Raw genomic sequence first — 60,306 nt, forward strand, 5'->3', positions numbered from 1 at the left:
GGGTTTGAATCTTGGGCTGGCAATATCATGATTTAGGTGTCCTTGAGCAAGGCACCGAACCCCCAACTGCTGTGTGTGTGCACTTTGAATGGGTTAAATGCAGAGCACGAATTCTGAGTATGGGTCACCATACTTGGCTGAATGTCATGTCACTTTAGTTTATCTATACCAGGTGAGAGGCACCGGCATGTTAGTTTGCGCTGAATCCAAGCTGTGGGATTTACACCACGCACATTTATCCTCCTCCCAAACACACATAAAAGTAAGTCTGCGATAAACTGAAAGAAAAGCAGAGTAAACTTTAGTTACCTTCACAATCTGTATATGATATCAATAAAAACATGTCGTCAGATTATATTTGTAAGCATCATTATTGCCGTTTCCACTAGGGATGTCCAGATCCGATCACATGATCGGAAATAGGGCCCGATCGCGTGGTTTCAGACTTGATCGGAATCGGGCGTTACCTCCTGATCAGGACTCGGATATATATATATATATATACATATATATATATATATATATATATTCTCATACATTTTTAACACATCTTTAGTTATGCGGTGGCACAGAGTTAGACCCTTTTGACTCCACACAGAAACAGCAATTTGTGCGGCATGTTTTCAAGAGCTGGTGTGAATAAATATAGATTCAAACTCAAAGAGACATGATAGTCTGTGCATTTCATTTGGACCCAGAATACAGTGAGATGAACATCACAGAGCGCTAAACTCTCATGCAGTGTGTGTTTTATTCATACTCGAAGCCGGAGTGCACTCTCGTGCTGATATCAGGAAATTCCTAATATGGACAAAAGCGTGGCGCTCACAGGAAAACAGAAACTTATGCAAACACAAAGACATTAAAATAGCTGTTTTATATTTGAATATATTTCTAAATGTAATTTATTGAACATCCTGGATCTGTTTTTTTTTCATTCTTATTTATTCTTTTTTTATGTATTATAGAAGTATCGGATCGGGACTCGGTATCGGCAGATACTCAAAATCAAATGACTCGGATTCGAGGGCAAAAAAACCTGATCGGGACATCCCTAGTTTCCACAGACATCAGCGAATATTTTACTACTATAAATGTATATTTTTGCTAGAACTTATGTGTATTTAAATGTCTGAAACTTTAAATAAGCATTAAATGGTTGAAAATACTGAATATTTGTGATAATATGAGAAGCGATCAGCGCGTCCGATCTGGCTCTGCGCCAGCCGAATTGCGAAAGTGGATTTAAATTCAGCAGTTGATGACGTGACGCACTGAAAGTTCTAATCAAACTGGTGTGATCATACGCTTCAGGGACCAGCCAAGACTGATCGATCGTACATGTGAAAAGCTTAATGACTCACCCTCATGTCATTCCAAACCCGTAAGACCTCCGTTCATCTTCGGAACACAGTTTAAGATATTTTAGATTTCAGATCGAGTCAATCTTTCGTTTGTTATCTGGCTCGGCTCGGTGTTCATCTTCAGTTCTCTCTTCACAGCAGTTCAGTCAGTTTACTGTTTGTGTACATTAATCACTCCAGGATATTGGTTTGTTTTAACTCAGAGGGAGTGTCAACCACATTAAAAAAGTTAACAGCTTAAGTCATTTGTGGATTAATGCTTATTGGAGACATGAACCATTTCAAACGATTCAGTACGATTCGGTGAACTGGTTCAAGAAGATCTGGTTACATCGAGTGATTCGTTCACAAACCGGATATCACTACACTGCAGTGGACAGCACTCACAAAAGACCGGAAGAGAAGACAATACTGAATAAAGTCATAGTTTTTGCTATATTTGGACCAAAATGTATTTTCAATGCTTCAAAGCTCTAAACTAAAATATTTTAAACTGTGTTCCGAAGATGAACAGGGGTCTTAGGGGGTTGGAACGACATGAGGGTGAGTCAATAATGACATAATTTTCCTTTTTGGGTGAACTATCCCTTTAAGCATTTAGAGAGAATCTGTAAAGAGGAATGGATCAAAATCCCTCCTTAGATGTGTGCAAACCTGGTGACCAAATACAAAAAAAAGTCTTACCCCTGTGCTTACCAACAAGGGTTTCTGCACCTGTTACTAATTCATGTTTTGCTTGGGGATCAAATACTTATTTCACTCATTAATTTCTGACCTTTATATAGTGTGTTTTTTTCTGCTTATCTCCCTATATGTTAAAATAAACTTACCATGAAAATTACAGACCCTTCATCAAGTGGGCAAATTTACAAAATCAGCATTGATCAAAATTAATATTTTCTCCACTGTATAAATAAATCATAACTATGATTTTTATTTTAAAATGGATATGGTTATATGTGCAGTAGGATAAGTAACCTTCATTTGTCCACCCCCACACCAAACACATTATCTCAACATAATTTTTTATCTTAGCATAGGCCTGGCCTGGACAAGCTACCACTGCCATAAGTGTAAAAGACCATGTTTTAAACAAACTAACAAACATTTCATTAAAAAAGCCCAAGGTGTACGACATCAGTTCGGATCAGTAAACAAATAGCAGCCAACATTTGTCCCTAGACAAGGCCACACAACACCTGTCACACATGGCTCACTTGGGGGTCTGACGTGATTTTTCTCTCCTTTAAAAATAGTTTTCCACTCTATAAACCAGATCTGAGTTGTTGACTTAGCATGAACGCCCAGACTCTCTTCGCAAACGCCACCGTTTCTCGCATTCAACTCTCTGTTGACTTCTCCGAACCTGGACACTACATCCTATATGCTTACCACATCATATTCTCCACAAGTGCGGTTCTGCTCTCAGGATCTGTAGTCATCGGGATCCTAAAAACGAAGCATCTACGAATTCAGAACAGATTCATGTTTATGCTGAGCACAAGCATGAGTGACGTTATTACGGGCCTGTATGCTTATTACTCGGGTCTTTTTGACGTTCAAGAGGGATTCCCTTCCAGAAACGGAACTTACAATATTTTACCGTCTTTCCTCGGTGTAAACCTTTTAGTCTTCATGTTTGCTCAGTTTGATAGATACTGCGCCGTGTGTTATCCTTTCATCTACGAGCGCTTCGTCTCACGCACTGTAGTCATTTGTGTCTGTTCGTACTGCTGGTTCCACGCTTGCGTTCTTAACCAACTTGTGAAGAATTTTATGCCAGGTTTAATAGCAAACCAGTTTTTTTCATACACCGTCACCTTGTTACAAATTGTCGTGTTGACAAATGTGGGGATGACGATTAAACTGTTCTTCGTTGCCAAACATCAAGTTGCACGAGACCCGCCAAGTGCGGAGAGAGACAGCAAGGCAGAGTCTATAAAGATTATAATAGTCGTCGTTATTAGTTTTTTAATCTTCTGGTACCCTACTTTTATAAACATAATGGTAAAGCAAGTTTCTAAATACGGCATTTATTCTAAAAGCGATGGCACGAACCCGTTTTTAATACTGGCTCGTTTCAATGCACTGTCTACTTCGGGGCTATACATTTGGGGAAGTCCGTCTTTACGCACTGCTGTGTGGCGCATCGGTTGGTACAAGGTCTTACCACAGTGCAAAAGAAGGTGATTGACATTTCAAATCTTTAAAACCAGGAGTGCATTTTAAGCGGGGAATTGTTACTCTGTAGGCTAATCATTCTCCTCCTTTATTTTTCTCCTTTCATCCAAACAGAATTAATGTTCACAACGGAGAAATGAAGATATCAGAAATGCCATAAGTCCAGAGACAAGAATCTAGCATATGTAAGAACTTATGTTAAATATCTGCATCTGCTTTCAGCCTCTAAGTGCCATCGAAAAATTTTATCTAAAATTAGCGTTTTTATCGGGCTCCTATGTTTATGTTCAGTCATTTCAATGTACTTTTCTGAATATATATATATATATATATATATATATATATATATATATATATATATATATATATATATATATATATATATATATATTCCACTTATAAATAACTTAGGTGTGTGCTCTGCTAACTGTTAAAATAATTGTAAATGTAAATGTTTTGTATAATTTTCAGAAAAAACCAGACGGCACTTAGTTTTTGCATCGGAACCCTTCACTCATATATATATATACATATATATGTGTGTGTGTGTGTGTGTGTGTGTAGATATATGTTATGGATCTACATATATTTTCCATTTTTTTTAATCACTTAGGTCTTATGTCTGCTAACTGTTAAAATGTACTGTAAATGTAAAGCTTTTTTGAACCATTTGTATAATTTGATAGAATATATTTTCTGATGCATGTATTGCTGAATAAACAACTTTTTACCTGAATTGACCTAATAACGTATCCAGGTTAATGTAGTTTTATTGAATATGTTTGTTTTCTACATGGTGTTTTATATTTGTACTTTTTTTAGAGTGTTTATGTGGGATTATCACCAAAGAATTGATATGGTATCAACGGTCACAATCACATTATAATAATTACAACAATCACATTATGTCGCAAATTGATTAAAAAAGAAAAAAGAAAATTAACAAAGCTGTTTGTGTAGCAATTTCTTTTATCAGCCACTTGGTGGTGACGGAGACAATGAAACTGCAAAATTTCACAAAGACCAGTGGGTTGCACTAGACTAGCATGCATTAAAGAATGGTAGTCTAGAATGCACGATCAATTTAAATACTCAATATTATTTAGGATGTATGAGGTGCCATAATATCACTAAAATTAAAATTCCAGTTGCATTTCTAAAAAAGTACCACAACAAAACAAAATAGTTTTTATATATATTATTAAAATATAATATAAAGGAGCTGCAATATTAAGGAAAAGCAATCAAATATTTTCCAATTTAGATTGTGTTAGCTAAAAGCAAAAGATAAACTCTGCACCTATGTAACAGAATAAAGACTGCATACGAGAAATTATTCAGTTTTATTTCTGGTTATATTTTGCTCCCATGTACAGTAAAGGCAGTATTTGTTTCTAAGTGAAGCAGACTTTACATTTCATATCTAAGTGAACTGTGAAGCTGTGACATCTGCTCAAAGACAGCATCCTCATTTACACTTTACTGAGTCTCCTTAATGCACAGCTGCCTTATCAAGAGAATTAGGTACAACGTAATATCTCACAGACAGTGTTTTATATGTATAAATAAGAGTGAATATAAAGATAATTCCATGAAGAGTTTGATGAGAGTTCTGTAAGGATGTTTCTAAACAACAGTAGAAACTAACTCTGCTATCTGTTTTGAATATGACGTGTTCTCTGATCATTTATTTATACATGAGCATAGCTAATATTTAATCTACTAAGACTCAGATCTAAAGATTGATATATGATTTATAAAAAAAATATGTTTGTTCGGAGGATTTAATTCTCCTCCCATAAACTGACTCGTGCAGTGTAAATGGACTACATGAGAGATTTTGTTTAAATCATGGCATTCCTGTTGTAAGAACTCTTCTGTAAAGGATGACCTAGCAGGAGCTCCTTCTCTTGAACAAGACTGTCTAGCAGCTCCTGCTGCCGGTGGTTATGGTAAACCTTTAGGAAGGCTAGTACTGTTAGACCAAACCAGCATAACCAGGCTGACCACAGGCCAAACTGTGAAACAAAGAACATATTAGTACCAAGCTGAGATTATGTACAAGAGACTCATGAAATATATACTGTAAATATCTGCTTGTGAATGTAATTTTAAGATTAATGTTTACCTGTGCAATGGCAAACTGGTCATAAAAGGAGTTGTTGTCAACACCAAGCTCTAAATCTGTGTCTTGCAGATCCTTACAACTGTCGAATGAAATAAACCAAATTTAAAGCAACCATAAGTTTTTTTTTACCTAGAAGTTTCTAAATCATTGTGATGGAACACGGACTTCTAATAAGACTAATGGCTTTTGTTTTTTGTTTTGTTTTCACACACTCCCTCCAAATATCTGTTCTGGGAGTATATCACTGCATTTCAAACAGGATAAACGAGAAGGGTCATTCCAAACCAAAATTTCATAACTGGACACTTCAAAAAGACCGTTGAAATGAAGGATTCATTTCACAAACACTTTGCTAAATACAAAAAACTGCATACAGCTGCCTTAAAGCAAAAGTAATTTGAAAGTGACTACATTTTGGAAATGTATAAATTAAAGGCAGAGAAGAAATTTTAGAGCTTAATTTAAAAAAAATCACCCAATTTTCATTATTACTATTATTAACATTTTGATTATATTAGGCTACTATAAGCATAAAAATATGCTTGGTCTTTGTAATAGCCTACTAAATAACAGCATGACTGTTTCCCATCCATGAGACAGTGCTGCACTCTTGTGTGATATTGCTTGATTCTAACTGATTTAAAATGGTTTAAAACAGTTTACCTGCTGGGCATGGCTCCATTTTCAGTGACAGCATCACACCATGAACTGAAGCCAACACTGGATATGGTACAAGCTACAAACACCACAAATACCACCAACAAGCACAGGAGCAGATTCAAGAAGGCATGGAAAAGAGAGCTGCAGGAGATGTGAAGACATCAAATAAACAACACATAATTTATTGATTGGAATGTTTTAATATGCAATGCGGTCTGAGTGAATAATGGGCTGCCTACTCGTCGTGGCCTTTGCAGAGGAAGAAAAAGGTCCGCCACGCCTGTACGGCGGACAGGATGAGAGACACGATGCCCACGAAAGTGATGAAGCGGCAGGATGACTCTGGTCCCCATTCTTCAACTATAAAGCGCTGTTTCTCCATTGTCATGTTCTCATTCTGCCACATCCCCTCAGTAAACAGCAGACATTTCCCCTTGAAGTCATCGCTGTTTTCAGAGAGCGGTACAACGGAAATGAAACCGAAAAGAAATGCTAAAAAATAAAGAATACACTGGCCAAAGAGAAAATTATCGACGGCCATCGTTCCGGCGACTGCTTTTGGCTACTGCGCATGACGGGGATGGATCCCTGCATAATGTTATTGGACGACGACTACAAATGTCACCCCTGCATTCACAGCATCTTTTAACATTTGTACGTTTTGACTGCAATGATAGCATCGTTACGTAAACTGCTGAAAATATTAAATATGAACTAAATAAATTATATTTAGAAAGAGTAAATATTGTACAACAAAATGAGAAAAGAATAATAATTCAGTATAAGAGAACTATAATATATCCCATGTTCTGTTCAGTAGAGTGGACGTCTTGTTGAACGTGTTAGCATTGTTATTCGTTTGGGATTGGCCCAGATGGCTTGGAAGAGTTCTGTTAAATCCTGAGGATAAATGGATTAGGTGGAGGTCACAGTGAGTCTGGACACAATTCACTCTCAACCTGCTCCTCACCTCTTCTGTGGTCCCTTACCTGAAATATGCCAAAAAAGGCAATATGACAGCATCTACAATCAAGATCCATGGATTGCAAGCCCATATTCAGCTACTTGATATCTGGGTAGGTAAGTTATGTGGTTTTAAATGGGTGGGGGTTGTATGAATACAACTTAGAATGGTATTAAATTATAATAGTGCCTAGAATAACATATAATGGCCTTCTGTAGCATCTAATGTCAAAAATGCTATTTGTAATTTGTTAAATTATAATTTATAATATGATTTTTGACTGTGTACGTGGAATTCACTTTACATTTGACAAGCTGACAATATCTTGATTACTTACACCTAACTCCATACGCATACTCAATAAGTATTAAAACAAAAAATAACTATGAGCCACAGTTGCCTTATAAACATAAATATATTAACAAAAGAATTGACATTTCTACATTTACTGAACTCAAATAAGCTTGCACATACAACTCAGAAATAATCTTTCAGTACGTATCATTATATTAGTATATAGTATAGTTATAGAAATTTACAAATATATACAGTATATATTAAATGGCCATTTTCAGACATTGTAAACTATGCATGTATTTATTTTGTTTCATTTTTATCTTAATTTCAGTACCTGTGCTATTATGAAGCTAAGGCCGTCATCCAGGAGTGTAAAAATACCTAACCTAAGCTGCTTATGTGGCCCTCTTTGCCTTCTCTCCCTGATTACTTTCCTATTCCCTGTGGAACATATTTCCTGTCTTCTCCCATTTACCCAGTATGTTTTATCACCCTAAAATAAAATGAGCTTTACACCTGGACACAAAAAAAATTACCACTGAGACAAATAAAAGCAACAATGGCAGTCTTAAAAGTGACATTTACGAAGACAAACAGAGACAAACTGGCCCAGGTTTTATGGGTATTGAACTGGGTGTCTGTGGTAACTGGAGTCACGCTTTTCAGCCTGGGTCTGTTCTTAAAGGTGGAGATTGTGAAGAGACGGGAGCTGATGTCAAAAGAGATTGTGTCAGTGCCAAACATGCTTATCTTTGTTGGCTTGACTGCCTGTGCGATCAACTTCCTTGGGGGAAAGATCTGCTATGACTGTGTGGACACTACCAAGTTCCTGCGATGGAAGCTGCTGATGCTGCCTTACATCATATGTACCTTTTTCTTTACATTTTGTATCCTCGTGGGAGCATTGATGTGCTATAGCATGCGTAATGATCTGGAGGAGTCACTGTTTTTGGGCTTACGTGACGCCATGCGCTACTATAAAGATACGGACATGCCAGGCCGCTGCTACATCAAACGCACAATGGACATGCTGCAAATGCAGTTTCAGTGCTGTGGCAACGAAGGATATCGAGACTGGTTTCACATTCAGTGGATCAGCAACCGCTACCTGGATATGACTGATAGCGGAGTTGCGGAGTAAGTCCATTTCTAACCACAATGCACTTTAATATTAAGCGGTTAAAGTCATTGTTCACCTACAATGAAAACATCATTTAATCACCTCATGTCATTCCAAACCTGTATGATGTTCTGTCTTCTGTGGAACACAAAAGAGAATATTTTGAAGAATTTTTCTTTCAGTTGACTTTGTCCATACAAGGAAAGTCAGCCAAGTCCAAAATAACACCCAACCACTCTGACTTTCAACAGACATTTTTTAATGTGTTCCACTAGAAAGAAAGCCATACAAGTTTGGAACAACATGAGGGTGAGTAAATGACAACATAGTATTTATTTTGGGTATACCATAAACATACAGTGGTGGCCATAATTATTAGAACACTAGTAATTCCACCAACTAAAAAATGGCTTTAAGTCAGTTATTTTTATCTTTTGCTGTAGTTTGTCAGTAGAAAATATCAGGAGTCTGACAGCAGCCAGTGCTCCACAGTGATCTCATCTACATTGTCTGGAATGACATGAGGAAACATAACAAACTGAGACAGACTAAATCCAGAAGAGCTGTGACAACGTTTCCAAGATGCTTCAGGAGACCACATTTGCCACAATTCTTCTGGATTTAGTCTGTCTCAGTTTGTTATGTTTCTTCATGTCACTCCAGACAGACTGATGAGGATGAGATCAGATCTCTTTGTGGAGCACTGCCTGCCTGGATTATTACAATTAATGGCAAAATGAATGTTTGGAAACAGGCCCGCTGTTCTGTCGATTTGTTCTACCCTGTCAGATTTTCCTACCTCCCACTAAAACAGTGGGTATTACAATGCTACTGTAAAGTTATGGTTTATTAACGTCTACACCTACCCCAACCCTGAACCTACCCTTACAGTAATGCAGATAAATTAATGTTGTTTAGTATGAGGGAAAGGATGCAATATTGATGTGCCCATGGGCAGTGAACTTGGGTAGGAAAATCTGAAAGGTAAGATAAAATGTCAGGCCACCGGCTCCAGAATCAAATCACTGAGGGTGCTTCTTACATTAGTGAGGGGTCTGTATGGAAATGTAAAGTGATATTCCTAGTGACACTACAGCAAAAGCCAGACATAACTGACTTAAAACCATTTTTTATCTGGTGAAAATACTAGTGTTCTAATAATTCTGGCCACCACTGCAGGTTTACTAAAATTGTTGCAGAAAGTTATTTAATGCATTCTACTCTTCTTCAGACGACTGCGGAGTAATGTGGAGGGGAAGTATCTGATCGACGGAGTGCCATTTAGCTGCTGTGGCCTGCATTCTCCTCGTCCCTGCATCCAGCATCAAATCACTAACAACTCAGCACACTATAATTACGAATACCAGAAGGAGGAGCTGAACCTGAACCGGAGGGGCTGCAGACAGGCACTGCTGGAGCACTACACACAGATAATGCAGTCCATTGGCTTAATAGTTCTCATCATCTGGCTTTTTGAGGTGTGATATTAAGCCTGTTTTCTATTTTAATATATATATATATATATATATATATATATATATATATATATATATATATATATATATATATATATATATATATATAATTGTATTCCTCTGATGGCAAAACTGAATTTGCAGCAGCCATTACTACAGACTTCAATGTATTTCGATCTATCTATCTATCTATCTATCCCTATTATAACAATTTTTTCATTATGGATTGGTCTAACATCTCCAGTCGAATGCAAGGGTTTTCAGATATCTACTGACTGACAGATGCAGATGGTTTAATAAAAAATAAAAAATAAAAAGTCAGTTGAGAGAGATTTGAAACTGCAACCCCTCCTTCTATAAGCAAGAAACACTTATAGCCTCTTCGTTTTCTTAAACCTTTTCTCCTTTCTCTCTCTAGGTGTCAGTGTTGACAGGAGTACGCTATCTTCAGACGGCCATGGAGAATGTGCTGAGGTTAGGAGACCCTGACTCTGAGTCTGATGGCTGGCTTCTGGAGAACAGCATTGCGGACACTGCACGTTATAATTTCAACATCATCAAGAACCTGGGAAAATGCTACCAGGTGGATGACGATCCCAACATTGATGTACCCAGCACCAGCCAGCAAGCACAAGAGAACGTGCCTGTAAAGCAAATCCCTGTAGCCCAGTAGTACAAGAGACATTGGACATTGAGACTTAACCAGCCATTTAACAATGACAGCCTTGGAGAGGCAGATTGTGATCTGCATTGCAGCCTTTGACTCTTTACTTGACGCAAACAAAGAGGAATGGACGTTAAGAATGGCCTGAAACAATAAAACATAATGTGAAGGAGCTCTCAGCTGAAAGGCACTGCATTGCAATATAATCCTTGTGCCATTCAAAAGAAAAAGACAATGAAATGTGCAATGCATTTTAAGATGCTGGAACAGGACTGATTTGTAACACTGGATAACACTGCTGTAAAGAAAGATGGTAATGGAAGACAAGCTTCCCTGTGCCTCTGCCCTGTAATGAAGATCATTTTGTCCATCCTAAAAATATCTTAATTATAAACGCATTTCAGGTTAATCTGAAAAGGGTTCAATTGTAAGCCTTTGTTTTATTACTAAGGAGCTATTACCATCCATAATGTATAAAATGCCTTTGACTCTCTCACTCATTTGCTTTACTTGTTTCATTGTAGGTCCATTTTCAGTTTTTTCTTCTAGTAAACCATTCACAAATTGCTTTGGAGACTTGCAGTATCTGGCAAGGTTGAATTTGTACTTGATGGCTACTTATTACTAACGGTGGCTTCTAAATGCATTATTGCAGCACAGCTGTTTTATATAAGCCTAAATTGTTTTGAAATATGTTAAACCCATTATGTGTTTATTCTTGTGTGGCTTTATTTCTCACAATTACTTTTTTCTTATATTTGGCAACTATTCAAAGCAAAATGCTTTGTCAATTTTTATCGGGCATTTTTCTCATATGCAAAAATAAAGTCAGACATCTGAGAAATTAAAGCAGTAAAGTGGTTGACAAAATCTCAATTAGCCTATAAGAAATCAAATTACAATTGTATTATGATTCAACTGATTTTTTACGGCTTTATAAAAATGTTTTGGGTGACAAGAGGGGTCCTCCAAAAAGGCTGGTCACATGGGCCTGGGGACTCATTGTGTCTTTTTGCAATTAGATAAAAAAAAATGTTCTGCTGTATTTATCAGCATGTAGCTTATTAAAACATTTTATTTCCATTATATTTCATAAGTCAATAGCCTACATTTCAGAAAAAAAACTAAAGATGTGATGTTGATTCAAATCTATAGCGTTTCAAGTTTGTTCTTCCTTTCAGTGCAAGCCAAAGGATGCTTAACTTTTGTGCACAAAAACCCAATCCCCTCCATTTATCTTGGATTTACCGAGCCACCCATCCGATTAACAGCGTCTTCTCCACCCTGGATTAAAAACAAATAGACTACTCACTCTACCAACTAACCGTCTGCTAAAGTAGTATGTATTGACGACGTTGTCACGTGGTACCATCGTACACGTTACTTTTCTCAGCGCTGGTAATGAAAGACAGGATTGACCAATCACAGTAATTTGTGATTACGTGAACGTTTAATGTAATCTTTTCAGGATTGCAATTGACATAATCTCTTCTACAGCTTTTAATATTCATTACATTTGCCACAATAATTTCTTATCTTGGATATATATCCTTATTATATATATTCTGCCAGTAATCAGATATGTAGTATTTAGTACAGTTTTGTCAAACATACAACTACTAAGGACATCACGTGATAAATAAGTATATTTTATACTGCAACACATTCATCATTATATAAAATATGTAGTATTATGATGATGATGATGATGATTATTATTATTATTATTCGTAACCACTCCGTTGTCAAAAAATAACACAACGCAAAAATAAATATTACGGAAATAAAGCATTCAAAATAAAAATATCCAAAATAAAAATAAAAAAGCAACGTTGTTTGTTTATGTCATAATGCGTGCTGATTGTACGTAAACGGCGTACCTCATCAAGAATGCGCAAAGGGCGGGTGTTGCGTAATCCCCGTACGAACGATTTGTTATTGATGGCGACATCATGTTAATTGTTAGTTTAGTCGATTTAATTACTTCGTGTTTGCAGTGAATGGTTTTGAAACATTCCTGTCTGTAGTCGTTTAACAAGGACATCTGGCACTACCACTGACGTCGAATCAGAAATTTGTAAGTAACGTTAGTTTGGCCTCCGCCATATATTTTGCAATATTTCCACTTAAATCTCTGTTCGTGTCTGTAGTAAGATAGCATATGAATTCGAACGCTGTATTGAATTATTTCTATTTCTATTCTGTTCTACATTTCTATCATGTTTGACGACAGTGTCCCTGTATGTTAGCGCAGTCTGTATGCGAAAGAAACCTAGCGTTGTCAACAAACTGTCGTCATTATGATGTTCGTGAGCTTATGTCCCAATTCTAACGACGCTTTTGTTTAGCTGTTATTTATGGCTGTGATGAGAATGACCGACTTATTACTTCGACAGTCATTACATAACGTTCTGCATTATAAACAAGCTACATATGCCATTAGCTTTTTGCAAACTGCATTAAAACATCTCTGAAATTTTTACAATGAAAAGGCATAAACAAAGACATAATAGACCTAAATAAACAATCATTTGCAAATCGTGTTATTTGTTTACAGCTATGACCTGTCAAAAGTTCAAAGATCAGAATCATGCTTATGGATCAGCTCTTTATCAATAACAGTCATTTGTGCTTTCCATTGTGGGCTTTCATGTACTACATTTTGTTATTAATAATAATTATGTCTGGCCCTTTATGAAACTTATTGTATCACATTCGATAGGTTACATACATTTCTAAGGCATTTAAATAATCAGCCCGCTTTGCTGGATAAAATGATGTGCACTATATTCAACATGCTTTCTACACACTGATTGATAGTTCACTTTTTTAGCAAGTAAAAGGCTTTTTAGTATAACATGATAGTTCAGGCTTTTTTGAGGAACATTTGTAAATCTCTCAGTCATTGTGTTCATAATTCAATGTTTCATGCTCAAATAATAATATATAAATGTAGTTTATGTATGCAGTCAGCATATGTTTACTGTTATAAAAATAAAATTGAATTATATTTTAAGTTTATCCAAATTTGATCCTACTTTTTGGCCACATGAATGTCATCTGCACCAAGCCACTTTTTTTTTTTTTTTTTGTGCAATAAAATTAATACAATTTATGTTTTTGTTCTCCTCAAGTGTGAGCTCCATATTCTCAATATAACATACTGTATGAACCATAAAAGTCTGATGTATTAAGATCATACAATATATAAAACGCATATGCTTTTTTAAAAAATCTTTTTATGTGGTTTATATTTTTTTTTCTAAAGGTTAAACAAACTATTTTATATGTCAGGCTTTATATAATATACTTATATTTGGTTAATTATGGTAAATAAAATGCATGTAAATGTTTTTTACCAGAGCATCATGAAGATCGGAATCTTCTCCCTCTTGGTCAGAGCCTCTCTCCTTGCTGTGTCCGTCCTTGGGCAAAACACAGATGATGAAGAGCTTGCCAGGAAAAATGCAGACTTTGCTACCCGGTTGTACAGCAAGATTGCTAGCTCAAGTGATGAAAATGTAGCCATTTCGACCCTTGGGACTACCTTGGCCTTAGCCACATTAGCAGCCGGGGCTGGTGGGGCTACTCGCACAGAGCTGCTGCAGGGTATTAATGTGGCCTCCATGGAGAAAGAAGGAGAGCCAGAACGGATTCAGACCCTACTGAAGGGGCTGAGGGAGATCACTGCTCAAATCCAGGCCACTGGCCTCTTCATGAAGCAGGACGTCAGGGCAGAAGAAGGCTTCAGCAAACAGGTTAAGCTGTTTTATAATGCAGATGTTCAACATGTGAATTTTGCCAATGGACAGCAGGCTAAAGGAAGCATCAATGATTATGTAAGAAGCCGAACAGGGGACAAGGTCAAAGATGTGGTGGAGAATGTAGATCCACAAAGCATGGCGATGTTCATCAGTGCGGCTTTCTTCCCAGGTGAGTAATGTCGTAATTACATTTTATCTTAATATTTCAGGTTGCAGTTGTTATTACTGTTATAGATTAGCATATTTTTTTTCTAATATATGTTAATATCATATGCAAGAGATAATGTATACTGTCCTGCTTTTTATACATGGCTATTTACCAAATATATGAATATAAATATATAAAATATTGATCTGAGTTTAAATTTTACCTGTCCGCTAAGAAAAATAGTCCATTTCAATTTACACAACAGTTAGCCTATCCATAAGATGAACATCTGACCACTAAATGCCACGATTTACCAATCAGAATCAGGTATTCAAGAGAGGCGTGTACGTTTAAAAAAAGTGAATGTGAAAAAAATAATCTCTTGATCTTTAACAGGTAAGTGGCTGCAACCCTTCAATAATACCTTCACTCAAGAGGAGCGTTTCTATGTGAACAAGTATAAGATCGTGCAAGTGCCCATGATGCTCCATTCGGGCAAATACTACCTGGCCTATGACCCCACATTAAAGGTTGGCATTCTGAAACTGCCCTGTGAGGAGGGCAATGCCATGCTTGTCCTTCTTCCAGATGAAGATGTGGACTACACCTTCATTGACGAATCCATGACTGGGGACGTGTTTCGTGGCTGGGTTGAAAAGCTGAAAAAGACGTGAGTCGTGTAATCAATCTCTGAAATTTTCACAAATCATTGTGTTTTTTTTTATGACTCAAATCTCCATCAAACTCTTGCTGAGTAGCCGAAGTGAGCAATCATATGACATACTTCAAACAGTTTATAGTATAAACATGCATGCAATTTAAAGACAGATTTCAGTTGATCTCTAAAGATCAGTTTTGTCTCTGTCCTCAGGAAGCTGGAGATTCAGTTGCCCAGATTTACATTGAAGCAGTCCAATTCACTAAGTATAAGTCTGCCCAGCCTGGGCATTAAAGAGATCTTCGGGAATACTGCAGATCTCTCCGGAATCAGCAGCAGTGAAGGCCTGAAATTGTCAGAGGTGCGAGATCTTTCCAATAATACAAGGAAACTGTCGAAGATTTTCATGTCAATGTATTTTTCACGTCTACCAGTTACATGCAACCATGATTTTAACAAATGCTGTCATAACATTGATGTGTTTGTGTGTATATATACTGTACATTAATGTTTAAAAATTGGGGCATATTATGATTTCTTAAAATGTTTTTGAAAGGAGTGTCTTTTGCTCACCAAGGCTGCAATAATTTAATCAATAAAAACAGTAATATTGCAAAATAATGTTACAAGTTACAAGTTTTAAGTCAGTTATTTCTATCTTCTGCTGTTTTTTTAAAGCATCTTGGAGACGTTGTCGGTTGTTCTGGATTTAGTCTGTCTCAGTGTGTTCTGTTTCTTCATGTCACTCCAGACAGACTGGATGATGATGAGATCAGATCTCTGTGTGGAGCACTGGCTGTTGTCACTGCTTGTCATAGAGAAAGTGAAAGAGAAATAACTGTCTTAAAACCATTTTCTAGCTACTAGTGTTCTAATTATTTTGGCCACCTGTGTGTGTGTGTGTATGTATGTGTATGTATATATGCTGTGGTCCATACAGTGTGTTTTTGAAAGAAATTATTGCTTTTATTCATTAAGGATGCATACAAAGACATAAACATTAATATATCATAAAAATATATACTGTATGTAGTAAATGATGTGATATACCAGCATGCACTGACCAATGCCTCTTGATTCCAGGTGGTACAGAAGGTCACTGTGGAGGTGGATGAGACCGGAGGCTCAGTGACCGATGCCTCCAGCAATCTCTTTATGACCCCGCTTCCTCCTAGGCTCACTTTCAACCGACCCTTCATTTTCATCATCTACCATGAGGCCACAGAATTCATCCTCTACATAGGACGTGTGGTCGACCCAACTAAGAACTAATTATGAACAAAGAAACTATCAATAGTGTACTTACAGTCTTATTCCTACTCCTAGATTAGCTTGTTGTTTTGCTTGAATAACCAACTTAGTATTTAACATTTGTGTAATGTAACAGAAGAGTGTTTAAAATGTTTATAGTAAAACAAAAATATCCGTAGAATATAATTACAATACAATGTCTGTAATGAACTGTAAATGTATAGTGTTTTCTGAAATGGTTGATTAAGGAGATTTACTGATGGCGTGATGAAGTGTTAACCACACAGAGTATAATGTTGCATGTGACTAAAAACTTGTTTTTTTGTGCTTCTGGAGATTTGTCAGTTTCCGCATAGTATTCTTATTAGCACTATAAAAGGCTGTTCAAATGCAACTCATTAAAGCATGCCATATTCAACATAATTTTTATTCATTGGGTACTAAGATGTTGGCGATAATCAATCAGGTGCTGGGCAGCACCAGGCACAATCTCATTGGTGGGATGGGATGGAGAGTTCCAAAACTCTTCAATCATAAAAATACATAGTTCTTCTTTTTCTCTTAGCCACTTCAAAAATATAAAACAGAGAATTTGCAAAGCATGCTATAATACAAGAAACAAAATAATGAGGCAGTAAATTAAATACATTCAATTACTCCTCAACTCTCGTTTTCGTTTTTATGACATGGTGTGTGTTTTTTCTGTGAAATAAGGCAGAGATGGATGGATCAGCTGATGCCCCAGCATATCTTAAGCCGTTCTGGTATAGAAGAGAATGGACACATCAAAATGGAGGGACACTGCTGCTGCAGAATGAAAAGTCTTGTAGAAAGGGGCTTTAAGTCAGAAGGCAAACTGGTAATCACTCTCTCCCAGACTGCATTCCAAACGAACTGGACTTCCGCTGTCTGTCAGACACAAATAGAAAAACATCACAGAGGTCAAGATCGGTCAGACTGAATCCTTCCAGTTTATAATCGTAAAAGCACTGATTCCAAAATGATATGATTAATTAACAATGATAATATTAAGGTTAAACAGTAAAGTATTGCACTACGTACACAGAGAGCTTCCTAGACTGTGTGTCTTTATTCCCGTTACTCCGGTGATCCACAGAGCTGCTCGTGTTGCTACGGATCAGGACGGGCATGGAGGAGGATGATGGTGTGGGGGACATCGATGAAGCAACATTAAAGTGGTGGGGTCGCAGGTTATCATCTGGAAAACAAACGATTACAGTTAAACAACAGAAGGTTTTGCGGCAAAGAGCTTGTCGTAACTCATTATGATTTTTGATTAGATACCATTTAATGGTAACATAGCACTCTTTCCCGATCCAGGGCAACTTCCTGAATCCTTCACTTTTCTAAAGAGAAAATAGTATTAATATGCTATGCAATTACTGTTTATGGCAAATTCATGACAAAATTCACAATCTAGACAGAACTCAGCTGGTGCAATCCATTGCAATAGTTGGACAACAGCGATGAGATGATTATGTTACGTACAAGGATTTGTCTGCGTTTGTCATCTTGGGTGTTGTGGGATGACCGCTGAGGGAACGACTGCGAGCTAGTTTGGCCCTCCGCATCTCCTTACCTGCAAAAATGATCGGTGTTGGGAAAATAAGCATCTTCCAATTCTCAATTCTAGAACCTTTATGTCATTTGTAAAAATGTATAAAAAAAAAAATAAAAAAAATGAGGTTGGTAGAAAAGTTGTTTTTGAAAGAAATATCTTATGTTCACGAAAGCTGCATTTGATTAAAAATACAATAACTGTTTTCTAAAATAATAAATATATTTGATAATGTACTGTAATTTATTCCTGTGATGGCAAAGCTGAATTTTCAGCATCATTACCCCAGTCTTCAGTTTCAATAATCAAGCATTTATCAGGGTTCCCACACCTTGGTTAACTTCAAATCCAAGTAACTTTCAATGATTTTCCAGGTCCAATACCCTCAAATTCAAGGACTTAATGTGGAGACACGTTTCAAGTGAGAGCAAGGTTACATCGTGTTACCTTGTAAGATACATTGTTACATTTATTACAGTTATGTAAACATAACTTTGCAAAAAAGCATTTTTATTATTATTATTATTTTTTTTTTTTTGCATTTATTTTTGGCCTTATGACAGGGATTTCAAATGATCTGATACTAACTTTTGCATTAGGGTTGCCAAGTTCAGAAAATGGAAATAAGGGACAACTGTGATTCATTATAGGAAAATAAGGGACGCTCAAAATATTTTTTCTGTACCATGCTGTAAAAAATTACTGAGAATGTAACGGTAAAAGACTGTAAAAAGGCTACCTGTTAAATAGTTAGTGGTAATTTCCCCTACTATATAGGGTGAATAATATGTAATTTAATGGTAGTATACTGTTTTAGTGTTTGTGTGAATTAAACTTTGCACTTCTATGTTTCTTAGTATTTAAAAATTGCTTGTGATAGGCTTTGGTTCATCGTGTGACTTTCTCATCAGCACCTTCCTTTGGTGGTTATCAGAGTAGTACAAAGGTTGAAAAATTGGTCCCACTTTATATTAGGTGGCCTTAACTACTATGTACTTACATAAAAAAATAAGTACAATGTACTTATTGTGTTCATATTGTATTTTAAAACACTTTTGCTGCTATTGAGGTGGGATAGGGGTAAGGTTAGGGAGAGGGTTGGAGGTATGGGTAAGTTTAAGGGTGGGTTAAGGTGTAAAGTATGGGTCAACAGTGTAATTATAAATGTAATTACAGAAATTAAATACAGATGTAATTACATTTAGTTTTTTTAATATAAGTACAATGTAAAAACATGTATGTACAGAATAAGTACATTGTACTAAATTATTAATTAAAATTTAAGTACATAGTAGTTAAGGCCACTTAATATAAAGTGGGTCCGAAAAATTAGTTCAGTACTTCAATAGGTTGGTATGTTAACATTATATTATTTATTATTAGCATTATTTAACTGTAAAAGTTAGTTAAAACCGTAAAATCTAAAATGTTGTTACCATATTTTTTTAGGGTAAAATTCCGGCAACCACAGCTGCTGTTTTTTTTTTTTTTTACGTAAATTTTATGGATTTTTTTTTTTTTTTTTTACAGTGACAGGGTGTCATTTCCGTGTGTCTACAATTATGTGTATAAAAGGTTCTCAGAAAGAATCACATTTGTTTTTCTTAACCTATGAACAATTATTCTAAAATAATGTTTAATGTCATAAAAAAATGTCACGTTATACACAAAGCATTGGCCTAAATAAGTAAATAAGGGAATAATACGGATTTTTTTTTCCAGAAAACTTATTGCACAAAATAAATGGAAGTATTTTCTTTTTTTTTTCAGATTCACAAAAATTCACAAAAAAAAAAATCTCTCAGTTATGATCAATTTAATGCTTAATTGCTGTATTTACTTCTTTAAAAGGCAATTACTGACTACAAACCTTTGAATTGTAGTATATATAGTAAAACAAATGTAATGTTTTTGTTATTCAGTTAACATTAATGTACATCGGAAGGATGCTAACCAGCAGACGAGGATGATGTTGCTCCTGATGTAGATCCTGACATCCCTTTACTACCAGAGAGGCCTGACTTGCTGTCTCGTTCTGCATTACAAAAGCATTATAACTAAACAAGTAAACACCAGCATACATTTGAGAAAATCTACATATGTTAGCTAGTAAAGCATCCAAAGTTTGAGAGAGAGGGTGGATGAAAGAACATTACTCACGTTTCTTCTCCGACTGTTTATCTCCAGCTAGTTTCGCCTCACTCTGCTGTCGCTCTAGCAGTTCCTGTGTTACAAAACCACAAACACAACAGTGATGTTTCAAATTATATTTCAGACTTCTTTGTTCTGATATTAAAAGTTATGCTTCCACAAAATGAAAAACCTATTTGTCTTTTCAGGCCCCAAAAATGGACAAAAAAAATTGCTTTGGTGTAAAAAACAATTGCTGTCTTCATAAAATGATAAAAAGGGTAAATCACTCACCATTTCAAGTAAAAGAGTCTCCTCCTTCTCCTTTTTCTGATCCAAAAGCTCTCTTTCATGCCTTTTATGATACTATAAATATAAAAAAAGTTATTTCAACACTAACAGTGAAACAAAATCATCTCACAGTGTTCAGAAAAAGAAGATGGTCTATTAAAACTGTCAAAACAACTAAATGGAAGGGGTCATCGTGACAGATCTTTCATACCGGCTCTGTTATGTCCATTTTGTCCAGCTCCAGAACAGTCTAAGAAAACATAACAAACCAGTTGAGGATTTAATTACTTCTATTAATGAAATGGTGTTCAATATATTAAAAATCTTCACAGTTACTGTTTTTAAAAGCAAAATGCTGTCATTTATGGTGGAATCCATGTGCAGGGGAGAGATTTCGCAGTGGGTTTCAGTTGATCATGTGAATTCAATGTAATAATAAGCAGAAAGCTGCTTGATATGAAAGTAACGTCTCTGTGAGCTTTATTTCATACATTAATACATTTTGCCCACAAAAATGAACCAAAACTTTGCTAACTTGACCACGCTTTAATAATGAGAGACTCACCTTACGCAAAGTTACCACTACATCTTTGTCCTTCTCACGGCACAACAGTTTCCGCACACAGAACTCCAGCTGCTGAAGCAGATGTTTGTCTGTTGCCTTGATGACAGATCTCAGTTTGGGTAACATATAACAGAGCTTGTACCTGCCCAAATGTTTGTTTTATTTTTTGGGTTGAATAAAAAAATCAATAAGTTGTAATATGTTAAAGCATTAGTCACGACACAGTAAATAAAGACGCAATAACACAAGTGAAAAAAATGTGAGCTGTTCACCTGACATTGGCTACAGGGTCACTGACCAACTCGAGCGCTGGAATAAGGAAATGTTTGCAAAAATACGACTTGGAGAAGAGGTCTATTGTGATTTCACACAGGTCCAGATAGCGAAGCCTGTTCCAGTAGCTTCTACCTTGAGCAAGCTCTTAAATTCAGAAGAGAGACCGTCCTGATTCACTGAGTACCATACACAAAAATGTTATGATCCTGTCTTTTTACCTTGCTTTATTTTGCTGATTATCTCTTGGCGCTGTTCCTGTTTACGGTTATAACGTAAGAACACACATAATGTCCTGACAGCTTCCCGTTGGACTGGCAGAACATTCTAGAACAGCGTAAACAAAATGACAAATGAAATATACAATTAAAACTGAGAGAATCTACAGGTAGGAGTGTGTGTGTAGAAGGCTTACATTGGTAGTGATGATGCTGAACATCCTCTGAAAGAAGCGGAAGTAGATCTGGTCTCCAGAGATGACACGGGGCAGACAGGAGTAGCACTGCAGGAGTTTCTCATGAACCCGCCAGTGCAGCGAGGAGGCCGCTTTCTGTTCTGCTGCTGCCAAGGCAGGCACCAGGTCTGGTATATTCACCTGCTGTAAGTGTGACAGAGAGACATACAGTACACTACCATTGCAACAGTTTGGGGTCACTCTTTTTTCTTTTTCTTTTTAAATCAACACTTTTATTCAGCAAGAACGCATTAAATTTATCAAAAGTGGCTTTTACATTTGTACAAAAATGTTCTGAAATGGTGTTCTTTTGAACTTTCTATTCATCGAAGAATCCTGAAAGAAATGTTTCATGGTTTCCACAAAAATATTACACAGCACAACTAATTTCAATATTGATAATAATGTTTCATGAGCATCAAATCAGCATATTAAAATGAATTTTAAAGCATCATGTAATATTGAAGACTGGTGTATTGGCTGCTGAAATATCAGCTTTGCCATCACAGGAATAAATAAGGTGTTAAAATATCTTAAATAGAACATGAATAATAATTATATTTTAATATTATTATATATTATTATTATTATATTATTTATAATGTGATAATATTTCTCAAAATTGTAGTTTTTAATGTATTTTTTCATCAAATAAATGCAACATTGGTAAGAATAAGAAATTTCTTATAAAAACATTACAAATTTTAACTAACCCAAAATTATGAACATTAAAAGAAAGTTCATATACTGAATATAATTTCATTCATTAGTCATAAGAAGTACTTATAGCCTCATACTGTGTTGTTTTATTATGCTATGTTTGACAGTTCTTGCCATTTTGCTAATAATTTTAATTAAAATATAAATCATTTTATTATAATTGAATAGTATTATTTATAATAGTATTATAATAATTAGTTATTATTTTCATAAATATTTTTTAAACAACATAACAATGAAAATGTTAACAATTGTATTTATTACTATTGGGACAATAAATATTGCAGGTAAAACTAAAAGTTTAAAAGATTACAAAAAGTCACAAAAGAAAATTCTAGTTAAAAGCATGAAAAATAAAGCAGGTACCTTGCTCTCAGGTCCTGCTCCCTCCCCTCTGGAAGTGGCCAGCTCTAACGTCTCTTGAAGACTGTTCAACAGAGCATCCAATACCTGCAGAGTCCGAAGCATTGAGCTAATTTAGATCAACAAAGCCTTCTCGTTTCAGAAACACATTTCTGCCAACCACAGATGGGGCTCTAAAATTGGAGATAAGCGGGTGTGAGATCACTGATTATAACAGATAGTCTATAATGTTGGGTTTCCATCATCAATCATGAAAATCTCTATGTCTGTGGCTCAGGAAGCTTGCACTATAATGGATGCTAATGCAGTGTGTGACTAACACTGCTCAGAGGATCATGACAGAATAAACAATACCACACTCTAGCCTTAGCTAGGGAGGTGCAATGCATTCATTCATCCTACACAAAGACTCACACACTAGTGCACATAGCTTTATGCACACATGTAGGCATGGTATGTCTGCCGCCTATAAAGAATTTTTTGGTAGCTTGATGCGTTTTTGATGCTAAAAATATAATTTACTTTTTTTCAAATATCAAATTAAATTGCGATCAACTGCATATGGGTCAGTTATTGAAAAATCTGCCATTTTTTTCAATTCATTTAACTGGTGCAGAAATTACACACCTATAAAGTCTACAGGTACAGTAGTTCCTTTTTATTAATCTATTACAAAGACAGAACCAAATAATTTTATTTCTTTGATTCACACACACTCCAGAAGGAAATTTTTTGTGCATCCAAATGCATTAGTTACTTAAGCTCCGTTGGCCATGTGAATAGGGGGTTTTGAATGGTCAGATGGCTATTTGCTCAAGCGAACTCAGAGGTCAGTAGAGGTTCTGAGAAAAAAAAACGAATCTTTCTGTGAAGAAAGTTACCATGTCTCGCACAGACAGTGTGCCAAGGATATGACTATGCTGACTGAAGCTGTCACAGACAGCTGAAAGCTCTTTTTATAAACAAACACACACACACACAAACCTTTATTCATATCTCACCTCTAATGAGTCATCCTGCAGCAAATTGATTAGCTCTTTGTGTATGTAATGCACATTAGGGCCCAGCAATTTGACCACCTAATCCAGAGGGATTAGAAAAAATGGTATTGTACATTCTGAACTGAGGCACTGCTACCGTCAAAATGTGAGTCACATTGTGTACTATGAAAAAAATATGTGGATTTCTGGATTTTACCTCATGGAAACCACCAGCTGCTGTCCTCCGTACTGAAATCTCCGGATCATGACAAAGACTTGAGAAGGTACGATATAATTCAGACAGAAAATGGTTTGGATCTGCAAATAACACTATGGCCTGAAAATAAATACAGAGAAGGAAATCTACAGACAAGACTCCAGACACACAGAAATATACTTATACATTATTCAAGAAAGTCATCTTTAAAAATATAATCTTAAAAAATATAGTACTAGATATTTCAAATGAAAGCTGTTCTTTTGAACTTTCTATTCATCAAAGAATCCTGAAAAAAATATCATGGTTTCCACAAAAATATTAAGAAGCACAATGGTTTTCAACACTGATAATAATAATAAATGTTTCCAAATGATCATATTAGAATGTTTTCTGAAGGATCAAGTGACACTGAAGACTGGAATCATGGCTGCTTTGTCATCACAGGAATAAATTACATGTATAGAAAACAGTTTAAATTGTAATAGTATTTTATAGTACTACTGTTTTTACTTTATTTTTGATGTAACTTGATATCTATTTAAGTTTAGTTCAGATAAAAATAAAAACTATTGTTTTTTTTATATATATATTAAAAGGGTAGGGATGTGAAGCTCCAAAACATAACAGAAACACTATAAAGTATTAAATAAGTGTAATATACTATTTAACTATATTTCAGTTTGCTGTATTTCAAGTGCTCCGAAATACAAAATGAACCAAATAAAATGTAATGTGATACTGTATATACACATTCATGAAAATTTACTGAGCAAAACCCATTGGAAGGAAACATCATCAGCGAATAACAACTTATATATAACTTACAAGTCAAATAGACATTTTCATCATGCTTTTGTGTCCTTCTTGTCTTAGACATAACTTTCAGCCACCTACATCTCAGACTGTTTGCATACTTATTCTGAGCAAACTCCAGCTGTATATAACCACACTAACAACAAAGGACCACTTCAGACACTAATGATGGAGCAGACAGAGGTCTAATTTCCTCAAATGAGCTGTTGAGCTATTTTAGAAGACTCTGCCTCCACTGACAGATGTTAAAAATAGATAACAGTGAAAAATTGGTTGGTCAAAATGTCTTCAAATCCAAAATCATTCTGAAAAAATAAACTTTCCAAACAAGCAATGCAAAACAAAAGCATTTATTTAGACTTACACGAAACTGCAACGCAATTTAGTTTAGACTTCAGACTGAAACACATATAGATGCAGGGTAGAGAAACTCACAGGAAAGTTGTAGGCACAGTTCCTGCGCACCAGGGCGTATTTGTTCTCCAGCTCCAATGGATAAGTCTGGCTCTCACAATGCCCATTTTCATGCTGCAATCCCAGACAGCACAGCTTCTTATAAAACTCCAGAAACCAGAGGTGCTGCTCGTCAGTAAAAGACTCTGTTCAAATGAGAGATACAAAAATCCATGTGACTCATAGACCATAATCCTAAAACATTTCAGAAAGATGTAAAAAGGAAGCGGACAGTCACCTGAGAGCCCGTGACAAAGCTTTCCATACTGGAAGGACAAGGACGCCAGCACTGCCTCATCCCCTTTGAAGCATTTTTCACAGAATGCCTTCACCAAGGGAAATATGACACAAGTCCTGTCATCTATGAAAACATGGTGACAGAAAAGAGGGGAGGGTGAGAAGATGACCGAGAAAGAGTGTGAGACAAGTTTCAACATCTTTTCACAAATGAGCCACATGCCAGTATCTGGATCAGATGTCCCAGCATAAAAAAATAAAACACTCAAGGTATGGAAATAAAAAGAAGCAGGGTCTGATGATATGAGCAGGTACGCAGCATGTGTTTCAAACTGTACTCTGTGAAATAATAGGAAGTCCAAATGTTTTCACACCTCTGTTTCTCTGTAATTTAACTGCATTTCAGATTGTCGGACATCCACAGCAGAAAAGCTGATATTAACATTGGTAATATTCCTTAAAGCAAGACACTACATAGATATCACCATACCTCCCCAGTTGATTACTCACATTACATATTACAAGTTTTCTGAAATCTTACATTTGGATTTGCAAACGAGGCATTATTTAATGTAATACACATTAATCGCAGTGTTTAAATATGTATTGTAATTAAAATCTACTGAAACAAATAGATAAAGTTGAATAAAATAAACAATTAAATGTGTATTTTGGATGTTTTCTTTGAAAATTGTTTTTTTTTTTTTTCTAATCTTCAATCAAAATCTGAACATTTACTTCTGCTCTGGAATGGGATTCCTTTTCAAGACGAGGAGTGCAAACGTAAAACCATGCCCTCTATTCAATATTCTGCTTCAGATGGAAATACGTCACTACAATGAAATAAAGTCGGCAGCAGCATCCGGTTCATGCAGACTTTAATGGTTGTCATTTTGGTTTTAATAAAAAACTAACATGAGAATCCAATTAAATCAATAAACACAGTGAGAGGCTTACCACTGTCAAACATTTCTAAGAGGCTGACGATGGTGTCGAAAGCTGCCAGTCTCACAATACTGGCTTCATCTTGGGCCAGCTCAACCAGTTCTGGGAGCACTTCAACCTTTGTGTGGTCCACCCTGGGAAAGAGCAAATATAGACAAACTTGTCTTATGATCCATACTGATACTGTACGCATAAATGTTTAGGGGGAGATGTCATTTCTAACAGAATATCCCAAAGTGCTTAAGGTTAAGCATCAGTCCGGCACATAGTGAAAAACTTGCATCCCTTGGTTTAAATATGTGGGAGAAAATGTCTCACACTCAAATCAAGTGGCAAAAACAAATACTCATAAACTAAAAAATTCATATAAAAACAAACACTACATGTTTTTTGTTTACTATTTAAATGATACAATATACTCTGTTTTTCTATCTAATGTCTGCCAGTCAAGTTTTCGAATTACCTTCCATAAGCATTAAGGGACCCCTTTATAACACCCAAAAAATACAATTGGGAGAGGTCAATAAAGCTATAATACTGGAAACATGAAACTAGTTAAATGAAAGTTTAAATTGGTGTATAAAATTTCCTGCTCATGTCATCAAATTTTATTTTGAATGCGTTTTCACAGAGTTGCTCATTATCAGGCTCATCGTGGGAGGCAGGGGAGGCACAGCATCCCCAAAATTTTGAGGTGAAAATAGGAGGAGGTTAATAAAATGTTAATAAAGTTAATAATTAATTCATGTTAATACAATTCAGAATTCATTTCAGTTCATGTCTCAAAATGTCTATTTTTTGTTTGTAATTTCACAGCTGTTATAGCATAACATGTTACTGTAATACCCCCCAAGAACTTTGATACAATTCGAACCCTACTACTCTTCCATATAGGATCAAGTCATTTAGATTTGGCAGCATTAGATATTCAAATAACAAAATGTTCTTTTTAACAAAAGCTCTGCTTCATGTCTTATTTACCCTATTCCCCTGGTGATGTTCTCCAGCTGGCGGCACATGCAGGCGCGCACCTCGTACTCTACATCCTGGCATAACGACCTGATCAGTGGCAAAAGGTCTTTCTTCACTCTGCAGAGAGAAGGCATGGTAGACATTTTAAGTCAGCAAATGAACAACACGTAGTGTATTTTTAAACTCTTCAACATAAAACATTACATAGAAAATTATTCTATATTAGGAATATCATATAATACGTTGTTCTTGTACTCTTAATTGATTGGTTAAGTGGCGTTTCCACTGTAGAACTCACACTGATGACTCAAACTTGCCAACAACCTTTCCTAAGATTCGACAGCTGGCCAGACGTGCTGGGACAGACTGGGAGAGCTGATGTTTCGATAATAGAGGACTCAGAATCTGTGCAAACAGTCAATCAAAGCAAATCAAATTGTAATTCACACTAATATCACATTTCTATGTCATATCATATTTCTGACATACAGAAATACTGCAGCTGTCATTACCTCTTGCCTGATGGTATCCTTTGGTAAAGCATCAATTGCTGACAGCAACGTTTCCAGCCAAGCATTGCTGACCACTATTAAAAATAAAGATATAGTAGATATTGTAGTTGACATGCAGAAATGTGCATATTTCACTCTGGCATGCACTACCATTCAAAATCTTGGGGTCTGTAAAATTAAAAACAATTTTAAGCAAATGTTACCTCATTCAAGGTTGCATTTATTTGATCAACAGTAACTGTAGTATTGTGAAATATTATTACAATTTAAAATAACCCTTTTATATTTTACAATAAAGTTTTTTTTTTCCTGTAAAGGCACAGCTGAATTTTCGGCAGCCATTAATCCAGTCTTCAGTGTCACATGATTCTTCAGAAATCATTTTGATAAGCTAATTTGGTGCTTTTTGTGAAAACCATGATATATTTTTTAAGGATTCTTTGATAAACAGAAATAAGATCTTACATAACATTATGTCTTTACAATCACATTTAATCAATTGAATGCATCATTGCTGAATAAACCCCCTAGAAAGGACCATACTGACCCCATATTTTTGAACAGTAGTGTTTGTTAAATTGTATTTCGTTCACAAGACTGCAAATAATAAGGAATCATCAAATGTATTGTATATACTTATATATCAAAAAATGGTAACCTGTGTCCCTGTGGTCGAGATTTAGGAGAACTATCTGCAAGATTGAGTGGGTGTGTGTCTGGATGAGGACAATGTCATCTTGGAGAACGGTCAGGAAAGATCCTGCTGCAGCGAGCTGCATATCCGCCCCAGCTACATGGAGCACTTCCTGTTGAGTTAGAAAAAGGAGCTCTGTATTATCATTCACAAACGGCACGTCCCAAGAAATCATAAAAAGAACTCAACAACAAAAAGCAATAAATGAAATGTTTTGCCTACCCTGACTTTTGGCACCACCCTGCGAAAGGTCTCTGCTGGGTTCTGACGCACCAGGATTGGCAGGTTGATGATCACGCTGGCCCGCTGGACATCCTCACCAGAACTGAACGATATAGATATATGGTGGTGATTTAAATTACAAGGTTGTAGTTCTGCTCTATTTCAGAAGTCTGAAATGTATCTTATGTACAACATTCATGCACCACATTTACATTGTCTCCTGAAGACATGCACTTGTTCATTTATGGGATTCCACAATCCTAGCTGATACTGAATTCAACAAAAAGTCATGTAACAAATAATCATGACCAATGTATTTCTGTTTTTGTTCTCAAAAATAACAAATTTATAAGATATTTTACCCTATAGAACAATAAGTAGCTATGGTGACCGAGAACTGTTTTTATTCACAAGTGGGCGGAGACTCCTTGCTGACTGTATGAATAAGGAAATTAGAGAACATTAATTTGATTTATAGGACAATGATGAACCAATCTCAATCTTGTGTTGTCTTGTTTTATTGCAAGTATGTTACGGTAGGCTTCTTTGAACTACAGTAGTTCACGCTTGTTTGCATTTGTTCAGAAAGCACTTCTTTCCTATTCTAGCAGACGATGCAGTTGAATGCTTGCCATCTGTTGATCTCTTATGTGAATCCAAAGCACTTTTTGTAAGTTGTTCTCTGTATAAGAGTTCCTGCTAAATGCCTTCTATAAATAGTTTAAATGCCAGTGAAATACTGTTGTGCACAGCATTGATGCTGCACTAAGTTTTTGCATTATCTTGTCTCTAAGAGACAGATGGTTTCCTCAACCTCACCTCAACTGGTAAATGAACACATACTGTGTGACAATGTCTATATGTCTACATTCACAGACAACCAGCCATTACAAAGAGCTTCTCTGAAAGCTCTTTAACAAAGTTGACAAAAAATCTTATTAAAAACATACAAAATGCATAAGTAATTTTTGCCCACTTAAAAGCTTTAGACGTAAAAATGATTAGAACATTTGACAAAAATGATGTACAGTAACAAGAGCTGAATACTCAAGCTGCCCAACACAATCATGACCTTTAATTACTACCTTTCAATTTATTTTTAAACATTTTAGTCATTTTATTTTGGATGAAATGTACAAGTAACTATAAAAGTTAAAGAAACGCCTGCATGCTCAGATTATTTATAGAACCATTGTGCTGTAGTTTTTACCATTGAAGTAGAACCCTCTAAAGCTTAGTGCAGCTGAACCTCCTAGACGTTCTCTCTGAACACTCTCATGTCTATCAGTCTCTCATGTGTGCTGTTGTTCTAAATAATGAACCATAAACAGGATTCATTACTTTTTCAGGGATAGGTTGTCCTCCTGTGTCCTTTGTTGGCAGACGTTATTTAATAACCAAGAAACAGCCTGACCTGCTGCCAAGTTTGTCTAAGAAGAGAGTAATGTGGTCATGCTTTGTGCACTTTTTGAATATGGTCAGTAATGTGTAGCACCATAGCAAAGCCTCTGTTTAAACACTACCTGACAGAGGTACCATGCAATGAGAAGAGCAGCTGGCATCTATATGAAGACGAAAGACATAATCAGCTAAGGACCAGGTGCTGAATGGTTTGGAAACACTATCCCACTGTCGTAAGCCTTGAGTCTCTGTTCGCTCTGGCCAGGTCCTGGCTGGAAAGTGGTCAGAAAGTAAAAAGAGCTATGCTTGCATTTGTAATGAGATTTCCCTGGTGAGTGAACGATACACAATGGCCTCAGCCTAAAAGAACATTTTATTGCATTTAGAAGTTGCTTTTTCATAGCTCAAGAGACCTCATGGAGATTTCAGATACGTTTCTTGGGAAATAAAGAGAAAGAAAAAAGGAAACCAATGGGATAATTGGTAGCATACTAAATGGAGCTATAAAATTAGACGAACATAGCAAAAATATGAAGTAGGCAACACTGGCCTATCATTTGATTTAGGAAGAATCTAGTGAAGAATATTTTAATTCTTAATGAATCTCTGATTGCAGATTTTGGCAAATCTGATTCTTTAGAGGAAACGAATGTGAGATTACATCTCTGTAATTATTTCTCTGAAATAATCTGGAAACCAAAATGGAGAGCAAAAGTCTCTGTTTTCTCTACATTTATCTCATTGCTGTCTAGGAAAAACATAATCTTTTTCCCATGGAAGGTTATATTACAAAATATGTTTAGAAAGGCTCATTTTGGAAACACTTTACCATTTGTTTGGAATCTTTGAAAAGATTCACATCAAACCCTGGCTGAGCTCAAGTGTGTCTTGAGTTTCAACGCTAAATTAGAAAAGTGGGAGAATCGGAGAAGGCCACATGCAGTGGCAAAAAGTGACACACTGTTTGAATTCTACCCCTCTAAAAGAAATGAGTCGGCAGTTGATTGTTGAGCCAGCAGGACTGTAATGAAACCTAAACAAAGCCCACTTAGTAATTAGTTTACATTTGGCAGCCTCCCTAATCCTTCCAACCCCAACAGGGCCAATGAGGATGCTGGGAAGAACGAGAAGAGCACAGGCTGTTTGCAGTCTGTCTGTGAACAAATATTTCATTCCCTGCAAATTCAACTTTCTTTTGTGCACATTCTTCATTCCATAATGCTCTTAAATATAAATGTTTTGAACATTGAGAAATTCATGTACGTGGAATGTGAAAAGTGTTGCTTGCCAAAAATCATCCAAATAATATATGGCTATGTTTCAATGAAAGTCAGTGTAGATCATGTAGTAACATACATCTACCAGCAGGGGAACACCTGTAGTGTGTAATACCCAAACAGAATCATTCGGACAAACAAGTCCTGACACAATGACAAAAAGCATGTCTTACAGTAAAACCTTGCAGCCTCATCAGTATGACTCTCAGCAAGAGCAGTGATGCATTCAGAGCTGTTCCTGACATCAGCACACCAGAATAGAAAAATCTAATCTCACAGTACCTAAAAGCTGGTAGCAGCAACTTCTTTTGCCAAAGCAGTGAGTGTTTAGCTACTACTCAAAGTGTAATGGAAAAGCACAATTCCAGAGTTGTACAATCTCTTATTTATGTAGGTTAGTGAAGCATATTTGCGAATTAAGCCCAATGACACATACAAGCTTCAACTACATAGAATATCAGGGAAATCACTGATAAAGGGGACAAAATTCCACTTTGCAAGGCATGCAAGCATCTGAAATGTTAGGAAGCATTGTGTACGAGAGTGAGACAATAGCCTCTTTCACACAATAATACCAGTAAATTGCCGTAAAATTACCGGAAAAACTTTACCGGTATTTTTGAAAAGATCCTGTTCACACATGATCTCTTTACGGCAATTTACCGGTAATTTTCCGGAAAAGTCTGTATGTGTGAAAGGGCTTAATAACAAAATCATGACAATAGGCCTCATGTAACCTCATGTAAACCTGAGAATTGGCCATTCTGAGAGGTTACTTGATATCAGTGTGGATTATTCAAGCCTTACAATTGAGAATAATTACAAAGTTGTCACTTGACAACTTGACAATATTGATACACTAAAATATGATATTGGTTTATACAATACAATATGAATAGGTGTGCAAAATGCAAAAAAAAAAAGTCTCATTAATTTGGCACCACATTTGCTTTTAACCATTCTTCCATTTCTTAACAAGCACTATTTCCTGTTTTCTGTAGCCTGCTTTTAAGTGCCAAATGACAGTGAACAGGAGCAATTAAATTGTTCTCAGAACTAGTTTGTCACCCGAGGGAGTCGGGCTATGGACAGACTCTGGCACTTAATTAGCACAGGCAAGCAGCAATATATAAATTTATAGGTTAAAGACAGACTAAATCAGAGCTTCAAAAAAGGAATGTGTCTGAGTTTTGGGTCAAAAACCATAATAAGAAATAGTCCGGGTATTTGTTCCAAGCTTTTTGATCTCATTATTGCATGGAAGTGTACAGCATGTAATCACATAACAGGTCAACTGCTGCAATTTTGTTCTAGTAGCAGGAAACGAATCTCTATGTCAATGGCCAGTGTCTATGACTAGGGAACAAGAACTGAATAGAGGGAAATGGACCATATAAGCTGACTAAATAAATGTCAAAAATAATGGTGCTCCCACTAGACTGATGATGTGAAAATCTGTCTAGTATACTAACTGAGAATTCACGCAGCAAAAAAAGTAAATGGAAAGGTTATGGTTTGATTCTCAGGGAATGCAAGGTCTGATAGAAATTTAGTCTCTTTGGATGAAAATGTCTGCCAAACGGATAAAAGAAAATCTATAAATATACACACTCAAACATTTAGGCCTAAATTTAGGATTTATGAATTTGAATATAAGCTATTGCTTATATATAAGCTATATTATACTGTATTGCATATAATCCACAGTTTTGCACAAATGCTATTAATTTGAAGCATATTTTTCAGTTATCCAGCATAAGTTTACACATTTATTGTCAATAATCAAATTACTCATATATTATTATCAAATTAATATTGTTTGCTGCATAGATAGACTTATTTTATCTATGTTAATACTTTTTTACTAAATAAATGTAATTTTTCTCAAAAATATATTGAAACAGATTTATTTTGATTCGAAGCAATTTCAATAAATGCATTTTGAAAACATAATTATTTTGATTAATTCAAATGAATAACAATAAACTATCACATGAAATATATATATATTTTTAGTGCAGAAATTCTACCAGTTTCATTTACGGTATATATGACTGATAGATATTCATCACGTAGCTTTTCTAGCTTGTTAATGTTAGAACGGAGTAATCATATCATATACAAATACATAAATATTACATATAGACCTATATTATACCTACATATAAACATGATGTATAAACCACTTTTAAAATAAGATATACCAGATGTACCCTCTTGTAATGGTTTATGTTATATTAATGCTGATAAACAGGTATAAGAACAAAAAATATACTGTATAAATAAAATCTAGTCATTAAAAGTGTCCCCTCTGTTATAACTTTGGTTCAGTGTTAACTTCTTAAACTTGCCTAAAACTCGACTAAGACAAAGTTTAACCAAGAATATACTGATGTGCATTTGCTAACTTTAAATTCATGATACTGTAAGATTAAACAAATCCAAGATGTGCAGATTCTAGGGAAATTTGACTTTAATGATCAGATATACTATATCAATACTAAACCTGCATCTAAGAAACAGTAACATTTAAACTTTAGAGTGGTGGCTCCCCAAAGTTGAGATGAGATGAGCATGGTAGCTCTACCTAGATATTAGTGAGAGACAATTCAAGAGATCCATAATTCATAAGACTAGTAGAGCGGCGATGACACCACCTGCCCTGACCCACTGGATGTTCTGTGCCAGTCAGCAAGCATTGAGTTGTTGTTGTGCGGTCAGCTTACCCCGGATACACATTTGGCTAAACAGTTGCAGCTAACAACGCTGACGCGGATTAACAGTTTCCAGAGTGTTGAGTGGAAAGAAAGAGTAATGAGCACAACTGATTTCGACAATCTGGGATCCACAGACTTGACTAATGATGCAAAGCATGGCATAGTTTTAACTAGAAACAAAACTGGCAACCCTAGAGGCCTCAGCCTCCTACCCAAGAATGAGATGATGTGGCTTAAGAGGTTTATGCTTGAAACCGTTTGAATGGGAGAATCGATCCATCCTATCAACAACCGATAGATGGAACCAAGTCCCATGTATTTTTTTTAATCATATTTTAACTCTGATGTATGTCACAATATGGAAGAAATGATCTGACACTACTACCGTCACATCACAACTTTATAGAATTCAGAATAACATTTTTTTTCAAGCTGATGAACGATAAAAACATAGACAACCAATCAGAATGCACTTGACTTTAAATAAATCAAGCTTTTAAAAAGAAACAAAACATGCAGCTCGCGCTTATAATAAAAAGGTTGTCGTTCGTAGGTATGGATGTATCTTTACAGTTTGAATTCTTGGTGTGAACTGGCATTTAATCCAGCAAACTTGGAACTAATAAAACTAAAAAACCTAGTCCTAAAATATTACAGAAAAGATCAGTCATAGTAGCACTACCACAAATGGGTCATATTTTACCTGAGAAGGTAGACAGCTCGCTCTATGTCATTCAGATCTTCATCCACTGTGAGCTTGTCAATCTCTTCTGCGGTCTGCAAATAGTGGAAACGAGACAAACAGCTATGAAAATTGGCCTTGCTATCTGCTCTTTACAAAAAGAAAAACACAGTGCTCTAATAAAGAAGGAAGCAAAAGTCATTAGCATAAAATGATGAGCGGCTCCATAGCAAAGACAAAATCTGGAAAAGTAGTGCATCTTAAATAAAGAATGGCCAGTAACTGGGCAACATTCCCTTACAGATGACTCAGCCAAATATGTGAGGAGGCTGCAGGGAGGTAGGATGCGAGGCAAGAGGTACTGCGTGGGAAGAGATAGTGTGGGGGACGGGAGCCATGCGTGGGTGCCTAGTCTATTACTTTAGGGCTCTCAGAGCCACGATGTTTTTTGGAACCTCCCCATTAAAAAAAAAAAGATAAGGGACAGAAAACACCCGCCCCCTCTGTAGGCGTTGCATTATTCCCGCATACGTGAAGAGATGAGAGAGAATCCTTGCTCAACTTTACTGACGCCAGGTACATGATTTCCGAGACGCCCAACACGACGTTCACACAACTCCATGTGAATGCAACCGCTTTACGTGAAAGAATTCGCGGTAGTGATGGGAATAAGGTTCTGGTTTGAAGTGGAAATCCTCTATTCCGCAGTGGTGAGGCGCGAAAACGAGGAGGCGAAGCGGTGATGCGGACAGCTGACAGAAACTGCGTCACTCAGCAGACTGAAGTGGGCAACCCCAGTCCTTCCCTAAGGATGCTACTACAGCTACTACTTCACATAAAGATAAGAGTGTACGACGCGATAATTTATACAGAATAAACAGTAGTGGCGTGCGCAACAAAATAAGCGGAAGCCTTTTCTGTTTTAGTCTTTCCGTAAAGAAATCACCTGACCGTCCCAAAAAAATTCCTCCACTCTTAACATACAGCAAGCATTAAATCATTAAATGCCTCATTGTTACAGAGTTTTTGAGAACTACCCTATACGAAGCAAACAGTTAGCAGTCATTTATCGAGAGAAGAAAATCGTATACATAACGTTACCTTCAGGCTCCTGCGTATGGGTCTCTCGATGAAAGTAAGATCCTGCAGGTCATCTATCTCTCCAAACAGACTGGACTGGCTCGGCGTCATTTTCCTGACAAACATCTGTCCTAAGTGTCTTAGTCAATGTGTCAGACGCGGGTGTCAGAGTCCTGTCATTATTGTGGCTCCTTGACAGTAAATGACTGATGTGATGTCTTTGATGAAGAGAGGATAGTCCTCCCACGACAAACGCGTCCCACTGGTTACAAAGCCTGATCTATCACTAATTTATTTGAATGGTGTTCAATTGTTTGTGCAGTTTCTACACACGCTTTCAGCTGACGAGCGTGCGCTTACGGCACACAGAAATGGATTTCTGCGTTAGAACTGTTGCTTACTTTCCGAGAAAAAAGATGGATTCGGTACGCGTTTCCCCACTGAAGCAGCTCGAGATGTCGAGTGCTAGTGGTCAGAGCGTGCTGGTGATCAAAAATGAAATCCTTCCCCCGCTTATGATAAAAACCATCCAGATATGGCTGTTGTCATAAGAAGAAAATATCCCTGATATTCCTAAATGTAAGAGCGCTACTGGCGTAAACAACATGTGCAGGTTAACCTGGTCACACATGCATGTTCACATGCCTCGGTTGACGTTAGCTCGCTAATAAAACGACAACAAAGTTGAAAAAAATGGCATGTCGAAAAAACTCCTCCCGGGAAAACCGTGCATTTTGTCTAATTCATGCTCACCTCAAGTAATCCTCTGTAAATCTAGCTCAAATGGCAACACGGATCGTTTCATAAAAGCTACGTCTTTTATATTGTGGATGTGCTAGCGAGCAGAACTGTTAAAACCACGCAAACGCACTGCACCAACTAAACTGGTTTCCATGGAGACAGCATGCCACAGCAGCTCAGAGCGGCTGGAACGTCATAGCGTTCAGTCGAGGGACTCGGAGCTCAGAGCATCAACTCAGTGGGTTTAACTGTCGTGTTGTAATTGATTACGTTTACTTACGGCATAATATTCTAAATATGGCCAATTCCGGGTAAACATTAGGCTTGGAACAAACTGAAAGTGTGACGTTTTGCTCATTGTGTTAACTTGTAAACCAGCGTCGGCGCACAGTTATTCAGGCTAACACATTTAACAATTAAGAATGATAAAAAGTAAGCTGAAAACATAAAATAGACTACTCTGTCAGTTTTGGTCATACAGTAAAGGCATAATTCGAATGTGCAAAGTGTTAGCAGTTTGAAAATTCAAGAATAGCAAAGTTAATAAGAATTCTGTTGATAAGAATTCTTTCTAAATGCAGTAGCCTACTGTTTTTATTTCCCATTGTATAACCTAAACGAAAAATATATATAAATATATATACATAACTATAAATTTTTGCTAAGAACGAACCGAAATGAAAACATTTCACTTTTAATCTGTGTATTTTTCAGCCTGGGAGACCTTCCCAGGGCAGTACCCTGTCTCACAGACTAAAATCAGGGCAGCCACTATGGAAACAGCACCAGAGGTGAGGGGTCAAAGTGGATAGGCCAGGCCCCCCAACCCACCTGGCACCGACACTAAGTCTCAATATTGTTTACATGTAAATATTGCTTTAAGTCTCAGTTGGGCTCTTCCAAGTAATGAATCAAATAGACTGGCACAAAGGCCAAGTGGTAAACTGTCAGTCTTCAAAAGCTAAAATGCAGTAAGTCAGTAAAACGTCTACTGAATTATTATTCACTCTGATTTGCAGAAGTCATGCAGGAGTCAGGTTATTTCTACATAATATACAGACCTATTTTTAAGCCAGTCTGGCCTCCAGAGATCTTTATTATCCTTGTTTATATCCCTCTTGGATAACAGGTCATATCAGGCCAGCTGGAAAGGGTTGGTCTCTTTACCACTGGGATCTCTTAAGCCACGTCTCCACTGTCAGGCCAAAAGTGTGTGTGCTGGTGCGTGCCAGTGCCAGTCGCGATTCCACTTTCACTTCCAGGGCTTGATTGTGCCTCATCGGTGGTTCCTCGGGAACAATGTCCCAGGTTTTTTGGCCTGACGAAAACCTTGGGCCAAAGCAGGCCACCTGGGGCAAGAGGAGTGTTAATGAACAAAGGCTGAGTTTCTCTGCATCTGGAGAGCGTCTGTGCCGCAGATCATTTCATTAAGCTAACATTCTAGAACACCAGCATTAAAAACTTTTTAAAATAAGTTGAGCTCAAAACTCACTTTCAGTCAGCAAGCGAGTCTTTGAAATAACTTGATCTGATGTGGATTATATCACCATACAAGGCAGAAATAGACTATGCATAGGCTACTACCCATTAACATTACCATAGTAAACATGGTAAATGTGACCACTTGAAGAAATCAGAAGTAAGTTTCTTATTCTCTATCACAATTGTGTATTTATTTCGGAACAAAGGCCTATATTTTATCTGTCATAAGTCTCGTCTCGAGAGTTTAGCTCAGCATAAACTATGTCAGAAAAATATAACAATGTTTTTTGTTTGGGAGTTTTTATAAAAATATAGAAATTATAATTATTTCTAAATGTGATGTATATAGGCTACTGTGACTTCAAATAAAGAGAAACAGACTCGACTGAATAAGCAGGCTATTAGCCCCACCAGGTCTGTTTAAAGGACTGGCTCACACTGGCCCGACAGTAAAAAAGCTGCTATAGAATCCATGTTTAGCCCCCTGATCTAAGTTTCCTACATCACCGATAGACTTACAATGGTCAACTGTAACATATTCTCATCTCAACATGTGCAGTCTTGGATATCTGAAAATATCTGTAAACCAATATGAATATATAAAAATTAAAGACTTCACATGTATTTACACATCAGTGTATCGTCATGAGACGCAAGGTTTAATTTGATTTTTTGTTTATGTATGTTTTTTTTTATTATTATTATTGTATGTTTTAACCATGATTCCCATTCACCTCCAATATAAGACTGACAGACTGCAAAGGTCTGTGTTAAAAATATTCTACTGAAGAAACAAATGTTGATTAGAAAACTGGTTTACTATTAACATGCATCTACCTTCAGACTTCATTATCACATGCACTATTTTGCAGCGTCAGACCTTATTGCCACACTGCTACAGATGAAAACACATGAGTCATTTAATAGGTCAAGTGGTATGGGTATCCATCTGAGATGTTTACAGTGTCACAGAGAGGTTTCTAGCACATGCCAGCATTCAAAGACAGCTGTCTTGAAAATTGGGTCACTGAAGCATCAGACCATATAATGATATTTACTCATATAAATAATGCATGGTATAGTGCAGAACAGTGTGTAGAAAGCCTGACTGGTGATTATAGGACACAATGTTACTCTTTACACTCAGAAAAATTCAAAAGATGTCACTGGGGTGGTATCCTTTCAAAAGAATATATATTATATACAGTACATTTATAAGGCACTTATGATTTCTTTATTGGGTAAATAAGGTACAAAAGTAAAGTATCTTATTCAACCATAAATATACAGCTTTTGTGATTTTTTTGTACCGTCTAAAGTATATTCACAGACTATAATGTTCCATATAAGAAAAAAAGAATTCTGCCAATTAAGAGATTATAAAGAAATGTATTATTTCACACGTGTGAAACATATTTGTAAACAGTATATTTATATATTCCTGTTGTTTTTGCATATTTAACCACTGAGTGAAGTCCAAGCTGCAAGATCTGTCAACTTCATTATCATTTATAACAAATTTATGGAAATTCAGGATTAAATGTTTTTTTTTTTCTAGTTTCAGGGAGGAAAGTGATATTCCCGGTTTCAAAACAGATCTCCTCTTCTCTTGGCCCATATGCAAGGAAGATCATGTCACATCGAAGCCAGACATGCTCTAATGAATCACATGCAAGCCAGGCAGATATATTTATAAGACAATCTGCTTCTTCACTCCATGACATGAAGTCAAGACCTCACGCAGGAGCAACTGCTGTACAGATAAGGTTTAAGATCCACATACACCTAATTCAACGTATAATTACTGATTTCCTGTAGAAAGGTAGGTGGACTTGATAGTAGTGATGATTTATAGTGATGATGTTGTTAGGACTTATAAAGGAACTTGTGTACAGTTGAAAAACTGAAATTTTTATGTTTACTGATCAATGGCAAAACCCGGAAAATAACCTGATATTTTAACATGTAAATATATTATTACATTTTTTTATTAATTTATTCTCTTGACAGTTTGTGTGATTGATTAGAACTTATCTGAGTGTTCATCAGTTTTCAAATATCTGAGCATTTTACTATCACAGGTGCAAAATGGCAGCAGCAATGGCTTCTTCAATGACAACAAAAGATGACCTGGAGGACTTCAGTGCTTATGCACACTTGTCTGAAGAACAGCTGTTGCAGTTAGCTATTGAACGAAGTCTAGCTGATACAAATGTAACTCCATGGCAGAATCGACAACTGCATGCCCACACACAGCCAGCTACACAACCACCGCCATGCAACCCTAACTCGGCAAACCCTCCCAGGTGATTTCTTTCCCTGTTGTCATGTACAACAAAAATAAAGGTTGTAACATGGGGTTTTTGCAATGATTTTCAATTAGGGCCTGTTACATTCTTATTATTATTATGCCTATTATTATTAAAGGTACAATTTGTAAGATATTTGCAGTAAAATATCCAAAAACCACAAGGCTAGAGTTATATATTTTGTCCAGCTGATTACTAACAATATCTCCAATGTTTTCAACTACTTGTAAATCATGAGAAAATTCCCATTTTAAACAGTGACATGGGGCAGTGCAGTCGCCTGTCAATGACATTAGTTACCCTTTGTTACTGCCTTTACTGACGTAGAAACCATGGTCAAATGCAGAAGTAGCTTTGCGACAAACTTCAACTAGAAAGATATGCCGATCTCGCTTGTGTTTTACTTGACAGGTGAGTTGTTTTGATTCGTATCTTTACAGAAAAGGTATGCTATTATAATGATCAACAAGATTAGTATTATGCGACATACACGGCAAACACAGGGGATCGCGTCTCTAGACCCACGCAAGGACGCATCTGATCCATAGTCTGATCGCGTCTTGGCATTGACTTTGTATGTAATCTACTCGCGCAAATCGTTGAACTTGCATTAAATCCATGATTTATCTTTCCGCCTGATTGATGGCCGTCAAGCGTCATCAAACCACGCGATTGTTATTGTTTTGGTAGTGCGCCCCCTTGTGGCAGGTCCTACAACCTGTACCTTAAAATAAATTTTCCCCACAGTAGGCTAATTTCATAGTGCATCACCGGATAACTGACGCACTGCAGTAATAATAAAAGATTAAGCTAGATTACTACTCACTGAGAATGTTTTTAAAAATGTCTTTTAAAACAGGTTTGTTAGCTATACAATTAATTATTGGTCTATAATTAAAATTATTGTTAACACTGCAATCATCAATGAAATGAATACGTTTTTACTTTCACTTTCTGGTGAATTGACTGAGAATAAAAGGTTCAGCGGCATAAAACGCGTGCACAAAGTTTGCACGTTGCTTGTGTGATATCCTTTAGCTTGCCTTCCTGGTTTAAAACATAAATACTTGCAATATTGCTACATAACCATTGGGCTTGGATTTGCATCACACTTGGACTCCATCTGTTAGTTAGCCTAGTACCCGCTCCCTTTTGCCCAGGTCTGCCCAAAAATAAAATTCTGCCTACTCCACTACTTGCAAATATATAAAAAGCACTGTTGCTTTCTTCCTTTCAGTGAGAATGTGTGTGGAAAAATTGACAGAAACATTCACAATCATTTCTTCAGTAAAGACCAAGAAAAGGTGATTGCCTGGACAAGGCACAATGGACACCTGCGGGTCAAAGTAGAGACAGTTAAGTGAGTATCAAGACAAATGTAATTTATGTATGTGTGTGTGTGTGTGCTCTTTTTCTGAATATCCCTCCACTTTCCGAATGTTCCAAACACCATATTGTTTCCTTCCTTAATCATTTGAAAGAACAAGTCAATGATTTGCTCATAACTCATGACATATCACCACCTATTGGCATAAGAATGTAACTTACAGAAATAATCGGTGAAAATGAAAATAGGTCAAGGATTACCTTACAGGACATTGTGAACAAAAAGAGTAATCATTCATATTGGCTCATCCACTGAGATAACAGACTTAAAGATTCTTCTTCTTAAGATTTGTTTGCATTTTTGTTCTTTCAGTGATTTAGACCCTTTTCTCTCTGCCATTTGGAGAGGGGATGCAAAAGCTCTACAAGACATCATTCATTTAAAATCTAAAACTCTTGATGAACCCAATAAAGACGGCTGGTTACCGCTTCATGAGTCTGCATACTATGGCAATGTGGAGTGTCTTAAGATTTTGCTCAAAGGTGATGAATTAATCATTTTTATAATGTCCAGAATCACATTCTCAAAAATCATGGTTGTATTCCATTGTTCCCACAGCCAGACCAGATACAATAAACAAACGAACAAACAGAAATCAGACACCGCTCATGCTGGCCGTGAGTCGCAAACACGTTTCTTGTGTCAAGCACCTCTTAGAGGAAGAAGCTGATCCTAACCTGGCAAACAACCAGTGGGAGACGCCACTGTACAAAGGTAAAACATTTTAGCATGATATCTTTCAACAACTAATGACCAGGAAATGGTCTGAATAATCGCTCTTGATTTTTACAGCATGTGAGAAAGCTAATGAAGAGATAGTGGAGCTTCTTTTGAGATTTGGAGCTTCACCAAGAAAAGCCTGTGTTCAAGGTGGGACTCCGCTACATGAAGCAGTGAGGAACAAAATGTTAGAGATCTGTAAGATGTTGATAAATGCAGGGGCAAAGCTGTGGGCCAGAAATGTTTATGGCATTGATGCTCTGTTTACGGCTGCTCAGTGTAATGCTGTTGATGTGCTTAACTACCTAATATATAAAGGTAAGATTTATATATATATATATATTGTTTTTTGGATGAAAAACAGAAATAAAAAGTATTAATTACTCAGGTTTATTCTAGTAGCATTAACCTTTTGATCTATTCTTTAGGTGGTGATATAAATACCCAGGCAAATGATGATGCAACCGCATTGTTTGAGGCCTCAAAGAATGGTCATGCTGAAGTTGTTGAGATACTCTTGTCAAAACGAGCTGATGTTAACAAAGCCAACAAAACTGCATTACTTCCTATTCATGTTGCAGCAAAGAATGGTCATGACAGGTTAGAGGGCATACTACAGTTCATTTAATATTTATCATTATAACATGGCTCTTTGGAAAATGTAATCATGGTGTTCAGTGATTTGCATGAATCAAAGCATACAGCTATATGGTGGAGCACAACATTACAAACTTATAAATGAAAGAACAAATATTTTAAAAAGGAGCTAAGACACAAGGGTGCAAGTCTGTGTATTAATGAAGGAAATAACTACAGTCCCATAAAGCATTGCAAATGCTATTAAAAACAATGGAATTTTTATTTTATTTTTTTAGATAGAGAAACAATATTTTCCTTTTTATTGCATGTATATTCAAGTGTTTTAAAAGCATGCAGAGATTTTCAGTGCTTCATGGGAATTGTCTGGAGTTACATTGTTCTTTTGACTTGCTTTGCTCCCTGCGATTCTCTGATTTGTGAAGCGTTCTTTGAAGCTTCATGGGTAATGTAGTTTTCCACTGTTCAAATGTTATACATGATTATTTAAAAAATAAGTTGAAAATAGTGTGAGCTAATGGCTCCAACAAATGTAATATGTTTTGTAAATTGTAATGGAATAGTTTTTGTTTAAGTTTTTTTTTTAGCTGAAGCTCAATCATAATTCAACCTATCAGTAAAATTATAAAACAATTTCAGTTTATGTCAATGTATTTCTTTATTTGGCATATAACCATGTAATAAGTGGAAAGTGACAGTCTGCCAATCATTATCACTAAATTAACCCTTTACAGTGCACATGTCTTACTAAGCCAAGGTATGCAGATTTTTATGCCTTCTTTTTAATTCAAGTACTGATTAAGAAATAAATATGACTCATTCTCATCTCCCTCAGCATTGTTGCCATGCTAATCCCCAGAACTAACATGGTCAAAGTTAGAAACTCCGGCATCAGTCCTCTTCATTTGGCTGCAGAACGTAACAGAGATGATGTTCTAGAAACATTAATTGAGGGAGGATATGATGTCAACGTAAAGCTGTCAGATGATTGGTCAAATATGTATGAAGATCATCGCAGCACAGCTCTGTACTCAGCTGTGATAAACGGAAACACTGAGGCTGCTGCTATGCTGTTAGAAGCAGGTGCTGATCCAAACCTGGATATCTTCAACCCCCTGCTGGTGGCTGTAAGGATAGCAAATATGGAAATGGTGACCTTACTGGTGAAGCATGGTGCTAATGTCAATGCCCTACTGCCAACTCATCCTACCAGCTTCCCAGCAGTATTGGTTTTCTGTATGAAGTACAAAGTGATGATGAAGTACCTGCTGGACAATGGCTGTGATGCACTAGCATGTTTTAACTGTCAATATGGCAGTAATCCTCATCCCCCCATCAAACAAAGACGAAATGCACAAGAAACAATGTATTTTTTAAATGATGAACCAGGATACTGTGTAGAGGTATAGATATATATATATATATATATATATATATATATATATATATATATATATATATATATATATATATATATATATATATATATATATTTTTTTTTTTTTTTTTTTTAAGATCAAAATGTCTTATAAAATATTTTCTTATAAAACTGTCTGTATGCTTTATTTAATTATTTTTATATTATTCTTTAAAAAAAAAATATTTATTTATTTATTTAAAAAAAAGAATTTTTAGTTAATTCAATAATTTGTATTTCTTTATTTACAGTTTTGTGAGATCATCTCTACTCCTTCATTCATCAGCTGGGGAGGAGCCATCATAGACACATTACTTGACTATGTGGGACATGTTAAACTCTGCTCTCGAATAATTGAACTTCTAGAAAGCAACAAAGATTGGGCTCATATTAAAGAAAGATCAGGTAAGAATATTCTTTATAATCTCTTAATATGCAGTACTGAATTATTTTTTTTTACAAATGAATGGAACTAAACTGAAACCCAAACACTCTCTTTATCAGTTCTTCCTTGCACTCTGATGCATCTGTGCAGACTCAAGATTCGTCAACGACTGGGCATTCACAGACTATGGCAAATCAGTGCTCTTCCTCTACCAGGGAGACTGCTCAAATTTTTGAGTTATGAACGGGAATCATTTGAAAATATACCGTGATGAACAGCAAGCAATACTTAATTGTTTACAGAACATGCTGCTTTAAATCCTTTTGTGACAGGCATTGTGTCATTAATTTTACATTTAAAAGCTTGAGATCTGACAGTCATTTAGCATAATTATTTTCTGTTCGTATGGGTAATTATTTTCAATGTAAATAAAATAATATTCAAATGTATATAGTATACATAGAGTATAAAATATCAGAACAAGCACACAAGTAACTCCAGCATGGCTTTCAGTTTTGAAATATGTAAATGTATTTACATAGGTGCATAACTAAAAAGTACATTTAGTTGCACACTAAGGCTTTTTATTATGTGACTATAAGTCACTATGCATTAAACACCTAATATGAATTTATAATATCATGAAGACAAACTGCACTTGTAAATTAGTTAAGTGATTCCTGAGTAAAATTAGAGCTTAGCATAATGAAGATGTCCTGTACACATAATTAGAATTGTAAATTAGTTAACAGTGATTTAACTTTTTAGATTCCAAGCAGAATTTAAGCTTAGAGTTTTCTGTAAATCCTGCAGTATTATTGTAAATTTGTGGTGTTTTCTATGGGCTTGAGACTGTCTCTGTGAACTTGCAGTGAAATAAAACTCTCGCATCTGCACAGTTTTGTTTATGTTTGTTGAACTATCATTGCTGCGTGACAGATGAGTTTGAGCTGGTCGTCAAAATCACAAGTTTTTATAAACTACATAAAAACAAAGGTAAAGTGAACCAGCTGCAGTAAAACTTCAGGCCAATTCACAGTGCGGCGACAGACCCAGACAAGTGTGTCACTTCTCAGACATCCAAGACCCAACAAACACTGATTTAACATGTTCAGTCATTGAAAACAAGTGCTGGCCAATGTTAACAGATGCTGACAGGTTCATTAGAATCTCAGACTACTATATGATGTGCATAAAGGTAACTGTGGATTAGATAAGCTCTATAATTACCAATAAGCCAAACACATTTAAACATAACCTTTGCAACCATTCTTGCTCTGAACTTGTAATCTTGTCCTTTTTAAAAAAAAAATTATATTTTTGAATAAATCTGAGAGCTTTCTGACCTTGCATAATCAGCACTGCAACTGGCACGTTCAATGCATGGAAACAATTAACAATTTTTTCTCTTCCGTTTGAGTCTTCAACACGCATTCACGAGAGTACCAAATACTGGCCATAATAAATAATAAATAATCTTAAACATTATGTAATTAACGCTAGTGCTAAACAAGCAAAACCATCTATCTTATCTTACAGAAAAGCATTAAAACTGCTAGATCAGATTACTTTTCAATTCAATACATTGGCTAAATAAATGAAAAATAAAGCATCAGCAAGTGTTGCAAAACTACTTTAATTCCAAGATCGTTACTATTAGAGATTAAATTGTAAGCATGTAGCCGTCAGCCACAGTATCACATCTCAGATACCCTGAGAAACAAATCCACTCAGTCTCCACTAGAGGATCATCTAAACCATCACGAGTCATAGATCCTCTTCTGACTATTATTAATTCATCATTGTCAATAGGATATGTCCCCAAAACCTTCAAACTGGCTGTTATTAAGCCTCTCATAAAAACACAACTTGACCCCAAAGAACTAGTTAATTATACAGATCAATCTCAAATCTTCCTTTTCTGTCAAAGATACTAGAAAAGGTAATATCCTCAATATCAAAATGGTATCTGTGTGGATTTCAGAGAGTTCCTGCTCTTATCATCTGATCATAGTTTTATCTATCTATTAGTGCTACTGGATCTTAGCACTGCGTTCGACACTATTGACCACAACATTATCTTGAATAGACTAGAAAACTTTGTTGGCAGTAATGGAAGTGCATTAGCAGGGTTCAAACCGTACTTATCTGACCACCATCAATTCGTAGCAGTGAATGAAGAGGTATCATATCGATCACAAGTGCAGAATGGAGTACCACAAGGCTCAGTACTAGGGCCATTACTTTTAATGCTTTACATGTTACCCTTGGGAAATATCATCAGGAAACACAGTATTAAAGTAGCTTTCACTGTTATGCTGATGATACTCAGCTCTATATTTCTTTGTGGCCCGGCGAAACATATCAATTTGAAAAACTAAAGGAATGCATAGTCGATATAAAAAACTGGATGATGAATAGTTTCTAACTGCTTAATTCTGGAAAAAAAAATCCAGAGGTGTTAATTATTGGACCTAAAACCTCCATATGTAATAACCTACAGTATATCACTGTCTAACACTTTATGGCTGCTCTGTCAATTCTTCGCCATAAGTTAGTAACCTAGGTGTGCTATTTGATAACATTCTCTACTTTAAATGCCACGTTTCTAGCATTTGTAAAATGACATTTTTCCATCTCAAAAATGTATCAAAATTACGACCTATGTCAAAATTATTTAACTAATGTCAAATGCAGAAATGTTAATTCATGCAGGCATGACCTGAAGGTTAGACTATTGTAATAGTTTATTGGGTGGTTGTTCTGCATGCTTAGTAAACAAACTCCAGCAGGTCCAAAATGCAGTAGCTAGAGTTCTTGAACTGGGAAGTATGACCAAGGTCACCTCAGTCATAGTATTGAGGGTGAAGAGAGCACTGTGCATTCATTCCACCCACCTACAATTCCTGCCGGCCCAAGACTCAAACACACAACCATTAGGGCACGATTTGTTCCCTTTTTTACTATTTAATTCTGTAAAGCTGCTTAGAATCTGTATTGTTAAAAGCACTATATAAATAAAGGTTACTTGACTCAACAAAATTGTTTACAAATGTCAAGCAGAATCGAGATTTTTATAGTCAGAACATTAAAATGCCACTGGTGTCTGTACAAATACTGAGGTGTCTTCTTTCTGACCCTCAGAAGACCTTATGATGAAACAAGCTCACACAAATGTGAAGGTGCAAATCTGCAGACTAAACTTGTGTGTTACACAAACAACCCTCTTGCTTATTTGATAACCTTTGTCAAATTATTCATCCATTATACACAATGACAACTAAAAGTGGATCACAGTTGCATCAGCCCAAACAGAGTACGAAATGAGTTTATAACCTTGATATGTCCACTTGACCTTAACGTAACAGCTTCATCTATAAATAAGGAATAAAGCATTCACACAATGCTATCCTATGTAGTGTTTGTCTCGTAGCCTTGACACACCTGTAACCTGACACAGCAAAAACAGCTAAACAATTTAACCCAGTTAGGCACTAACGGCCTGACTTAACAAAGCCAATGTATGGAGGGAAGTCGAACTATTATTTACAGATACATACTACACGCTTAAATTATTTTTTAATTATCTGTATAAATCTATGAATAAATCATCTGTATTGGATATTTTCAGCTAATATTTTTTCTCGAAGCACAATTCATTGCACTAGAGCCCAAAGATTTCTTAATGTAATCTACACCAGGTCTGCAACCCCTCAAGAACAGCAATAGCTAAGAGGCAGATCTTGGCATACTGTGTATCACGTGTACTCAGAATGCACTCTAAACAGTCGGGTGTGGGGTGACAGTTAAAGGCCTCTATTTGCAGAGAGCCAAACCGGTCCCTGTGCAAGCGTCAAGTGTGCCACTAGACATTGGGATAAACAATACAAACTTTCCTGTTTGGAAATCTGACACGTAGTTAAAGAAGGGAAAAGGAAAGTAAAACATTTTGAAGTGGTAAGTAGCTTGTTTTTTGGTGTTTGTTCTGGCTTGTGTTTGTGTGTTTTGGATGAAGGTGCATTATATAGTGGTGCCCTAATATTGTAAAAATGTTGAGAAGGATCATTATTTTTTAAGCAGGGGTAATGAATCACACTCTTTAGCTTAATTCAAATGATCTTTTATTTTAAATTCACATTTACCTGCTATTTCAAAAGTTTTAATTGTACGATTTATTTTTTGAATGCTAAAAATACTTTGTCATAATTAACTCACCCTCATGTCGTTCAAAACCAGTGACTTTCTACTATGAAAAGATATTTTGAGAAATGTCTTGAATGTTTTTTATTTATTTTGGTTTTATTTTTCTGTCCATACAATGGGAGTCAATGGTTACCAACATTGTTTAAAAAAAACTTATTTTGAGGCGCAATTATTCTTGTCTAAACGTTTTTAGTTCTGGTGAACTATCTCTTTAAGGGTAAATGTATGTATTTGCAAACTTATAAATTATAAATTTCCTGTGACTGACTGTTCAGTTATTTTCTGCATTTTATGTCAACCTTTTCTCAATGAGGCTTGAAAATACACACACACACAAAGCAATTAAAACTAAAACACAAAACAATAAAAAAAAAAAAAAAAAAATTATTTGTACAATATATCTATGTTTAAAATACATTTATTTCATACAAAGTACAGTTAAAGACTTTTGACATATTAACTGACATATCGCTCAAAATATCGCTAAAATTATAATTAAACTTATTTGGAGTACTACTTGTGAAGAATGCACATTCCTTGATATTAAGCCTAAAACATGTTTTTAAGGGATCATATGACATTGCAAAAAAGAACATTATTTTGTGTGGTTCGTGTAATGAAATGCGTTTATGCATTATTTTCTACATGCTGTACATTATTGTTTCTCCCCTATGCCCTGCGTTTCTGAAACACGTAAATTTTTACAAAGCTCACCATTCTGAAAAGCGAGGTGTGCGCTGATTGGCCAGCTATCTAGTGCATTGTAATTGGCCGAATGCCTCAAGCGTGTGACGGAAATGTTACGCCCCTCACCATACTGTGGTGGCATGTGTCCCGGAGATACAAGACAAAAACAATAATACCCATTACATATGAGGCATTTGTTGCATCCAGTGGAGACATAATTACTTCTGTCTTTTTAAATGTTGTGTATTGTGCCGCATTAACATAAATCCATATCTGCATCAGAGAAATTACAAACAACAAGCTCTACTCTACACACGGCTCAAAACCCGCATCTGAATCATCAGTGGCAAATCCTTTATATATGTTAACGTACTACTTGCAGGTTGTGAGTCAGAAGTGCCAGACTGTCCTTGCAAAGTTGAAACTGCCCCACTTTATAGAAAGAGACAGTTTTGTTATACTCTCACAGGAAATAGTCCTTATCTTCTGTAAAAATGCATTGCACACATCTGGATATTTGAGTTGAACTGTATCAGAACAGTGTTGTAAATACAACTTAACCACTGATTTCTAGTTGTGTCCTTTTTTGGAAGAACCAAACAAAGTAGTTTCGCTTTCACAACGAAACACACAGCTTCTCCACAACATTGTGCTGGCAGCAACAGCGAGAATAAAAGCTACACCTTCTTTCTTTGCGTAAACATTTGGTTGGCGTTATGCAAATCTTACCACATTGTGATGTACTGTAGACATGTGGGGGCGTTTTAGAATCTTCTTTATGCACCAAGAGCTTGTAACACTCAAAAGAGAAAGGAAACATTTAAATTGCATCATATGACCCCTTCAAATGTCACTGTTGATGAGGATTGTATGAACTTTGAATAATATCGGTCTTTAAAGAGATAGTTCACCCAAAAATGAAAATGTTGTCATTAATTACTCACCCTCATGTTGTTCCAAACCCATAAGACTTTCAATCATCCTCAGAACACAATTTTGATGGAATCTGAGTGCTCTCTGACTCTCCATAGAAAGCAAGGATATTACCCTATTGAACATCACACAGAAACATAGCAAATAGTAAATTTGATATTTATTTTTAATACATTTACTTTGCTAAAATTCTGTTTTCACTGTCTGTATGGAGTATAGATTAACGAGGAAGAAAATGTATTTAAACACTTGTAGTATCAGGCTGAAACAACAAAATAGAAAAAAAAAGTGAAGGGGGTCTGAATACTTTCTGAATGGACTGTTTGTGTATGTATACTAGTGTGAGACTTAAGAAATGATTACATTTTAATAGAAAAAAAGTTATTTTGATTTGTAGATATATTTTACAAAATCACATTTTTTAACTGTATTATTAATCAAATAAATGCAGCCTCAGTGAACATATGACACTTTATTTCAAAAACATGAAATCAAAAAATCTGTCAGATTTACCATTAAATAATTGAGTTGTCTGTTCTAATCAAGCAAGCTAATGAAATTCCCAATAACAGCTTTCTGTGATAAGTATGCACGCAAACAGATGTTAGTCCAGTAGTTTGATTAAGTAATGAAAGTTTTGATTGTCCCAGGATCTATCATGGCAGCCGGCCATGTGTCCATGCCGGGTGCCACAGGCTCCAACCTGGAATTTGCTGACTACAGTCTCTATAGCAACCTGTCTGATGATGAGCTCATGCAGCTGGCAATCGAGCGAAGCATCGCTGATGCCCAGAACTCTGGGCCAGGCACTGAAAACTCAAAGAGCCCTGTTCTAAACAGGCCAGCAAGCCCACGCCGAGCTCCACCATCACATCGTCCCCAACAGCAGACAGAACCAGCTGCGTGTCCTGCCAATCCACCCAGGTACAGTTTGATGTGCTTCATTCAACCTGAAATGAAGTGCCGTCATAAATCAAACTCTCACTGTGAGTATAAAATAAGCAGTGCTTAATACATCATACTCACACTGACCTTTACTGAGCATATTCAACATGTTTATTTTCTTATACAGCAAACATCAAACTTAAACAGCAAGATAAATTTGTCTGTTAAATAGCTAATTAGTTTATATTATTTATGCAATACAGGAAACTTATCAAACCTATTGCCACATTAAATGTCCTTTTGCTGATTCATCTCACAAGGAGGGTCACAATATCAATTACAGATGTCTACTGCATCTTCTCCGATGACTGACACAACTGCTTCACACCTGTTCCTCTTCGTTCAGAGGCCAACATTGGAGCAAGCGCAGTTCTAGTTCACATGCCACCATGCATAAAAATAGAGACGCTATCCTTTGCTGTGCCTCAATCCACTTGTTCAAATTTCCCCTGTAATCTGACTTCAAAACTACTCTTCCAGTGGTAGATTTTTTTTAATTGCAAACATATCACGTAAGTAATTTAATTTGAAAATAGTGTAGGTAAAAAAAAATGATCCCATTGCCTTTCAGTGGCAGCCCAGTGATTGTGCAATGTGCTAGTGATCTAATGCAACATTAATTTAACTCATATCAAATCTTTGCTTTTTTTTGTCCAGAGAAACGATAAATACACAGGATGTGATTTCAGTAAGTCACTTTATGACTGGTTGTGGCAAGCGAATGGTGGCCTACCGAAAATATGATGGGAGTATGCAAGTCGCCCCTGAGCCTGAAGAGTGAGTGATTACACAATTACATGACAATGTGTGCTCATTAGTAAGCATATGTGTCAGAAAAGTGTGTTGTGTTTGAAAAGACTATCATAAATAGATTATGATATAATAAAAAATATAAAGGATTAATCAGATATTTTAAGTCTCTAGAGCTATTAATTAAATATGTTTTATATATGACCATACTGTATGTTTCAGTGTCATTATACAGTACTCCAAATGCATAAAAATATACACTACCATTTCAAACCTTTAGATCAGTAAGATTTTTTTAATGTCTTTGAAATAAATGTCATGCTCACTAAGGCTGCATTTGTTTATAAAAAATACATAAAATGGTAATACTGTGAAATAATGTTACAATTTAAAAGGACTGTTTATATTTTAAAATATAATTTATTCCTGTGATGGCAAAGCTGAATTTCCAGCATCATTGCTCCAGTCTTCAATGTCACGCAATACTTCAGAAATTATTCTAATATGCTGATGTGCTTCTCGAAGGAACTTCTCTGATTATCAATTTTGAAAAAAGCTGTGATGCATAAGAACTCAAACTTTCGAATGGTAATATATGTTATATGTTTTAACATTTCTGAATATGAGAGGGGTAATGAACATCTTATCTGCAGCACTAAATGCATAAAAGCGAAAGAAGTTTCTTCTTTAGGGAGCTTGAGCCTATTGTTAAGGCAATTTCAGAAGGAGATGTGGGATCAGTGAGACTGATGGTTAAGCAACCAGACTGCAACCTCCTTAAACCAAATAAAGATGGATGGATTCCTTTGCATGAGGCGGCATATTATGGACAAGCTCAATGTATTAAAATTATTTTGAGAGGTAGAGTGCACTCAATTGAGAATTACTCCATTAAACTTTATTTAGCCAAGCTCTATCAGATTGTTCGGGCTTTGATCATGGATTCTATTCTTATAGCTCAACCTGGGATGATCAACCAGCGCACTTTGAAAGAGCAGACAGCTTTAATGATAGCGGTGACCAGGGAACATCTTGCATGTATGGAGTGCCTTCTGGAGAAAGGAGCCGATCCTGATATTGCCAATAAGGAGAAGGAGACTCCTCTTTACAAAGGTAATATCATATTAGTAAACATTCAATAATCTATCTATCTATCTATCTTGAAGTTTAAAATCCTGTATTACCAGCCTAGAGCCACATCATTTTTTCACAAAAAAAAGAAGATTTTTTTGTTGTTCTGCTCTTCCTTTAATATGGCCTTCATTGGTGTTATGGAAAACTTAGCATTTCTATACATATCTGTAGCTTGTGAGAAGGAGAACCCAGCGATGGTTGCCATGTTACTGAATTACGGCGCCTCTGTGAATAAGAACTGTATTCAAGGCTGGACCGCTCTCCATGAGAGTGTGTGCAGGAACAATGTGGAAATCTGTGAGATGCTGATGAAAGCCGGAGCCAAAGTCAGCATACCCAACATGTACGGAATCACTCCTATCTTTGTTGCTGCCCAAAGTGGAAAAGTGGATGCACTTCGCATGCTTTTAAAAAATGGTAACATTATTCTTGTTTCTCTTCCACTGTTGCTTTGTGATGAAATGCATCTGACATGTAATGCATCTCGCCTCATTCAGGTGCAGATCTCAACAGCCAGGCTGCGGATGGAGCCACAGCGCTGTATGAGGCCTGTAAAAATGGTCATGAGGGCATTGTAGAGTTTCTTCTATCTCAAAATGCAGACGCCAACAAGCCAGGCAAAACAGGACTGTTGCCAATTCACATTGCTGCCCAGCGTGGCAATGACAGGTATGAATTCAGAATTCACTAAATAAATAATTTGTATGAATGAATGAATTTGCTTTGGGAGGACTTTTTTCAGGTCACGGTTTATTTATATGCGAAGGCCATTGGTTGTTAAGAGTTAAGGTTTAGTCATCTCATAATCTTGCATTAATTTTCAGCAAAGACCTCCTCACTTTCGGGAATAGCTGCAAAAATGTCAGGGCAACTAAGTAAGTCTCAATGGGTGCTTTAGAGCAGTGCTGTGGCAAGAGGGTGCTAATCCTGTAACCTGTAACCTTAACTCAAGCTAACTCAAGTAAGAGCAAATGGTTTGCAAAATACCATTTCAGATAAGTGCTCTTTCTTCTGACATACATGTCATAACTCTTCTAGTTTATTGCGTGTAGGGTCTTTTCTCACCTAACAGTAAAACTAATCATCCCATAGCATAATTCTTGATAGCATGACATGTTTAGGGTTGGGAATCGTAAAGAATTTGATGATCCTGGCTTCCGGCTCCTTTTAACTTTTTCAGTTCCTTAACAGCTCATAAATTTTTTTTTTTAATTATTGTTAAGCAATAAATATGTGTAACAATTATTGCATTAGGTGTGTTTAACTGTTTGAACAAATGAGCGCTGTTGCAGTTCAGGGGTCCCAAGATCCAGTCCCAGCTGACAGACTTTGCTTCCTGTCTAAATACTGTCCTATCCTGATAAAGTGAGAAAAAATACATCTAAAAACTACACTTAAGGTGTACTGTATCTTTAAATACATACTGTGACTACACTCATCCACAGTTAGCTGTAAGCTGTATAAGTTTGATTTATTACATTTATTAGAAGGAATCAGAATACATATTTTGTTTCTGATTCACGGAAAAGAAACAACTCATAAAACCTATTTGTTTAGGAAATGGACTACACTATGCTGTTTTTGATGAGCGTGTTGTGTTTTCATTTAGAAATGAAACTATATGAATGATTAATTCCTCAAGGAAACACTATAGTATTTATAATTATGGTCTATTAATTAGCCGATATAAAATGAAATATGTGTTCAATTTAAACTGCATTCCAGAAAAACTTACCGTCAGCATAATCAAAGCTTGATTTGCATGTCAAGCATTTACAGTAGGCCATTATTTACAAAAATGCTCAGAACGTAAAGAGATGGAAACGAAGCAAAAAATGTATCTACATGAATATAAAATACAACCTAGTAATAATAATAATAATGAATATTATGCACTCACACTTGCACTAAACTTTGCAAACCATGTGAACCAACCATGTCATCTCCTGGGCACCAAACCTTACTCACTCCCTTCTGTTTTTTGTTTTTTTTTTACACAAAAGATTTCGGTTCCCAACCCTAGAACTGTTCCTCTATAATTTAATTATTGCTAATCACTACAAACAAACTTTTCAAAGGTTTACATATCTATATATTACTAGTCTTTTTATGGTATAATTATTTCATCTCATAATAGACATTTCACCCTAATAGTGAAATTCTAACCTGACATTCAAGAGTATTTAGGTGTACACTAGCGAGATATCACTCAAGAACAAACAACTTCTAATTTTCAGTATCATATCCATGCTGATCCCTACCACAAGCAAGGCCAGAGTGAGACGTACAGGTATCAGTCCCCTCCATTTAGCAGCAGAGCGCAACAGAAACGATATTCTTGAAGCCCTAATCGAGGCCGGCTTTGACGTCAATGCCACGCTGTCTGAAGATCGTTCTATGATGTATGAAGATCGGCGCAGCACAGCTCTATACTTTGCCGTCATGAATAACAACATCGATGCTACCACCATGCTCCTGAAGGCTGGTGCTAATCCAAACCTGGACGCGTTCAATCCGCTCCTGGTGGCCCTGAGGCAGGGTTGCATCCAGACAGTGACTTTGCTGGTGGAACATGGTGCTAATGTCAATGCCTACATCCCAACTCATCCAACTACCTTTCCAGCAAGTATTATGTTCTGCATGAAGTATCTGACCTTACTGAAGTATCTAATGGATAATGGCTGTGATGCCATGTCATGTTTCAATTGCAATTATGGCAGCAATCCTCATCCACCCATAAAGACTAGGCGTAATCCGAGATACGATTCAGATGATGTTGTAGAAAAGACCTGTGTTCAGGTGAGTGGCCTGAAGCCAATTCTACATACAGTGTAATATTTTTTTCTGAATTGTATATTGCCACTTTTTCCACCACTTTTTACTAGTTCTGTGAGATGATCTCCACCGAAAACTACTCCCGCTGGGCAGGACCGATTATAGACGTGCTGCTTGACTATGTTGGGCATGTGAAACTCTGTGCACGACTCACTGAACATCTGGACAGTTACTACGAGTGGCAGTGCATCAAAGAGAAAGCGAGTCTGTGCACCCATAGCTTTTACTTAAATTATTCATATATGCAAATGATTTCAGTCACCTGTGTATTCATTCACTGGTTCTGATTGCAGCGCCTCCACGCCCACTCATGCAGCTCTGCAGACTGAAAATCCGCAAGCTGCTCGGGATCAAGAGACTGAAGAAGATTCAAAGGCTTCCAGTTCCTCCAAGGCTGATCAAATTCCTAAATCATCAAGAACGAGAGCAAGAACAGTTTTAAGCCTGCTTTTGAATGTTGACTCGTAGTGAACACGGAGAAAACAATGCAATTAGAAAATCATACTCATCTGTTTGCAGAACTTGCACTGAGCTTAAATTATGGAATAAATGGCTTTTGTTCTGAGTCAGTATTTGCACATATGCACTACTTAATAGTTTAATAAAATGCCATAATGTTTATATGTAATTATCAGGCATAAACAGAACTTAGGGAACATGTATTGGATAGATCTAGTAGGTATGTACAGTACTTTATTTTGTCTCTATATGCAATTTTTTTTAAAATGGCATGAAAGCCGAAAGTGACAGAAAACAGTAATATATATATATATATATATATATATATATATATATATATATATATACGTTTTGCAGTATAGTAGATATTTCTTAAAAGTATTAAGAAATATTAGTTCACCCGAAAAATGAAAATGCATCCATCTTCTACTCACCCTCGAAGTATCCTAGTTGTGTGTGACTTTCTTCTTTCAGAATAATCCAATCAGAGTTATATTAGTAATTGTCCTTGCTCTTCCAAGCCTTTTAATGGGGGTAAGCTGGTGTTTGTTTGTCAACATGAAGACATGAAATAAAGTTTGTGCTTGATTGTAATAAAATATCCCTCACACAGCTCAGGGGTTAGAATAAATATTTCCCAGAGGCGCGCACACGCAACTCATACATCTTCCATCTTCCGTGTCAGCAGATGTTAGAAAAAAAGTGTTTATTACGTTTGAAATCTGGATATTCATATTACAAAAACGCTTTTATTCAGTTCCCAGAATCGTGTGAGGAATGTATTATTACAAATGCCACACTTTATTTCACGTCTTCTAAACTGTTGACAACAAACACCCACTTACCCCCATTTAAAGGCTTGGAAAAGCAAGGACAATTTTTTTTTGTATAACTTTGGTTGGATTATTCTGAGAAAAGAAAGTCACATACACCTAGGATGCTTAGAGGGTGAGTAGAAGATAGACAAGTAATTTTTTTTTGCGTGAACTAACCCTTTAATGCTTACGTGTATAGCTTAGCATTTTTATTTTACGTATTTTCTTAGTCAAATGTACATTTTCTTCTAGTATTTGTTTTTTTGATGGTTTGTTTATTGTTTGTTCATTATTTCATTTTTAATTGGAATGAATTTCACTGATTCAGTCAGTGCTTTACAAGTTACAGTGACAATTCTTATGTTTAAACAACATCCAACCAGTTACTGACCAGATGGTCGGTATCAATCTACCAATAAAATGTTGACTATTTGAGTTTCATTTATTTAGCCTTTTTGGGCAAAATGTGGGTTTAGATATCTAGTATTGCTGATCTTGTGATTCATGTATTTTGCCCCATGTGCAGGAACACAAGAGGCAAAAAGGATGAAATAGGCCTATGCCACAGTAAACTATTAGTTAAAACATGATATTAAATTAAAGTTAAATTAGTTAATGCTGCTTTCATAACTGATTTCACATCTTTGACACCAAACACTGATGGTTTTCATGTGCACAAATAAATACAGATTTTATTTTCTAGGTGAGGTTGAACGTGCCATTACTATTGGAATTCATAGCACTATTATTGCACTTCACTCATTTCAAAGTTGAGACTTTTTGAACAAATGTAGGTCTTTAAGTTAAAGCTTTTTCTTCCTGTTCCATAAAGCAAAATATTTAACTGAATAATGCTGCTCACAACGGTACTCAAAATATACTGTTATATAGTTCAACTTCAAAACTCAAGTTGCAAACATTCACATAATGTTGTTAGCGATAATGCTGTCAGTAAGAGTAAGAGAGAAGCTGTCTGTATGCCCTTGAAGGTGGGTGTTGACCCCGATCTGCACTTTTTCAGGTCAGTTCTGGTGGCAGACAGAACAAGACACCTTCCAGATGGTCAGACTGCTTGTTGAGAGCAGAACTGATGGCATTGCCCAGATTCCCAGTATGTCCACTCCTTTCCCAGCCAATACTATGCTCTGCTTCAATTCTGGCAAGGTGCACCGCCACACCTGTCCTCTTTCAACGGTTTTCAAGGCTTGAATAAAAAGCAAACATCGACAGAAGTATGAATGTGACAGTGTGTAGTTTGACCACTGATCTATAATAGAGAACATTATATTATTATTGTATGAAGTCCTCTGTACCTCTATAACTGTCTGGGATGCTGTCTGTCGCATTGGTACAACCTCCCTACTTTCCAAGAACTGTACTTATCCAGACTGAGCAAAAGGGCTGGCAAAATCCCTCTGGAGCCCTCACATCCGGCACATTCTCTCTTTAGTGCTACAGAGCACTGCGCACCTGAAAAGTGAGGCACAGGAACAGATTTTTCCTTCAGGCAATTCATCTTATGAAAACTTGACAATAATCATGGATCACACAACACTATTTTTTACACTTAAATTCTTATTTATCTAACACAAATACTTAGTTTACAAAACTCAATACCTGTAGTACATACATTTGTTTATCTGTATATTGTTATTCCCTATTTACTCCTTCAAGGTGCCCTGTATTTGTGTGTATTTGCTGGAGAAACACATTGTACTTTCAATCATTTTGTTGCATCTTCCTTTAATAATAATACATTCGTTCGTTGATGACCTGCATCGTGTGTTTCTTCCATAACGCACAATACAGGTTGTTTGAAAACATGCTTTATTGTAGTTTCGCTAGGTGGCACTAGTAGCACAGAATCCCTGCGCTACATCATTCTTAATGGATTATGAGGTGATACATTTGTGTTACAACACAAAATAATGTTAGTAAGGCAACTCTGTCTGTCAGAAAGGGCCACTCTAAATGGTTCTCGATTTCATCTTTCAAGATCTTCCAGATTAGACTCAAGCTCACGTGACATTGGCCCTAATTCTGCAGAGCTGGCGGATGTGGTGGCTTTGCAGGGTATAGAATTTCTCAGGGTTAGCAATCAATACACATCACTGAGGAGGAAAGGACCTGTGGTGTGCCTGAGTTCTCACCAGCTGGGGGCAGAACGGAAAAACAAACTCTGGGGCTTTTCCTGTGTTTGTTGCTTTGGCTCATGTTTTCTTCCTCAGGCACTGTCTGAAAAAAAAAGTGGTT

General features: G+C 36.3%; 7 protein-coding genes across 9 annotated transcripts; 5 read left to right on the forward strand and 2 right to left on the reverse strand.

The window, feature by feature from the left end:
- Positions 1–2,660: 2,660 nt before the first annotated feature.
- Positions 2,661–3,554, forward strand: LOC127983521 (melatonin receptor type 1B-B-like). Its single transcript, XM_052585714.1, has one exon. It carries the CDS (start codon positions 2,661–2,663, stop codon positions 3,552–3,554), a length of 894 nt encoding a protein of 297 aa, XP_052441674.1.
- A 1,315-nt stretch (positions 3,555–4,869) lies between these two features.
- On the reverse strand, positions 4,870–7,050 carry tmem179aa (transmembrane protein 179a, genome duplicate A). Its single transcript, XM_052586632.1, has 4 exons — positions 6,573–7,050; positions 6,337–6,474; positions 5,674–5,752; positions 4,870–5,563 (listed from the first exon to the last, which is right to left on the reverse strand). The coding sequence occupies exons 1-4, from the start codon at positions 6,872–6,874 to the stop codon at positions 5,390–5,392; spliced, it is 693 nt and encodes a 230-aa protein (XP_052442592.1). The 5' UTR covers positions 6,875–7,050; the 3' UTR covers positions 4,870–5,389.
- Positions 7,051–7,241: 191 nt separating this feature from the next.
- On the forward strand, positions 7,242–11,422 carry prph2lb (peripherin 2-like b). 2 transcript variants are annotated; one of them, XM_052586631.1, is made up of 4 exons: positions 7,242–7,413; positions 7,926–8,731; positions 9,946–10,192; positions 10,608–11,422. In XM_052586631.1, exons 2-4 carry the CDS (start codon positions 8,154–8,156, stop codon positions 10,860–10,862), a joined length of 1,080 nt encoding a protein of 359 aa, XP_052442591.1. In that variant the 5' UTR covers positions 7,242–7,413; positions 7,926–8,153; the 3' UTR covers positions 10,863–11,422. The 2 variants fall into 2 exon arrangements, with proteins under 2 accessions (XP_052442591.1, XP_052442590.1); XM_052586630.1 differs by having other exon boundaries at positions 7,242–7,409.
- A 1,317-nt stretch (positions 11,423–12,739) lies between these two features.
- On the forward strand, positions 12,740–17,097 carry serpina10a (serpin peptidase inhibitor, clade A (alpha-1 antiproteinase, antitrypsin), member 10a). Its single transcript, XM_052586629.1, has 5 exons — positions 12,740–12,930; positions 14,216–14,786; positions 15,162–15,435; positions 15,637–15,784; positions 16,507–17,097. The coding sequence occupies exons 2-5, from the start codon at positions 14,222–14,224 to the stop codon at positions 16,693–16,695; spliced, it is 1,176 nt and encodes a 391-aa protein (XP_052442589.1). The 5' UTR covers positions 12,740–12,930; positions 14,216–14,221; the 3' UTR covers positions 16,696–17,097.
- On the reverse strand, positions 17,073–37,196 carry LOC127984123 (serine/threonine-protein phosphatase 4 regulatory subunit 4). The gene is made up of 25 exons (XM_052586627.1): positions 36,276–37,196; positions 35,196–35,269; positions 29,098–29,200; positions 28,840–28,987; positions 28,182–28,255; positions 27,968–28,074; positions 27,679–27,786; positions 26,710–26,831; positions 25,754–25,876; positions 25,498–25,661; positions 24,247–24,366; positions 24,051–24,128; positions 23,053–23,136; positions 21,928–22,110; positions 21,734–21,839; positions 21,512–21,659; positions 21,240–21,381; positions 20,886–20,924; positions 20,678–20,749; positions 20,414–20,477; positions 20,208–20,288; positions 18,184–18,274; positions 17,980–18,041; positions 17,737–17,893; positions 17,073–17,583 (listed from the first exon to the last, which is right to left on the reverse strand). Exons 1-25 carry the CDS (start codon positions 36,378–36,380, stop codon positions 17,538–17,540), a joined length of 2,601 nt encoding a protein of 866 aa, XP_052442587.1. The 5' UTR covers positions 36,381–37,196; the 3' UTR covers positions 17,073–17,537.
- A 2,839-nt stretch (positions 37,197–40,035) lies between these two features.
- asb2a.2 (ankyrin repeat and SOCS box containing 2a, tandem duplicate 2) lies at positions 40,036–46,188 on the forward strand. The gene is made up of 10 exons (XM_052586628.1): positions 40,036–40,299; positions 40,559–40,783; positions 42,024–42,146; positions 42,486–42,655; positions 42,732–42,887; positions 42,966–43,211; positions 43,322–43,493; positions 44,326–44,893; positions 45,159–45,312; positions 45,412–46,188. The coding sequence occupies exons 2-10, from the start codon at positions 40,566–40,568 to the stop codon at positions 45,561–45,563; spliced, it is 1,959 nt and encodes a 652-aa protein (XP_052442588.1). The 5' UTR covers positions 40,036–40,299; positions 40,559–40,565; the 3' UTR covers positions 45,564–46,188.
- A 2,915-nt stretch (positions 46,189–49,103) lies between these two features.
- asb2a.1 (ankyrin repeat and SOCS box containing 2a, tandem duplicate 1) lies at positions 49,104–58,104 on the forward strand. 2 transcript variants are annotated; one of them, XM_052585799.1, is made up of 11 exons: positions 49,104–49,249; positions 51,766–52,039; positions 52,718–52,837; positions 53,502–53,671; positions 53,768–53,923; positions 54,116–54,361; positions 54,442–54,613; positions 54,769–54,819; positions 56,182–56,743; positions 56,830–56,983; positions 57,073–58,104. In XM_052585799.1, exons 2-11 carry the CDS (start codon positions 51,774–51,776, stop codon positions 57,219–57,221), a joined length of 2,046 nt encoding a protein of 681 aa, XP_052441759.1. In that variant the 5' UTR covers positions 49,104–49,249; positions 51,766–51,773; the 3' UTR covers positions 57,222–58,104. The 2 variants fall into 2 exon arrangements, with proteins under 2 accessions (XP_052441759.1, XP_052441760.1); XM_052585800.1 differs by lacking the exon at positions 54,769–54,819.
- The last annotated feature ends 2,202 nt before the right edge of the window (positions 58,105–60,306 follow it).

Source organism: Carassius gibelio, chromosome B20 (genome assembly GCF_023724105.1).
Source record: "Carassius gibelio isolate Cgi1373 ecotype wild population from Czech Republic chromosome B20, carGib1.2-hapl.c, whole genome shotgun sequence".
Classification (NCBI taxonomy): domain Eukaryota; kingdom Metazoa; phylum Chordata; class Actinopteri; order Cypriniformes; family Cyprinidae; genus Carassius; species Carassius gibelio.

Bases quoted from the DNA above. Each gene is read 5' to 3' on its own strand.
- asb2a.1 (XM_052585799.1), top strand. From the start codon at position 51,774: ATGGCAGCCGGCCATGTGTCCATGCCGGGTGCCACAGGCTCCAACCTG. The intron at 53,672-53,767 runs GTAGAGTGCACT...CTATTCTTATAG, and splicing joins TATTAAAATTATTTTGAGAG to CTCAACCTGGGATGATCAAC. The intron at 56,744-56,829 runs GTGAGTGGCCTG...ACTTTTTACTAG, and splicing joins TAGAAAAGACCTGTGTTCAG to TTCTGTGAGATGATCTCCAC.
- tmem179aa (XM_052586632.1), bottom strand. From the start codon at position 6,874: ATGGCCGTCGATAATTTTCTCTTTGGCCAGTGTATTCTTTATTTTTTA. The intron at 6,475-6,572 runs GTAGGCAGCCCA...CATCTCCTGCAG, and splicing joins CTCTGCAAAGGCCACGACGA to CTCTCTTTTCCATGCCTTCT. The intron at 5,564-5,673 runs GTAAACATTAAT...TTTGTTTCACAG, and splicing joins ACCAGTTTGCCATTGCACAG to TTTGGCCTGTGGTCAGCCTG.
- serpina10a (XM_052586629.1), top strand. From the start codon at position 14,222: ATGAAGATCGGAATCTTCTCCCTCTTGGTCAGAGCCTCTCTCCTTGCT. The intron at 14,787-15,161 runs GTGAGTAATGTC...GATCTTTAACAG, and splicing joins CAGTGCGGCTTTCTTCCCAG to GTAAGTGGCTGCAACCCTTC. The intron at 15,436-15,636 runs GTGAGTCGTGTA...CTCTGTCCTCAG, and splicing joins GTTGAAAAGCTGAAAAAGAC to GAAGCTGGAGATTCAGTTGC.
- LOC127983521 (XM_052585714.1), top strand. From the start codon at position 2,661: ATGAACGCCCAGACTCTCTTCGCAAACGCCACCGTTTCTCGCATTCAA.
- prph2lb (XM_052586631.1), top strand. From the start codon at position 8,154: ATGGCAGTCTTAAAAGTGACATTTACGAAGACAAACAGAGACAAACTG. The intron at 8,732-9,945 runs GTAAGTCCATTT...ACTCTTCTTCAG, and splicing joins ACTGATAGCGGAGTTGCGGA to ACGACTGCGGAGTAATGTGG. The intron at 10,193-10,607 runs GTGTGATATTAA...TTCTCTCTCTAG, and splicing joins TCATCATCTGGCTTTTTGAG to GTGTCAGTGTTGACAGGAGT.
- asb2a.2 (XM_052586628.1), top strand. From the start codon at position 40,566: ATGGCAGCAGCAATGGCTTCTTCAATGACAACAAAAGATGACCTGGAG. The intron at 42,147-42,485 runs GTGAGTATCAAG...TTGTTCTTTCAG, and splicing joins GTCAAAGTAGAGACAGTTAA to TGATTTAGACCCTTTTCTCT. The intron at 44,894-45,158 runs GTATAGATATAT...CTTTATTTACAG, and splicing joins AACCAGGATACTGTGTAGAG to TTTTGTGAGATCATCTCTAC.
- LOC127984123 (XM_052586627.1), bottom strand. From the start codon at position 36,380: ATGTTTGTCAGGAAAATGACGCCGAGCCAGTCCAGTCTGTTTGGAGAG. The intron at 28,988-29,097 runs GTAGGCAAAACA...CTAACTCAACAG, and splicing joins GGGTGGTGCCAAAAGTCAGG to GAAGTGCTCCATGTAGCTGG. The intron at 24,129-24,246 runs GTAAAATCCAGA...CCTCTGGATTAG, and splicing joins CAGCTGGTGGTTTCCATGAG to GTGGTCAAATTGCTGGGCCC.